Source organism: Eumetopias jubatus, unplaced genomic scaffold, assembly GCF_037043125.1.
Source record: "Eumetopias jubatus isolate StellerSeaLion01/CBP00866 unplaced genomic scaffold, mEumJub1_p1.0 scaffold_4, whole genome shotgun sequence".
Classification (NCBI taxonomy): Eukaryota; Metazoa; Chordata; class Mammalia; order Carnivora; family Otariidae; genus Eumetopias; species Eumetopias jubatus.
The window spans coordinates 14,609,041-14,669,988 of NW_028274810.1; the positions used below are offsets into that span (position 1 = coordinate 14,609,041).

Sequence of the window (60,948 nt, forward strand, 5' to 3'; positions counted from 1 at the left end):
GGTGAATCTGATTGGTTACTGACCAGCCAATAGATTGTTCAACACTGAGACAGGCTCTGATTCTGGTCCAATCAGCTATAGCTGGGATCTCATGGAACAAATATGGCAGCTTGGGCATATCCCTCCAGTAGACTTTATACACTAAGACAGATGAGAGAGATACAGAGAGAGAGAGAGAGATATCCAGGTACCCCAGAACAAAATTACTATGTTAAGTCAGTTTGGAGGTCATCACAGGTCCATAACTATAGGGAAAATTGTGTCAGGAAATGGGGATCTGTCCTGGTCATGGTGTTGACAAGTTGGAGGAATGTAGGGTAATTACGAGGATTATGTGGTGTAAGCTTCAGGTCACTGTTAGCCTTTTATGTGTAAGCAGAGCCTCCTCCACCACTAGCTGCCTCCCTGAGCCACTGTACAGCTCTCAGCAGGAGGGAAGATTCCTGAAGCATGTGTTGGGACAGCCTCCTCTCCCACTCCAGAGCCCACCCCCTTCTGCCATACCCTAAACTAGAAACAGCCCCACATGGTTGTGTGCTTCCTGGCAAAACTGGGCCTGGATGTTTCCAGGAGCAGCTAGCCCACTTTTTGTTGGAATGGTTTTCTAAAGGAGACAGATGTCCATTTGTACCACACTCTCAGGCTTAAACCTGTGTAGCCAGAGGCAACACCAGTGTAGGCATTTTGGCTAAGAATGAACCAGTCCAAATAGATCTGGGCTCATTTTTAGCCTTTTGCTTTTCAAGAGCTTTCTAGACTAGATTTTCTTGATGAGTTGCTAGGATTCTGGATTCAAAACCGCTCTTGAAAGAGTCCAGGGGGCGCCTGAGAGACTCAGTCAGTCAAGCATCTGCCTTCAGCTCAGGTCATGATCCCAGGGTTCTGGGATCGAACCCCACTTTGGGCTCCTGGCTCAGCGGGGAGTCTGCTTCTCCCTCTCCCTCCGTTGCTCCCCCTGCCTGTGCTCCCTCTCTCTCTCTCTCAAATATATAAACAAAATCTTAAAAAAAAAAAAAAAAAAAAGAGAGAGAGAGTCCAGAGACTGGGTTCTGGTCTTGCCTCTACTACTTTAGCTGTGTGACCACCAGCAAGTCCCTTCCCCACCCTGGGCCTCAGAGAGCTCACCTGTAGGAAAGGGGAGTTTGAAGTAGATGACCTATCTCTAAGGTTCTTTTTTCTTGACCATCCCTTAGCCAGCCTTTCTCAGGGTCACACGCCAGCACTCAGCCAGCCTCCCCTCAGCAGGAACACAGCCTGAACTCACAGCTGCCCCACCTCTGCAGGTTTCATTCCTCTCCTCTCCTTGCAAAATATCTCCAGCTCTCTGGTGGCCTGGCCCTCGCCAACCTGCATGAGGGGAACAGAATACCTTTGACTCTGGAGAGCCAGTCATTGATTTGTTTTCCTGTCTGTTTCTACTGTCCTCCAGGACGGTAGCCCTCAGCATCCCTCCACTTGCCCCCAAGCCCTCCTGAAAAGATCCTTCATCCCATTCAGCACCCCAGCATGTAGGTCTACTGAAGGGCTGACCTTCCACATCAATAGACTCCTTCATTGTCCCAACTGAGGCTCCTGCAGAGCCGGTCGGCTGGGCACGCAGGAGGCAGTGTGGCCGCCAGACTGGGTTGGGCATCCTGTGGTCAGGTCCTCAGGGACGGGTTGGCTGCCGCCCTCCAACCCTTCACTGCTATGTGCTTGCATCAGAGGCCCCGGGCCTGCTCTGGCAGGCAACCCTGCCACCTTGCGACGGTGTGTTCCCCATCACACCCTGCCTCTGCTGGCCTTCCTCTGGAGCTCTTTCTCTCAGAGCTCCTTTGCTCGCCCTCTCATTTGGGCTCACACCCTCCAGTGAGCAGCTGGGCACACTGTGGGGACGACTCCCAGGACCCACCGTGAGTGTGGGGACCTGGGGCCACCAGGCTGTTGGACTGCCTCTCTCTCAGTCCGCCCTCAGTATCAGCATCCCCTCACGCACCTCCTTGGCTTCAGTTTGAATGTTCCAGACAGTAACAACTGTCCTTTGTAGCAGTTCCCTCTTAATCCTGCAGCCTTTACACCTCCCCAGGAGCTTGTCCCCTGGGGGGGGCCATGGGCCTCGACCTGCACTGTGGGGAAGGGGACGAAGCTACCCGAGAGAAAGGGAGCAGAGAGAGGCCATGAGGGCAGCACCCAGAAGGGGTGGTAAGTGGGGAAGGCGCTGCCACCTGTCTGCAGGGTACTTGGTTGAATCACATTTTGGTTTTGGTTTTTGGATCACAGGGCTGTTCCAGATGAGGCGGATGGGGCATCAGTAGCTCTGTCCTCTAGAAACTGCCTAGCCCCCTGGAAAGCACTCAACTCATTCATTCATTACCTTAGGTGAGTGACAAAGGCTTAGTGAGCTCCTGCCCTGATGTACTCTGTGTAGGCAATATAGAAATCAACAGATCTCTTGTCCTCTAGGACTGCCACTGGAGGGAAAGAAGCCCCAAAATGGACCATCAAAGTACCATGCAGTGCATCCTGTAGAAAGGGAGGGGGAGGGCTGGGGAAAACGGGCGATGCCTAATACTGGTGGGGATGCCGAGTCCCTGGATCTCTCCTCTGTTGCTGGTAGAAACGCAAAGTAATACAGCCACTTTGGAGAACAGTTTGGCAGTTTCTTGAAAGTTAAATATATGCTTACTTGACCATTCAGAAATCCCAGCCCTAGGTATTTACCCGAGAGATGAAAACATACGTCCACACAAAACCTCTACACGAAGGTTTACAGCAACACTATTTGTAATTGCCTAACACTGGAAAGAACCCAAATGTCCTTCAACTGGTGAATGGATAAATGCACTATGGTCCATCCTGACTTTGGAATACTACGTAGCATTAAACAAGAATAGACTAGTGATACGTGCAACACCATGGGTGAAGCTTAATAGGATTGTGCTGAGGGAGGGAGGCCAGGCTCCATATTCCATGCATGTGACATTCTGGAAAAAGTAAAACTATGGGGGAGAAATGAAACCCATCCAGACTGGTGGTGGCAAGAGGCTGGGGGTGGGAGGCATGGCTGACTACAGAGGTGTGTGAAAGGATCTTTTGGGGTGATGGAAGTGTTCTGTAGCCTCATCGTGGTGGGGCTAATGCGACCATATGTATTTGTCCAAACTCACGGAACTGTGCACTAGAAGGTATGTCTTGCTTGGTGTAAATTACACCTCAATAAAACTGACTGGAAAAAGAAATACCATGTGGTTTAGCTACAACTATGCTCGAGGAAGGCCAAGGGGGCATTTGCATCCTCAGAAGGCGGCCCTGCCTTGGGGGAAGTGCAACAAGGGGGTTCAACATGGCAACTGAACGCGGAGGACTGAACGTGGAGGGCTGCACGCATCCTGCTACGGGGAGAGAATAAGACAGTTAGGCTCTGGGTAGAGCCTAACCCTAAGAGAGTCCGAAAGGATGTTTTACTGGCCAGGGAAGGAAGCAGGAGCCAGATTCTAAATCTATTTAGGACTGTGCTTATGTGGGGGCATGGGGGGGGGGGTGGAGGTATCTGGAAGGTACAGATTCTATAAAGTGAAACATATACTTTTTTTTTAAGATTTTTTTACTTATTCATTTGAGACACAGAGATACAGAGAGAGAGAGAGAGAGAGAGCATGAGCAGGGGGAGAGGCAGAGGGAGAGGGAGAAGCAGGCTCCCTTCTGAGCCAGGAGCCCGATACGGGGCTCGATCCCTGGACCCTGGGATCATGACCTGAGCCGAAGGCAGACGCTTAACCATCTGAGCCACCCAGGCGCCCCGTTGGAAGGTACAGATTCTAGAAGGACCTGGAGGCCGTGGGGGAATAAAGATGGGCCTTGTCCTAGCTGAACCCATGTGTGTGAGCGCAGCACTGAGCCAGAAATGTATTTACATGCCTGGGAGCTTACCAGTTCGCTTCAGAGAAAACCCCCAGACAGCAACTGCAGTAGAAATAGCAAACAAGCAAACTGTTCTGCAGCAGAATGGAGCAAAGATGTTGGCCTGGAAGCAGCCAGAAGGCCTGATGTGGGGTGGAGAGGCAGCCCCACTGGTTCCCAACCCCTCGGCTCCCAGAAAGCTGGTGCCCCTCTCCCCAGCAAAGTCCATTGTGCCCAAGCACCTGAGCCAACTGCCACCAAACAAGCGAGGACTAGCAGCCCTCCCCAAGGGCACCGCCTGCAGAGGTTTGCAGGCTGCTTGCCAAGTGGGAGCTCCTGAGACCTGTGAGGCTGCTGCATGTATTTTCCTGCAGGCCCCTTGGCAGATGCTGCTGGCTCAGCAGGCCCAGCAGGCCGAGGAGAGAAAGTCGGGTGCCCCAGGGGAACTAACCGGGAGAGGGTGAGGCGGGCCTCAAAAGGAACAAACATCCCCATGACAACGGTGCCTCGAGGCATGGGGTCCACGGGAACCTAGGGAACCCATGATTTCAGGGATCTCCTGGTATTGAGGTCCTTTGGGGTACAAATGCCAAAAGACATCAGGGAAAGAAATGGGGCCCCGCAGGGCCAGACATGGACAGAACAGCTGTGGCAGGCACAGAGCTAAGAGCAGACAGTGGAAGGGGTTGGACTCCAGGGGTTCAAAGCCCAGCCCTGCCACTTAGGGGTTCCTGCCCCCAGGCAAGTTGTAAACACCTTTTCAATTCTCACTTCCTCATCCGCAAAACGGGGACAATATTACCTCCCTCCCAGGGTTGCTGGGGAGACAAATGAGGTGTCCCACGGGCAATGCTGTCTCGGCAAGCCTGGCTGGTAGCGAGGTCTCAGGAAGGGTGAGCAGCAACAGCTGATGGTGTTGGTGAGGATCTCCAAGGAATCCAAACACGTTCTCCGGCTGGACTGATTTGTGGGACCTGGTTCTTGGGAACTTTGGCCTCTATCCTCCTCACTCAGCCCTCTGGTGGCCAGCCCTGTGCCTACCAACTTTTCAAGGTCCGTTTCAACTCAGCCCAGCCAGCCGAGAGCTTCCTCCCGCCCCTGCAGCCGTGAATCCGGAGGGCACCAAGCCTGGCTTTGCGGTCCTGACTAGCCCCCTGGCTTGTTGTGTTTCTCCTTACTTCTGACCCTGTTCCACAGGGCTGCTGGGGAGTGGAGTGACTGTACTTAAGCGTTAGAGTGCCCACATCTAGTAGGTACTCAATGGTGCTCCTTTTGTCCTCATGTGGAGCTCGGGAACCTGTCCCCACAGCATCCTAGCTACTACCCCCACACCACCAGCCTAGTACCTCTACGTTTTCAAAAGGAGAGGGTCTTGTTCTGGGTAGCACCTCAGCCATCCTACCCACCCCCTGGGGCCCTGTCCTGGCTCTAAGTTCTCTGGGGCCCAGAACAGGCTTCCCTGGTGCTAAACAGAAAATGACGTCTACTTGAGCTCTCTCGCCCAGCCGGTGAGGGGTAACATTTTGACATTAAATATTGTTATAATCCAAGGACCTCAAGCAGCCAGGAGAACAGTGTGGGGTGATCACGCTCAGTGCTGCTTGGGGAGAGGGGGCCCAGGGGATTCTCTTGGGCAGCCCTCTCCAACAGCCCCTCTGGGCTCTGGCTACAGTCCTTTTCCAGTGGCCTTAGGTTCTGTCGGCCAGGAGCTGTCCTCTGGGGGGAAGGAGGTGGCTTTTGTGTGTGTGTGTGTGTGTGTTTGTCTATTTGCTTCTGCTGCACTAGACCCAGGAAGCCTGAGCATATTACCATTCTGGCTGTTTACTCATCAGCCACTTGGGAATCTGTTTCGCAAGGCTTCCAGCCTAGGAAGAGCCTAAACACTATAAAGGAGAGATTTTTCTAGGGACTTCTAAAAGAAGTTCTAGTCATTAATAAATAGCTTTGATATCGCAACTGTTTTGTGCTTTCTTTTCTTTCCCTCTTCTTTTTTTTTTTTAAATGTCAAGTCCCCATTAGAATTCCAATCTGCCTCAGTTGTACTAAAGGCAACATGGGAAAGAGACATTTTCCCCAACTCATCTGACCAGGGAGAGTAGGGGAGCCTGGTACTCAAAGGGGAGGCAAAGCCCAGAGGCAAAGAGATGCTTGCAAAGTGGCCCTCCTCAAATGAAGACCCCTCCCCCATCCCCTTCTCACTCAAAGCTTGGAAGAATTATGTTTTGTTTTAGGAAGCGAGACTGCTGGGGCACCTGGGTGGCTCAGTCTGTTAAGCGTCTGACTCTTGATTTCAGCTCAGGTCATGATCTCAGGGTTGTGAGATCGAGCCCCGCGTCGAGCCCCGCTTTCGCCGTGAAGTCTGCTTAAGATTCTCTCTCTCCCTCTCCCTCCCCACCATCTAAGAAAAAGGCGGGGGGGGGGGGAGGGGAGAGAGACTGTTGCCTTACAGACCTTCATTTGTTTCCCAAAGTAGTCTCCCCCCTGGAAAAGCTGTTTCTTACTCTATGTGTAATACTAGACGTTTGGACCATCAGCCCCCATCTGAGATGACCCCCTCTAACTGGACTCCTTTATGTCAGGGCCTCTTTGAACCCCAGAATGACTGGGTCAGATGATGACCCAAATATTTCTGGGCGTCTGTCTGCATGCCTGGATTGCTCAGACGTGCTCCTACTGAGCCTTGCTAATCCTTTCTAGACCAAGAGTGCCAAAGTGAGTATCCGTCACTCTGTCCCCAGGAGCAATTGTAGATGGCCCAGGAAACGTCAGCCGTAGAAAATAAACAGCCCTAATATTAGCCCAGACATGCGGACATGTTCTTCCAGCAGGTGTAGGGGGGGAAAGAAGCCCTTAAATTCTCCATGTATTTTTAAAGTGTGCCTCATGCACCCAAATGCCTCAGGACGTCACAAAATGCATTTTGGCCCAGAACTGCAGTTACGACCATTGCTTTTACCTGAGGGATGAGCCAGCATCCAGCCCTCAGTTCCCTGGGCTCTAGGTAGCCGGCTGTCCCCAGAACAGAACAAAATGAGCACCCCGTATGGCTTCTCACCCCACAGGTCCCCTCTGCTGCCAGCCAGGCAGTGATTGTAGGGTCCCAGCTCACGGCCACTCCTCCCACTCTAGAAAAATGTGCATGGGACAGATGCAGACAGTTCACTTCCAAGACCCCAGATGTCACGCTGTCACCAATGAGCATCTGCTGTATAGAGCTGTGGTGTCGAACAGTAAGGCATGAGGCCTACGTGCAGCGTGTCCCGTTGTTGGCAAGGCTCTGCTCCAGGTGCTGGGCCTACGCGGAGGCTCACAGGCTGGTGGTCACAGGCTTGACAGTCCCTTCTCATCATGATACATGCTGAGAGTGCCCAGCCGTGTACATAAGGGCTCTAGAAAAGCTCCCAGGGGAGGGACAGCCCTGAGAGGACAACTGAGGCCGGGACGGAAGAGGTGATAGCAGGAAATGGGCTCTGAGCAAGGTCTTGGTGCAAACCTAGACCTCAAATAAGTAGGCAGGAGGAAGCCTCCTAGAGAAGAGTTGAGAAGAGTAGGTTTGATGAGGTTGATGGAGACCGGGTGAGGCAGAAGCACAGTATTTCTTTAAACACTTTTTTTTTTTTTTAAATTAGAGGGTGGGGAGGGGCAGAGGGAGAGAGAGAATCTTAGGCAGGATCCACCTCCCAGCTCAAAGCCCTACACGGGGCTTGATCTCACAACCCTGAAGTGATCAAGAGCCGGTCGCTTAACTGACTAAGCCACCCAGGTGCCCTGAAACACAGTATTTCTGTAGAAGTTAAGAGTTTATCCTTATGTGGCCATAAGGAAGCCGGAGTAGGTTAAGGCAACACGTGTCAAAATGTAGGCTACAAGATTTGGGAAATCCCTACTGGCCTGAGATTTACATTTCCTTTAACCAAGGCAGCACCCGCAGAGCAGTGCTGGGCCTTGGGGCAAAGTGGGCTGCGGCGGTCAAGAGAGAGGAGAGGCAGGGAAAAGAGAAGCAGTCACCGAGCTTCCAGCTGGGTCAGAAGACAAGGTGCACTCCCATGGGATAAGACAAGACAATCCTCAGTGTGAGGCAGTATACAGTAAGCACCGCATGATTGCTCTAACACCCAAAGTCTGTTCCTCTAAGCAAACAGAAACATTTTTATAATTATTTATTATATATGACATAATTACTATATTTTTATAATTTTAATAAAAGGGAGTCAAAACCCATGAAGACTTCTCGTTTAAAAGGTTCTAAGACAAGTTAGAAAATCCCGTTGCCAATTCTTCTGCAGTGGACAGACTCAGGAGAGATTGAAAGGTATCGCAAGCAGGGCTTGGGACAAAATCGTGTAACAGTGGAAACATCCAAATATCTGTTTTCAAATGCTTTTTCCCTGGCATGAGTTTATTTTTTAAGAGATGATGAAGCATCGCCTTTATCCTGAAGGGGCAGATCAAGAGAGCTTATTTAAAAAATCTGACAGCCATTTGTCATCACGGAGAAGGGCAATAAAAATGCAATATTTGTCTTCATAAGCAAAACATGTAATTTCTCTCTAAGTTTGGGAACTCTTTTAACTGCTTGCTGAGAGAATGCTGGGGAACCTCTGTGTGAAATGGAAGATCTTCCTGGTCACTCTCTATCCCATTACAAAGTACTGAAAAGACTCCGTAATACTTTAAAGACCTTGTTTTTATAAAACTAACAACATGAATGACAACCCTCAGCGCTCCTGCACATCTGGTCACTTCTTGGCTGTCGAGTGAATGAATAGCAAGTGTGGTTCTACCTTTATAACCTCGTCCCAGGCTCTCCTTTTCATTTCAGTCCAGAGTTTTCCCATAAAGGAGTTTTGTTTTGTTTTTGTTCTTGTTTTTTTCTGAGAAATTACTCATTTACTCTTCTTCCCCACGTCTTTCCTTTGGTGATTCAAAAATAATTCTTTCTAGTATTTAAACAAAATCTAGCAATCCCATTAACTGAGATGTTAGAAAGCTCCATATTTTCAATCAAATATAAAGCAAACTTCCTGTAAGGCATACTCTGTTTTATTTTGTTTTATTTATTTATTTACTTACTTAGATACTTTTAAAGACTTTATATATTCATTTGAGAGAGAGAGAGTGGGGCGAGGGGCAGAGGGAGAGGAGACAGACGCAGACTCCGCACTGAGCCGGGAGCCCCACTCGGGGCTCAATCCCAGGATCCTGGGATCATGACCTTAGCTGAAGGCAGACACTTCACCAATTAAACCACCCAGGCACCCCTGTTTTGGGGTTTTTTTTGTTTGTTTGTTTTAAGATTTTATTTTTAAGTAATCTCTACACCCAGTGTGGGGCTCAAACTTACAACCCTGAGATCAAGAGTCACGTGCTCTACCGACTAAGCCTGCCAGATGTCCCAAGCCTACTCTGCTTTAATATTCACTTCTCAAAATTTTTAGCAATGTTTCCTATGCATCTTTCAATAACACCTGCTGACTAAAGATTACATATTTTGTTGCCATATTGTTTTTCGTGTATTACAGCCACTTTTTCATGGTAGAAAAGCAAGTGTTTCCCTAAGGGCACGCAGCTTTTTGTGTTTTGCAATTACTAAGAAACACCAAAAGACTCTTGTATACACTTACTACATTTAATGACATTTTGTTAAATACTGAGATAAGCATGGTTAATAAGTTTAAGCATCAATGAAATAATTGAGGAAGTTTATACTCATTGTCTGGATGCTTAATTTTTAAATATCTTACTAACTGGGAAGCTTTCTATTATCAATAGCTAATATCTCAAGGCAAAAACTCTTAGGGAAATAACCTTCATTAACAATAATAAATGTCAACCATATTTTAGGGAATTATCTTGAAAATGTTGGCTTTTTTGGCCAACTTCTTTTTAGGTCCAATTAGGCTGTCATCACTTTTGCTGGCTAATAAAGAGCTTATTCAGGAGGAGAAAGGTCATTCCAGATATTTTTATTGTTTCTTACATTTGCATTATCGATAGTATCTCTAATCCAGGTTTCTTTGCAAGAATCTTTTAAAGCCATTTGCTAATTTTGTGAAGATTATATAGATACATGGTAAGCACTCAAAAAGATTTTGGTTGAATTGAGAAAAATCTGACAGATGATACAGTCATCATTTCCTCCCACGAAGCCTTAAGGTCTTATGGATCTCAAAGGATTGAGACCCACGATCTATGGAGACGTCAGTGGGGGGCAGTCCTGTGGCTTCAATGGTTTGAAATGGGAAAGGAGAAGATTCTGTTCCTGAGTCTAGGAGGATCAAATTTTTAATTCCCAGGGACTTCTCGGCCAAGAAGCATTTTCCTGGATGCCATGTTCTCTCTCGGGAGGAGTAAAAGCAGTCCATGGGACTTAATTTTTCACTTTCCCCCAAAGTGATATATTAAGATGAACAGTCAAGATGCAAGCCCAGGCCTGCTGGAAATTCTTCCAGGAGAATCCAGCCAGTTTCTTTCCCTGACACATAGGGGGGTCCGCTTCAAGCTGGTCTGGTGAGGAAGGGAAGTGAGCCTGGGGACAAAACCAGCCCAGGAACTGCATTTGGGTTGGCAAATCCGCCATCACACAAAAAGGCATTGCCCTTTGGCAATCTTTGGGCATCAGTTAGGCTTGCATTTGGCTTCCCTTAACAGAAACCCACCCTGGCTCACCAAATGGGGCTTTGATTTTTGCCATATAACCAGAAGTCAGGAAGTAGATAGCACAGGGATGTTGTTGGGAGAGTCGCGAAGGCCCTCAGATCCTTCTCGCTTCCTGCCCCGCTATCCTAGCATGGGGCCTTTTCTTTTCAGGGTTGCTTGGGTGCCCAAGCATCTCCTTCTCACTCCAGTCAGGAAGAAGGGGGAAGGGGGAGGCCAAAAACGCAGTCTTCTCCTCTGGGGCCTTTGCCTTTTATTAAGGGATGAACAGCCTTCCCAGAGATGTTTCCCTCTACTTGATTATCTGAGAGGCCAAGATACTGCAACTGAGCACATTACTGCTCCCAAATAAAAGTCGTGTTCAGTTGGTAAAGACGAAGGGAAAAATGGATTCTGAATACACTAGGAGTGTCTGGGCTCTGTCATGAGTGAACCACCCAATTTCATATTGACTAGACCGATCCCTGCTTTCTCACTGTCCCCTTCTCAAAAACCTTTCATCATGCCCTGGGCAATGGATTCCTTAGAACTATTGTCAAGAAGCACCACACTGAGAGAAAGCCTTGCAGCGGGATCCCTGTGCGCCTAGTCATGCCCCTGCACCGGGCCTGCGACCCACTCTTGAAGTCTTTCCATGGGGGTGGTCGGGAGTCGGGACGCCTGGGCCCGGGGCTTTCGTTTACTATGGGTCTCCTCCTTGTCCTTGACCTACCTTACGGGGACTTGAGGAGAACAGCTCCAATTCATAAATAACCGGAGCCATCTGTGAGCAGGCACACCCAGGCCGAGGCTTCCTGGCGAACCCGCAGCGCCCACCCCTGCCGCTCAGCATGACTCCAGGTGGGCACGCAGCCCAGCAGCCCAGCAGCCCCGGCGGCCGTTGGATTTCGGCGGGCCCGGAGACTGTGTGTGGGAGGCGTTCCCGACAAGATGAGCAGGGGGCTGGCGGCGGGGGAGGCTCAGGGCCGGGGAGCTGGCTTTGCATGAAGCCGAGATTTTCTACAGCTTCCTCGGTGAATTTGCCACTTCTGCTCCAAGCCTCTTCCCTGGGTGATATCCACAAGGTCTGTAGATTTTGTTCACACTGAACTGCATCAATATCAAGTTTGTTTAAACCCTGCTTTCAGAAGTGTCGTGCTGTCCTCATGGAAGTAGCATAACCTAAGGGACTCTGAGCAGGCCCAGTCACCACCTGTGTGGATGAATAGGAGGTTGGAGGGGTAGTTTTTTGTGTTTTTTCCTCATTTTCAAATGAACATATATACACACCGCAGATAATTTGGAAGTATCATTCTCCCACTCTTTGTTCCTACCACAACCCCAATTTTATTTAGGGTAGCCATGTGCCCAGGTAAAAGATGACATTTCTCAACCTTTCTGGCAATTAGCAAGGGCTAATGGGCTGTAAGTGGAACTCAGATGGGCTTTCAGGAAGACTCCCAAAGGAGGCGGGGGGCAGGCAGGGCAGGCACACGGGCCCTTTTGTTCTGTTCTCTTCCTCCTTTTCTTGCCTGGTATGTGGATGTGATGGCTAGAACTCCAGCAGCCATCTTGGGTGTTTAGAATCAACCCTCTGTGTTGAAGGCGGTGACACAGAAAACCAGAAGGAAACTGCATCCCTGATGACTTTGTCCAACTGTCAAACAGCCCTGTAATACCTGCCCCTAGACGTCTTTTATGAGAGAGTAAAATCCTCGTTTGCTTAAATCACTATGGTCAGGTCTCTGCTAACAGCAACTAAAAGTAATTCATAGCTGATCCAGTACCTGACATGAAGCAAGTGCCCAGTAAAAGTTTGGGGCAGCACATTTCTCTGCAAAGAGCTTTGGGTGATGAGAAGAGTGGGCAAAAGAATCCTGGTCCTGTTTTGTCACCAACTCCCTGAGTGACCAAGTTTGTGCTCTCTCTGGGCCTCAGTTTATTTTCTGTGAAGTGTGAGGGTCAAGCTAAATGCTCTTCAAGAGTGTCTTTGGGCTCTTATCCCTCTGAATCTGTGGACCGGACAGACCTGGGTGTTCTTTTGGTTTTACATCTTGGTAATTTTGTAGTAGTACGTGGGTCATTTAGCCTCTTGGAGTCCCGGATTTTTTTTTTTTTTTTTTTTTAATCTCAGCTGCCTGGCTTATCAGGCACACAGGCAAAGTTTAGTGAATGAATGAGGGAGGTGGGGACCATGCCGCCTGTCTGGACTGCCTCCCCAGACGAGAGCAAGGATAAAACGAGATAAGCCTGCACAATGCCATCCCAAGAGTAACTCAAATGCCTCCAGGACTGGCCTCCACCTGCCCCTCACAGAGCTTGGGTTCTAGGTATCTGCCAGGACTGACCTCTACTCAGAATGGCCCTGCCACCTTCCTCCCCAAGCAGCTTCCAGACTGCTTCTTAGGTCGCCCCAGTCCCTGGGCAAAGGAACAGAGAGAGAACCAAATGAGTCCTATGCCACCTGTGAGGAAGAAATAGAATCAGTCCCTCCCTGAATGAAGTTCCAGAAACAGCATCTCCCGTCTCCCGGCTGACCCCCTCCTGAGGATGCCAGGGACTCCTGCCATCATTTGCCTTCAGGAGAAGAAGCTGTGGCCATCCAAGGAGCTCCTTGGTTCCCATTGGCCCAGAGCTCTACCTGTGCCGCTGTTTCCCGACAGGAAGTTCAGTTGCCCTGGCACTCCATCTCCATGGCAACCCTTGCTTTTGAGACACTGAATGGAAACTGCTGGTGTGGGGAGGCCAGTAGCAGAATACTGATTTGCCCAGTGTCTGTAACCACGACAGCATCTCAATACCTTTCCAGATACCCAAGGAGCTAAAAATACATCTGGTTCTGTCTAGGGCTCTCCAACCAGGCTAAGCATCTTAAAGTGCATCTGGGCTGCCCCTGACCTGCTAATATTAGTTATCTTAAGCAACTGGGGCTCAGGGGCCAGGGAACGGGGCACTGAATGCAAAATTGCAGAGCACAGGTCTGGAGGGGTCTGCTGGAGAGAAGGCAGAGAAGTGAGGAGGGTCTCCTGAGAGGAAACCGAGGGGTTCTGGGGCACAGCCAGCTGAGACCACTGATTGCCTGCAGAGCTCCAGTGAACTTGGTCGTCGAACTCATGATCCGGGCCTTTGTCCATTTGCTCATTCAACAAACATGTATTAAGCCTCTACTCCGTTCCAGACTCTGTGCCAGGCACTGGGATTACAGGTGTGAATAAGAGGGTGCACACGTTCCCTGCTCTCACCAGAGTTAACAAGATGTTTGAAACTGGGATTATCCCTGAAAGGGCAAACAAACTACGTGTATTTCTGGATGTCTTCTCTGCTGTGCAGTGAGCTTCCCGGCTCAAAGATTATTTTACTCAGAACCTTGGCAGTGTTTGCAGCACAAAAGAGGTGGTGAGCTACCATGGGATTGACGGTGATGGGAGTGGCGTTGCTGCTGCAGCCTCCCTCTCTGTGGGCATCCCAGAGGCTCTGGCCCGCCCTGAAAAGTGCGTGCTCGGGCCGCGAGGGTGCTGTATTTGGGATAGACAAAGTGTTCACCCCACTGACACCTGTTAAGGCAGCTCAGCATCAAGTGACAGGTGAATTACTTCCTAGTCTCTTTGGCAGGCTCTGCAGACAGCCCTCCCCCCACCCCACCTCCTCCTTCCCGTAACCGCTACACATGTCATTCAATTAATCCTGCATTTCCCAGAGCAGGAAGCTGTGCAGAGCTTAGAGCAAGCTTTGCGTGCCAGGGCTGCTCTCAAAAAGCGGGTGCCACACAGCCCTGGTCCGGGCTCCAACCCTGGCCTCCTCCCTAAGGCAAATGGGCCACAAGACCGAGAGACGGGGAGACGCTGCAGGGGCTTTGCAGGTCCGTGAAGATCCCACAAAGGATGCACCAGGTCACAAGAAGCTGCCACCATGACCCTGACTGCCTTCCTGGGCTGCAGGGGCTCAGATCCAGTGGCCGGCTGGTTGGCTTGGAGCAGGGTAAAGGGGCTGGGCTCCTGGAGGCACCCCACCTCCTTCAGGCCATCTGGCTGAGTGAGAATGAGGATAGCTCCTCGCAACCCGGTTCTCCTTTTTGGCAAAGCAGCTCCAGATCAGCCTGATGGGGGCATCCACTGTCTGAGGGAAGCTTCTCTGCATCTGGTTTCCTCCTGTAAGTCTGTGGGCAAAACAGAACCTTGACTCCTTCTGCCTGGATTATTTCCTCCTTTGCCTGAGCCCTAGCTGCTATCCGATCGCTTTCCTTTCCCTTTGTCCTGGAGAAAGGATCCTGTGGCGACCTGGGGATTGGTCTGCAACTGACCACCTGTCCCTACTGGCAGCTCCCTGCAGGGCCTGGGGGTGGAGTGGGCACTCCACAGACCTAAGACCCCGCACGGACCCGTTGGGGGGCACCGGGACGTCCTCTCTTGGACCAGGACCTCCTTGCTGAGTGCTGGTCCCATTCAGGGCTTCACCTGAGATGCTTCTTACCCTCGGCCTCAAGCTGCCCTCAGAACCCCTCTAAAGACACTTTCAACAAACGGGGCCCCAGCAGGGCCCTTTTCCCGGCTCTGTGGAGGAGATAACAGTGGAGACAATCAGCTGATCAGGGACACCATTCCATGAAACAGCTGAGCCTACGTCTTTGGCCTGGGTGGAGGAAAAGAGCCCTGCCCACAGGATCAGAAAATCTGGGTCCCAGTCCCTGGTCTTCTAGCAACCAGCTAGTCAGCCACCTGAGCTGTGGCAAGCCCCTCCGAATCTGCATACCCACCTCACAAGGGCTTCAGGAAGATTCATTCAAATAATGGATACTCAGAAGCGTTGAACAATAACATACAGATGTGCGAATTTATTCAACACCTACTTTGTGCTAGTTGAGATGGCAGATCCAGAAATGGTGGCCTCCACCCTGAAGAAGTTTGTAGAATCTGGAGTTGACATCTCAGGGCCGGGAACAATGTGGCATCCCAGACGGTTGGTGGTTGGTCTTTAGGAAAGGCAAAGAGACATGTGAAACAGGCCAAGAGCATAATGGGTGCTCTCCTGTGTCGTAAATGCAACTGGGGGTTGGGAAGGAGAGAAAGAGGGAGAAGGGCAGGGCCCCAAGTGTCCGAGAGGCCCAGTGGAGGAAGCGTATTTTGAGCCGGACCAGGAAGATACTCAGAGCTGGCTTCAGAGAGCCGGCTGAGAGGACATGGCAGAGAAGGGTGCTGAGGGTGGGGGGGCACCTCGCGAGCCAAGGTCTGGAGGCCCAGCTATGGGTGGCATGAGGGAAGACAACTCACCCAGCGGGAAGATAAGATTGTAAACATGGGTTGGGTTCCTCGGGCTCTCTGCTCAGCCGAGAGTCCGCTTCTCCCTCTGCCCCTCCTCCTGCTTGTGCTCGCTCTCTCTCAAATAAATAAATAAAATCTTTAAAAAAAAAAAACCAATTAACATCTTAGCAGGAATCACAGAAGAATGGGTCATCACTCTCCCTTTCCTCAGGTCAAATGAAACACTGTCTTCCAGACGGTTCCCAGACAAAGCTCCTCTTTCCCTGGCTTCCTACCCCTCCTTCTCCCACATCACCAGGCCTCCCTTGTTTACTGGCTAAAGCCCACACGCCTCAGCTCCAGCCTCATCTCCACCCAGAAATCTTCGCAGCTACAACCCCAGAAGGGGTCCCTCCCACTAGCTTCCCTGGACTCCCTTCTGTCGACTAGGCTCCCTGCCCTCTGTGTTACGGTTTATGTGCTAACCCCCTCCTGGCCACACTCTCTCCGGGGCGCCGTTCACATTGTCCCTTTGCATGACCTGAACCTGCCAGTGCCCGGCGCTCAGCAACAGTTTGAATCAATGAATCAATGAGTGACTCACTCAATCAATGACAGTAAGGAAGACAGGCACGAAGGGAGAGAAAACCAGAATTATCCTCTTCTACTTCACTATTTGTGTAAGACCAGGCTGCGAGTTGCTCAGAATAATTTGTGTGCCATATTTGGCACCTCTGCGCAAGCCTGAGCCATTTTGGGGTTGGAAACTCCCAGGAAAAGAGATGGAATTATCCTCTTGGAGAAATATGCCCACGTGGCTGGCCCAAGGAAGGGGAGGAGGGAGGAGTTTTCAATGTTGGTAGAGATTTCATGTCCTGAGGAAAACCACATCCCCAGGGGATGAACCGTTGGTGACACCGTTAGCACAATTATTCCTTCCTTCCTTCCTTCCTTCACACAGCCCAGCCCAATGATCAGACCCATACTTGCTCTGAGCCAGGCACCCAGCTCAGCACCCAAGGGAAAGAGGAAGGTAAGATCTGCTCCCGAGGTGCTGTGAGCTCAGACACAGCCGTGGGGCCAGGAGAGGCCCTGCCACCCAGGAAGGGCCCAGGGCTTCCCTGCGGGGCTCAGCCAAGCCCGCAGGCAGGAAGCAGGTGGCTCTGAAACCAAATCTGTGCGTTGCTAGGAAGCACTGGCCTCACCTGGAGGCTCGGCTAACTCTCCAGGCTTTGACGTCAGGACTGGTGGGTGAGCGCGGTGCAGGAGGTGGGGAGCGGCCGGCCAGGGTAACAGGTGACAGAGAAACAGGTGTCCGGGGTGGTAGCTGCTCATACCCAGAAGGTAGCGGGGAGCACCAGCAAGGTAGGGGGGCTCATTGGCCAGAGTCCCTGCAGGGCCTCCGTATCAGGCACTGCACACTAGACCAGCTTGGCTTGGAGAGCTGTCTGTTTAGAGGGCTTTAAGCACCACAGGCCATGAACGTGAAAATGTGTAGCAGAAAGAGGGACAGGATTTGAATTCGGCGGGAAGATAAGGGTTTGGGATTATCTGCTCAAGAGAGAAGGAAGCATTTAAACGACTTGGTCATTCATGATTATTTGTAAGGTGTTAGGATGACGACATTAACCCAAACGGTCCGCACATCAAACCTGTGAGACGAGCCGGGGCAGGACACTATCCTGTTGTGCGTGCAAAGCAAACAAGGGGATTTAACGCTAGTGTTTCTGTCCTCGGTCCAGGATTCTTGCTCACTCCAGGCTGCCTCTCCTGACTGCATGGGTCCAAGGGGGGTGGGGTCCCACATTAGGGGGCCTTAGAGACCAAGCCCATGATTGTGAGCTGTCTGGCAGGTAGTGATCTAAGGACTGGCCACAGGAAGGAGCACCTAGGGAGCACCCCGCAGGAAGGGATGGGGCAGCTCTGAGTCACCTGGGGCTGTTGCAGCCTGCTGTACCCCACCCCCACTCTCCACCTAGGTGCCCCAGACTCCAGTGGCCCTGGCAGCTTGAGTGCCTTTGTCCGGGGAGGTGGGATGTGGGGGAGGATGACCAGGTTCTGTGACAGTGTGCCTGCAAGAAAAGAAATCTACTAAAATGATCTCTTTGTCCCTCCCACAAAGAAAGGAGGTTCACAGTTCATCCCTGGCTGCCAGAGGAGAGCCCTCTCTGAATTCCTTCCCTGCTTTGGCTATAAAGCTGTTAAGTTGGTCATCTGGGTTCAGGGGCTGAAAGCCTGCCCCACAGGGCTGTGGCTGGCCTGGTTAACTCACTGGCTCAAGCCCACTGGAGAGGCAAGGGGAGAGGCTTTGCTCCCCCACTGGGCTCTCCCTCGGTCACCGGGGAGAGGGCAGATGGCTCAGCTCAAACCCTTCCTCTCCGCTCAAATAACTTCCCAATGCCCTACCTTCCTCGAGTGGATCTGGCACGTTCTCCCATTCCCTGGGCATTTATGTGGTGCCAAACGGTTTGCATCCACTAGCTCCTTCATCCCTACCACCACCCTGGGGAGGAGGTGAGTTCCCCGCTCTAAAGATGAGAAATCTGAGACTCAGAGAAGTTAACTTGTTTGGGTCAGGCACCTGATGAGTTGTAAATTCAGGCCTGGATCTAATATAATCCTCACACTGGCCATTTCATCTAAGTATAGTTATCGAGTTTTCCTAGGTGGACAACCTGAGACTCACACAGGCTAATTAAGCTTATCCAAGGCAAACAGCTGCTAAGAGATGCACCTAAAATTGGATCCCAGGGCCCTGGGATCATGTCCTGAGCCGAAGGCAGACGCTTAACCGACTGAGCCACCCAGGCTCCTAAGATGTTAGTTGTTAATTAAAGAAAGTGTTAGCTGCCAACAGCTTTAAAGTACGGCCCCGTCTTTCAAAGACTGTATTTGTTTTCATTGCCTGCTGCCTGGGAAGAGTGTGACCTTGGAATCAAGCTGACCTGGGCTCAAAACTTGACTGACAGTCATTATCTATCACCTTGAGCAAGTTATTTACTTTCTGGAATCTTCACTTTTTGTAAATTGGGGATAATAATCTTCACCCCATAGGGTTGTTGTGTAGATTAAATGAGATGTCATATGGAAAGGGACTAGCTCAGAGCTGGAACCACACAGGTGCTCAGAAATGTTGTTTTTACCTCAAAAAATTAAACAAGCATTACCCTATGATCCAGCAAGTCCACTTCTGGATACCCAGAAGAACTGAAAGTAAATCTCAAGGAAATATCTGTACACCCATTATTCACAATAGCCAAAAGATGGAAACAACCCAAGTGTTCATTAATGGATGAATGGATAAATAAAATGTGATACAAACACTGGACATTATGCTAAGCCAATTACAAAAGGACAAATACTGCGTGATTCCACGTATATGAGGTACATAGAGTAGTCAAGTTCATAGAGACAGACAGCAGAATGGTGGTTGTCAGGGGCTGGGAGGAGAAGGGGAAGGGGGGTTGTTGTTTAATGGGCACAGAGTTTCAGTTTGGGATGATGGGAAAGTTCTGGAGATGGATGGTGGTGATGGATGGTACAACAATGTGAATGTACTTAATGCCCTTGAACCATACACTTAAATATAGTTAATTTTGTTATGTATATCCTATCACAGTAAAAAAAAAAAAAACAAAAAAAAACTGTTGCTTTTATTCTCTTTCTCCAGCAGCAGAACCTCTACAAACTTCTCTTTTCTCCATAAGGGAAGTGGACAAGAGCAAGCTTGGTGTGACACTTCTAAAAGGTCACCAACCCTGAGCTTGATGCCTAATTATCAGTGGATCCTGCCCAGACTCCCGGAGGGGGATTGATTGATCAATGTTCTGTTGAGGCCAGAGAGTCTATATATCAGTCTCATTGGAAGGAAGCTGGCTGTAGGCTGGAGTCAGGCAAAGGGACGGAAGGTGGATGAGCATTCACCGAGTGTCCACTGTGGGCCGGGAAACGTGCTCAGCAGATGCCAGTCATACAAATGACAAGCTTCTGCCCTCAAGGAAGTCACAATCAAAGTCTACCCTTCCTGCCAGCTGGCCATCCCCCGCTGCGGAGATGGCAAAGAAGGTAAAGGGTAAAAGACATAATTTACAATTATCTGTCGGGACTCAGGACCCAGGGACTTTTCCAGGGCCCCCAGAACACAGGCTCCTGAGGCTAGCACAGCTTACTGACCTCCAACACAAAAATGCCTTTGTGTCCAGAGCTTGAGGAACAGTCAGCATTGTCTGGTGGGATCTTCACAGGGCTGAGGTTGGGAAGAGCCCAGGCCATGGGCAGCAAGGGAAGGGAAACCTATCCAGGTACCCAGCTTCCTGCACCCTGAGAGGGGTAGGAGGGCCAGGAGGACCTTCCCATGAGCTGACCAAAGGGATTTGCTTTGGCTACCATCCTCTTGGGATCACATGCCCCCAAAGTCAGGGAATCTTCATGGGGACCACCCAAATAGCTTAGGGCTCTCATCTTTCCTACATCGCCCCCACCACCCCGAGACATATGGCAGATAAGGATCCCACTGCAAAGTGTGGGTTGGCAGTTCAAACATGAGGTCCCAAGTCCAAGCAAGTGCTTTTACTCATTCAACAAACATTTCTTGAGCCCCTACTTACTACCAGTTATGCTAATAATTCAGTCCATGCGCTTAAGCTGGACAGGAGATAGAGATCTAAGTATAATTTCTAGAAAGTTAATAGCACGAGTCTCCTACAGATATAGAATGAACATGCGTCAAAGATTTTATTGAGGGGCACCTGGGTGGCTCAGTCGTTAAGCGTCTGCCTTCGGCTCAGGTCATGATCCCAGGGTCCTGGGATCGGGCCCCACATCGGGCTCCCTGGTCCGCGGGAAGCCTGCTTCTCCCTCTCCCGCTCCCCCTGCCTGAATTGCCGGCATCTACTAGGTTATGGCAGGCGTCCTTGCTTTGGGAACAACTTGGCCCCAACCCTCCTCCCTGGGTTATCTTGGTGGCTCCACTCAGCCCAGCCCCAGGTTCCTCGTTCCACCGTTTGAGGGCATGGGGAGCCACTTTGGGGTCACACGGCACCTAGCCAGGGCGTCTGGCTCATGCCAGAAAAAACAAAAAACAAAAAACAAAAAACTGTCTCTCTGTCAAATAAATAAATAAAATCTTTAAAAAAAAAGATTTTATTGAACTCATCAATTAATGAGGGAATCAATAAGGTGCTAAAGGTGGTTCAAAGAGCCTTCAAGGAACTGCATTTAAAAGGGAAGACACACCAAGATAAATTTCTTTGTAAGTTAGAGACAAATCTGGTAAATGTCCTGCAGGGCAATAAAACTGGGATTCTCTTGCCTACCAGACAGAAATCATTTAAATCCTCTGCTTCTCCCCCTTCCTCTGCCGAGACCCCTGCTTGTGCGTTCTCTCTCTGTGTCAAATAAATAAATAAAATCTTTAAAAAAAAAAAACCTACAAGTTAACATGCAACTTGACAGTCTGTGTTCTTTATTAATAAAGGCAAATGACAAAGTCACGCAATGACAGTGCTGTCCAAGAGATATAGAACACGAGCCATGTGTGTGTGATTTAAATTTTTCTAGTAACCACATTAAAAAGTAAAAATGAACTGGAGAAATTAATGTTAATAATATATTTTATTTGACCCAACATGTCCAAAACATTGTCATTTTAACCTGGGGCATTTGCACTTGACATGTCAAGTGCTCAAAGGTCCTATGTTGACAGCAGCAGTTCTAGAGAATTAAATACTCCTTGCATAGGTCTGTTAAACAAAGCTTCGCTATGACATTGCAGGAATATACAGTCATCCTTCTGGCCTTACCTAAATTTTGGATAATTTTTCTTAATATATTTAATATCCTAGTATCTACATAGGTCCCTCGGCCCAGTTAGCAGAAGTACAGAAAAGGTGAGACCAAGCTAAGGGCTCTTAAAAAAGGTTTGTGCAAGGCGGTCAGGTAAATACCAAGTGCAAACAAATGCTCTCATAAAGGTGCATCAGGGGCTGTGAGGGCACTGAGTTCTGCTGGTGGGATGGGCGGATCAGGAAAGGCTTCGCAAAAGATGAGTAGTTTTCACAAGGTGGAGCAAGTGGGGGTCCCTGTAAGGTAAGGGAAGAGTGTGACCAAAGGCAGGACAGTGCACAAGTTCAAAGAACACCCCTACTTGGGTGTGTGGGGAGGGAGGGGCGGGGACTGAGGCCTGATGGGCCAGATGGTCTTGGGCATCTCACCTTTATCCGACAGGGAACCATAGAAGGGTTTTCGGAAACAGAGGGACGTGGTCAGACTTGTCTTTTAGGAAGACCCTTCAAGCGGGTGTTGGAATCTTCCAATTCTTTCCCCTCTCATTACCCCCGTGTTGAATGGGGATGAAGTCTGCGTCAAGGTTGGTAGCTAAAAATATTTCCTAGGCATCAAGTTACAGATGGGGTGCCCAGACCCAGAGCGAAAAAAGCACTGACAAAGGGATCAAGGTGGATTTGAAGGTCGGGACAGAGTTGAGATTCCGTCTGGGATCTAAGGAGGGGTGCAGATGGCTTTTAGGGATTACTGGCTTGGTAGCTGCTAACATGGCAGCCTTTGGGGCCCGGTGAGTATAAAGGAAGAGGAATCTCAGCTTGGCGTTAACCCAGCCCCTGGCCAAGTGAGGCGAGTAAGGGCACAGGCTTGGGCTATGTTTTGTTTTGTTTTGTTTTAAGCTGTATTCATTTATTTGAGAGAGAGAGAGAGAGCAGGAGGAGGGGCAGAGGGAAAGAATCTCAAGCAGACTTCCTTCTGAGCACAGAGCCTGACACATGGGTCAATCTCAAGACCCTAAGATCATGACCCGGGTGGAAATCAAGAGTCGGACACTCAACTGACTGAGCCACCCAGGCGCCCCAATCTCCATCATCTGGATGGAGATAAGAGCTGGCTTTGATTTCTCTTGCTCTTTACATCTGAGAAGCTCCAAGTACTTTATGGGCATTCTCAAAGATGCTGGTCTCTCGCCTTGGCGAGAGGCGGGTCACACAAGGGCAAGGAAACTCCTGAATTTTCTGAAACACCCTCCTTGGTCCCCCAGCTCGTCAATGTCAGAGAAGAGGAAGCTAACTTGTTTTGCTTCTAGTTCTACCTGAAGTGCACAGAACAAGCCGCTTTAAGACTTTCCCCTTGCTTGTCGCCATGACTTGATCACCAACAGGAGCTCCGTGGGAATGCCTTCTGATGAAAACTGGATCCCAGAGCAACAGAGGAAACGGAGTCAGAATTTGGGGGAATGGACCCACACCTGTCAGCTCCCAGCCTTCTAAGACTTCCTCTCTTCCATCCTCCACCAGAGCTAACCCTCTGGCCCCAGCGCCTCCTGGAAAGGCTGTGGGATGGCCTGTGTTCTTTCTCTCCAGCTTAGGTCTTCCCCAAAGATGCTCTAGTAGAGTCTACCTGCTCAGTTTGGAAAGGTTCCTTAGTGTTCATCCAGGAAAGAAGAGACAGAGAGGAAGGAAGGAAGTTAAGCTTTATGAAATGTCAGGTACTGGGCTAAGCAGTCGGGACACAGGATCTTATTCGAGGCTTGGGAGAACCTGCTAAGGTGGACAGTATTATCCCCAACTTGACAAATGCTGCAGCTCAGCAAGCAGATTGCCAAAGATAGCATAGCCAGTGGTAAACTCAAGGCTGGAGCTCCAGCCCCCGGGGTTCCTGTCCACAGTCTGTCCCAAGGAGAGCTGAGTCGAACCCTAGGGAAATCCATGATGGAGCAAAAGCCCCAAAGTGAGGAGGACTCCTCAGGCAGCCTAAAAGGAGCCACCAGGGGCCACCTGGCTCCAGCTATTTTCATAGTCTGTGCTGGCCCAACTTCTAACTTTCCATCTGAGGAAAGCTCTGAATCCCTCCTGTGGAATTATGACATACAAATGGCTTTGGCTGCAGCTTCAGGGGGCTCATGGGCCCTGAGAGTCAGCAAATGGTCTTTGAGACCCAGGAGTCTCCCTAGGAGCCTAGGTGGGAAAGAGAGCCAGGGTGTGGAAGGGTGGGGGAAGATGGAAAGAGCGCTATGGGGGCGGGGCGGGGCAGGTGTGGGGAGCGGAGAGGCGGTGCCACTGATGGCCAGGGCAAGAGCCCGGCGGCAGAGCCTCAGGTGGGCAACGCACCTCCCAGGGTGAAGTGTGCTGGCATCAAGTGAGGCCACCAAAAGGCATCATGGAGCCCTGGGGGTGCTGAGGGAAGCAGGGTCCCCCAGGCCAGTCCTGGCCCATCCTGGAACTGGGTTTTGTTCTAATAAGGGAAGGTGGTCTCCCATGACACAGCTCAGAGTCCTAAGCCTCCATTTGGAGAATGGATTAAGATTTCTTCCTCTGAAGCCAGACATGGCCACAGTTACAATAAAAATCCAGAGTGGTCTTGGTCTCCGAGTAACTGAAACCTTCCACTTGCCAAGGATGGGGTGGCGTCAGGCTAACCCAACCAGCAAGGCAGCCTGTTAAAAATAATGCTTACGTAAAGAAAACACCCTCAGAAAAAGAATCCTGAGTAATCTGGGCGGGCTGGAATGAACGCCTCCTGTTCTGACCTACCTCTGAGATGAAACGATCTATTTCTTCCTTGAATTGCTCCCCCAGTTCTGTTCATTCACGTGCTTGCTCAGCAGACACCCAAACAGTGTTTTGGGTTTGCCCAGCTGTTCTATTTCCAGCCTGTTGAGTTCATTTTAGGTCCCACAGTCGGGATTGGTCTCTTCTCCTTCTCCCTCCTCCCCTCCTCGCATTTTCTCACTCCTCCCCCCTCGCTTCCTCTCCACCCCTCCCCCCTCTTCCTCCCCCTCAACCCCCCTTCCTCCTCCAGGATCCCTGCTCTCTGCCTCTCCTCTAGTGCTTTCTCCAACCTCCCTGCTCTTTGGCTCCTATTCCCCGCAGCTTCCAGGTGTGTGTGGACAGGACTTGGGGGAGAGGGCAAGGGGGCACGCCGCTCGAGGGCTTCTCTCTGACATCTCACTGCCCTGGGAAGGCCTACGCAGGTATCACTGTATCACTTCTTCTGGGTCACCAAGAGGGAAATGGCCACGCCAGAGGGTTGTCTCGTGAGCATTCACGTCACAGGGCCCTGCGTCATGCTGGACACTGTCTTCATCCTGTCACCCCTACAGTGAGTGGCCCTAGCAAGGATTTCTAGAAAAGGGTTTCTAGTCAGGCCTGCCAAGCCCTACTCCCCCGATTGTTTCTCTAAGTATAAATGGGGGACATGCCCAGAGCACCATCCGCCTGGCTGAGTCTGGCGGGCTGTTTCGTGCATTCCACCTCTGCGTACTCCTCCCGGCACAACCTGCAGGAGACGTATGATTATCTTCACTTCGCGGGCAGGGGGCCAGCGCTCAGAGAGGTTAAGTCATTTACCCGGTGTCACATAGGTCCTGAGCAGCAAAGCCTGGGAGTGCCAGAATTCTGGGTGTGGGCAGTTAATCCATGAGAGTGGTGGCGCCAGGGCCGAGGGGGCCAGCTCCATCCTGTGGCTGCGTGTGGCCAGGGGCGTGGGGTCCAGAGCCAGGTGGAATGGGATCGGGTCAAAATCAACATGGGAAATCTATCTGTGACATCTCTGTCAGGCTAATCTCTGTGCCTTGGTTCCTTATCTGTAAAATGGAAGTGATTTGGCCTTTTAGGGCCCTCACCTCCTGGGTTTCTTCTGAGGATTCATCCACACAGAAGGCTTAGACCAATGCATGGCCTGTTATGCACTCAGTGTGAACTCTTACTTTTTCCAGAGGCATCAGCTCTCCTCTTCTGGAGGAACACCCCAACCCCTGAGAGAAGGTCAGAGGAATGATAACCTTTCACCTCAGGTAGTGCTCTAGGGGTTCCAGAAGACCCATCTACCCACTTCTTCATTTAACCTTCATACCTCCCTTGGATGAGGGCGGGGAAGGTTTAATTCCCATTTCACAGATGTGGAAACTGAAACCAAGCGATGGCATGGGGCTGGCCCGGGCTCTTGTGGGAACAACAGTCTCCCGTCTCTCTCTCTGTGGCCCCCTCGTGCAGCAGGGATTTTACCCACATTGGCACTCAGAGAGTCGCAGACGGCAGGAGGCTCCTAAAAGAACACTCTCGTGAAGACTGAGACTGTGGAAGATGGAGAAGAGAGGAACCCAGGACATAAGCTCATAGGTGTCTCAGGTAGACTCCAGTGATAACCAGTCCAAAGCCAGGAGAGAAAGGCCCAGGTGGTCAGAGCCTGGGAAGCAGAGGGGAGTCGGGGTCTGTGGTTGGGGGCTCTGATGGCAGAAGGGGAGACTTGGCTGGCACACTGCCGTGGGGTGGTAGAGGGAGAGGCCCAGCATCCCAGGGACTGGTTCTGGACAAATTCTGAGACCAGACATGGGCTAGAATAACAGGTGCGCATGACAGAAGTCAGCAGCGAGCAGCTAGCTCATTCCCTGCCTGCTCATTCATTCATCACTGAGCTCCTGAGCACAGAGCAGGGGCTGGAGATAAGAGCGCTCATAAGAGAAGCACCCATAAATGAGTCAACAAGCGACAAGCTATCCCTGTGCTAAGTACTACAATGGGGGCGGGGGGAAGGTGTACAAGGTACTGTGAGAGTGTACAGGGAGAGTCCAGGAAGGGCTCTCAGAGGAGGTGACAGCTGAGTGGGCCTTGAGGGATGAATAAGTATTTGCCAGGCAGAGGACTCAACACTGGAATATGGAAGGGATACAAAAAGAGAGAGAGTCTTCCAGACAGAGGCAGCTCCTACTGCACATCACTTCTGATTTCCCTTTTGCACTCCATTTTCTCTTTTATTAGTCAAAGCGAAGCCAGAATTCCTTGTAGAACCTTGGCCTCTAATTTGATTCACACAAGGAGCTCCTGCTTTCTCCTCTGATCAAACAAACCAACAAAAAACGACCCTGCTGGGAGCTCTCTGGTGTCAGGACCTCCTACAACAGAGAAGGAGGCTCTTTCTTACTCCATAAGTTGAGAGGAGGTCTAGTAATCCTGTGTCCTGGGAAATCAAAGATGCGTGGACCCTCATTTATACTAGAGTGTGGATAACTGGCACAAAATACTTTTCATAGATGCGTAGATTAGACCGTGAAGAGAGGGTGAAGAGAACAGAAGGACCCTGGAAATGTGTGGGTGTTTGAGATGCAGTAAGGGGGTGGCATTTAGTTAGGGTAGAGAAAAACCCAGGAAGAGAGATGGAGAATTCTAGAAACCAATTTTCCGGTTCTGTCCAGGGAAATCAGCTAGTCACAGTCCAGCACACTGAGGCCCTGAGGGAGAGTGGTACCACTGGGGCCTTCTTACACACCCCCTACCCACATCATCCCACCCCCAGGCTCCCTGGGAGCTGGTTGCCACCTCTAGGGGTGTCCTGAGAGAAATGAGGTGCCTAATCGATCTGCCAGGAGTACAGTGTTGTCCCTCAGGGGAGGAGGTGGTCCTGAGGCATGAGGCTGGGTGCAGCTGGGGTATCAGGAAGGCGGCTAGCTCTGACTCCTGTTCCTTGGTGCTGTGGCCCCTAGTGCACTGAGAGGGTGGCACAGACAGGCGCCCAGGTTGGCCGTCTAGTGGCCTCGGAAGGGTAAGCATCCTGGGGCAGCTTCTCCATGCTGAGAGCGGTGGCGGCGGCAACGCTCTCTCTCTCCGTAGCAACTAGGCAGCCGCCACCCCAGGGAGGGCCACCATGGCAACAGTTAGTCCGGGAACAACTCCTCAGGGCCTCCTGGGCCTCCTGGGCTCACCCCCGGTCTTCCCAACGGGCAGCTGGCCGGACCTGGGCCAGGCAGGACACCTCCTCTCTGAGCCCCTTTTGGGTGAGGGCTGAAGGCATGGAGAAAAGTTTGTTTTTGTGTGTTTCCCTTGTTTGTAGGATTTGAACATGTGATCACTGATACTGAATTTGAAGTAATTGTCCTTGGAACTGGGGCCTAAAGGAGAGAAACTGGGGGAGAGGTGTGAGGGGGTGTCTAGGGGTATAAGGAATGGAGTTGCCCCCGAGTTAAGGAATCCCAGGCTCTGGTCCCTACAGAGGTCCCCTCAGGGGTAGTCACACCCCAGTGGCCCCAGGCTCTGGAGCTGAAGGCTCAGGATGCCCCTGGAGGACCCCCGCCGCCCCACCCGGAGGTCTGAGCCGGACCAGGAGGCTCAGAGTTCCAGAAAGAGTGCGTTCGGGGGAGGGGGACCGGCTTGAGGGCCACGCTGGGCCAGGCCACTGGTGTTCTTTGCCTCCCCTAACCTCTGTCTCTGCCGGCCGTGTCTTTCCCTCTTCACCACGCCTTCATCCCTCCCGCCTCCATCACGGCCTGCCTTCACTCCCGCGTCCCAGGGGGAGCACCTACCATGCAGGACAGGGCCCCGAGGGGAGCCAAGGTGAATCAGCTCCCTCAGGTAGCTCGTGGTGGGGGAGGGGGCCGGCACAAGTTCCCCAAACAGCAGGTGGAAGCCAAGTTCCAGAAGGAAGAGCAGGAAGAGCTCCCAGAGCTCTCCTCTCCGCCTCCCTCTCTCACAGCCCTTCTCATTATTCTGACAGCTTCTCAGGCAGGAAATGCATAATGTAAAGAGAAGAGCTTTCACATTCCTCCCCAAGGACTCCCAGGAATGCCCTAGAAGTGAGGTGCAGAAGCCAGCTGGAGACAGCTTGGAGGAAAAGGAGAGGATGTAGTTCGGTGGCTGCTCATGGCGTGGCCAAGGTCTGCCTGCTCATTCATTCACACAGTATTTACGGAGACCCTAAGCACTGTGCTGGGCCCCAGGTACTTCCAGGGAGGCGGGCAAGAGACAAATCGGTTGTTCCAAAGCGTGCTAAGCCCCTGGGAGAAAATGAGCCAGCTGCAGTGGTAGGAGACAGCCCGGAGCACTGGAGAGGGGCACCAAGAAGTGACACTTAAAGCCAGAGCAGAGGGATGAGAACTCAGCTGGGCAAAGGAGTCCGGTGAGGTGGGCACAGTGTTCCCCTAAAGCTGGAAGAGACGGTGTGTGTAAGAAAGGCTCAGCAGCTGAGAGGAGAGAGGCCTGCGTGACAGGGCAGAGGCAGGGAGGGCCCCCCTTAACGTTGACAGAGTTCGGATTTTATTCAGATGCAGTGGGAATCCCTGCATCTGGGCTGTCAGGGCCCCGGGAGGCTGTAGGGGTGGGTGCGGGCTACACGGAGGGTTTAAGCCCAGGTGACAGGATCCTAGTGTTCATTTTAAGAAGCCCTATCTGGCTGCTGGGAGGACACGGGCTTGTAGAAAGGCAGATGGGAGCCAGGGAGGAAGAATGAGAGGTAGAGGGCTTGCGAGGTGTATTTCAGAGCCAGGAATGACAGGACTGTAATGGGTTGGAGTGAGCATGGGAGAGATCATTACATAGCTTTGTAATCTACTGTCTTTTGGCCTGTCTCCCCCATGACATTGGAATGTAAGCTCCCTGAGGGCAGGGATCCTGCTAGCCTGGTTCACTGTCAGTGCCCCAGGATGCAGTAAGGGCCTTTGGTAAAGATTTAATGTGTGGTGAGTGGGTGAGTGAGTGAGTGAGTGAGTGAATTAAGGTATGAGGGAGGGGTTAATGACGACACCCCAGTTTCTGGCTCAGCCTCGGGGTGGATGGTGGTAGCACACAGAGGGAGAGCCGTGAACTCAGAGTCCAGCGTCAGGGCGGGGGCTGGGTCACGAGCAGGTGCCTGGGAGGGCCTGAGCGGGCAAGCTGAGTGGGTGTGGAGAGCGGGAAGGAGAGGGGGCTGTGCCCTCTGGCCACTGATGTACACCCAACATGGAAAGCAGGGCCGGAAAGAGAGAAGAAGCTCACTATGTATTTGTTGAATGAACGAATGGCGTTGAGAGGAGAGTTCTGGGCTGGACCTACGAACCTGGCTGTTACCAGGTCCTGGAAGGTGTTTCAGACTGTAGGCATGGACGAGATCACCTAGGGGAGAGTGTGTAGAGAGAGAAAGGAAGGGACCTCCTCTGGCCACGCCCTCTCCCCACACCAGGAATTGTTGATGGAGGGAAGGAGGGACCCTAATTCAGCAAAAAGCAGAGCCCTGCAGTTCAGGGAGACTCTTAGGGAACAGCCCTAAAGGCAGGTAATGTTGGTGACCAGGAGTGAGGGAAGGAGGAGGGGTGCAGGCTGGTCCCTCAGCCCTGTGAGAAAAGGAGAAGCTTCCAGCACCAACAGCAGAAGGCCTCTGACCCCTCTGACCTGGAGCCACGACAGCTCTCCTTCTGGTTCCCTCTCCTCAGCCCGTGATGCTGTGGCCAGGCCCAGCTGAGGCTCCCCAGGAGAGAGCAGGGTCCCAGCCTCCCTGGCAGCCCTTGTGGCCCTTAGAGCGACACACGCTGTCCGGGGCTTAGGTGTGGTGACCACAGCCCCGGGTGACTGGGCCAGCTCTTGGGCCACCTGTTGTGTCGATCCCACAAAGGCCCAGAGCCTGGCAAGAAAGGCAGGTGCTCAAGGTGAGAAGGCTGTCAGGGCCCCGGGAGGCTGTAGGGGCGGGTGCCGGCTACACATTGTCAGCCCAAGCCCAGGGTATCAACCGAGTCATCGGCCCAGATGCACCGCAAATGTCAGTCTCTGCCCTGGCATACAACCCATGACTGGCTGGAAAGAGGCAGACTAGCAGGGAGTTCCCCACCAGAGTAAAGGACTTGGAGGAAAATCATGCTGGGAGAGGAGTTTATCCCGGTCCTGTTAGGAAGACCTGGGCTCTGGACCTGCCTGCACTCCTAAGGGTTGCGTGGTGCCACCCCCAAGCCCCCAGGCAGAATGTGTGAGAACCGGGAGAGGTCTTCTAAATCCACTTTCCACGCCCAGCAGAAATTCTTCCCACGAACCCTGGCGCATGACCACCCAGTGGCTCTCCAGACATTTCCAGGGACGGGAATTTCATGCCCACAGGGCGGCCATTCCTATTCGGCAGTTCTTAGAAAGCTTCTCTTTTTCCCAAGGCCTGGAAAGACCAAGACCAGATGTTAACAGTGTCACCTCCCAAGGAGGAGCGTAGGACTACGCGAGGGTGATGGGGCCTTCCTTCCCTGTTGCTTTGGTATGGGATGCTTTCAATACCGTGTGTGAAATTTGTAATAGCAAGGAAAACAAAAAGTCAGGTCCTTCTTTATTTGACCCCGAACTGTCCTCCTAACATTTCCACCTATTGGTCCCAGGTCTGCTCTCTGGGATCAGAAAATAAGCTAAAACCACTTCCCCTCGGATGCCCATCAAACACTTTAGATGGGGATCCCGTTTCTTCTTTAGGCTGAGCCACTCCTGCTGTAACTGGGGTCTCCAGACCGGACCCCATCCCTGTCAGCCCCTTCTGAGCCTCAGACAATAAAACTCTGCAACCCAGAGGAAGGAACCAATAATTCTGAGTTGGGTGTTATGCTAATTAATTAATGATGTCCTCTTTTATGTGTGTCTGGGTGGGGGGCGGGCAGGCACCACCAGATCACTCACTGCCTCAATCCTCGGTTATCTGTAAAAAGGGAAAACAATACCTTTGCTATCAGAATCAATTGAGATGAAAGAAATGAAAAACATTAAAAGCACAAATCCCTGGGGCGCCTGGGTGGCTCAGTCGTTTAAGCGTCTGCCTTCAGCTCAGGTCATGATCCCAGGGTCCTGGGATCGGGCCCCGCATCGGGCTCCCTGCTCCGCCCTCTCCCACTCCCCCTGCTTGTGTTCCCTCTCTCGCTGTCTCTCTCTCTCTCTCTCTCTGTCAAATAAATAAATAAAATCTTTAAAAATAAATAAATAAATAAAAGCACAAACCCCTACCCTTGCGGTTCCGACTTAGAAGCCCCATTCTGTTTAAAAAGCAGCAAAGCCCTGGACTCGTGGAGGCAGACAGCTTGGGTTCGAATCCTAGCTCTGCCACTCATTGGCTGTGTTACCTCGGAGAGATGAACCCCACATGGCTGTACTGTAGTTTTCTCCGTGAAACAAGGAGAATGAGAACACCAATCCCCGAATGTGTTTTTAAGAGTGTAGGATGCATGGCCCAGCACTCGTAAGTGTTAGCAGTCCACTCTGCCTTCTCCCCAAGAAGAGAAGGGCTTTACCAGAATGAGGCTAATTCGTAGCACTTACTCAGAAGGCGAGGCCATAAACCAAATTGGGGTGGGCTATTGGGGTGAGTCACTCCACAACACTCCCCCTGCCCCCCAATATCTGGAGGCAAGGATTCTGTGCTGGGCACTGTGCCCAGGGCTTTAGAGGCGCGTTCACTGAACTCTGCCAACAGCTCTGTGAGGTGGGTGCTATCCTCACTCCCATTCGACAGGTGAGGAAACAAAGGTTCACAGGGGTTAAGTAACTTGCCTCAGGTCACACAACTAGGAAGTCATGGAGCCGGGACTCTAGCTGAGTCTGTCTGACTCCCAAAGTCGGTTTTGGACACTGGTGTCCTGTTCTCTTAACCAGCCCCCTAGTTTGGGCTCCTGCTTTTTGAGGAAGCCACAGCCTTTCTTCCCTGACCGCACTGTCCACTGTTTCTGTGAGGCAAGGCGGAGGGGTGGTCTGTTCTCTCACTGAGCTCTCTGCCCCTGTGCGCTGCCCCTCTCCCCTCCAGAAGTCTGTCATCAGACTGTCACCAGGGACCCCAGCTGCATCTCCTTGGGTCCCCTCAGGGCCATCCTGGCATCTGGTACCCCTGGGCTGTTTGCTGGTTCTTGGCCCCTGACCGGGAAATGGTTCCACACTCATCTACAAAAAAACAAAACGAGAAAACAGCCATTTTGGACGTGGGCCCTGCTGCGTAATATCATTACCGAGCCAGCAGAGCATCCCGTCCCATTATCGCCAGGCCAGGCTTCTCTGAGGCGAGCCTGGCTGCAAATGGCTTTCTCTGGGCTGGCGGGGGGCGGGGGGGGGGTGCGGCCTCTACTTCTCTACTTGCCCTCCACTGCCGGAGGAGATCTTATCTTTAATTGACAACTGGCTGCCTGCCATTGCTCTGCCTCAGCTGTCTCCAGCTCCAAGCCCGATTTTCTCTCGCGCTTCGGGAGCAGGCTTCCCCTCACTTCTTCTGTCCTTCTTGGCTCTGCCCTCCCTCACCCCCCCGCCCCCCAGTGTGCTCTTGTCCTTTCTTGGTGGGACCGGACACAGAGGAGAGCTTAGAAGTCTGTGGACAAAGGCCTGAGAGCTACAGCAGGGGTGAGGAGAGACTAACACTTGCTGGGCATCCACCGTGTGTCATATACGCACCTAGGGCCCTGGGCCAAGTCTGTACACTCACTGTGTCCGAAATCAGGGCTGTTGTGATCCCCGTTCTCCAGGCAGGGAAAGAGAGGCTCGGTGAGCTGCCCCCAAGTCACCCAGCTAGCATGTGGCGAGCCTTGAATCCAGACTTTGAACTGAGGCCCTAGAACCCTCGCTTATGCCTGGGCAGACGTGGCTGCATGGTTTCCAAAGCCCAGTGCAAAATGAACACGCAGGGCCCCTTCTTCCACGATTTCCAGATGGTGACAGCTGAGCATGAGGCCGCACGCCTGGGAGCCAGCCCTGCACGTACCCCCACGTGAGTGAGCGGGGAAAGCCCAGTGAGGGACCGTGTGTCACCATCACGTACCACGACCCCCATCCTCTCTGGGCCCAGGATTTGGCTCTTTCCCATCCCTCAGTGGTCCTGGATGTGCCACCGCTCCCTTGTCGGCAGTTCATTAGCCACCCAGTCGTCGCGGTGACTGAGGCATCCCCAGGGCCTTGGCCCACATAGAACTGGCGCAATTGCAGGGAGGAGACCCCCCCGCAGAAACAAGCAGGAATACAGGAGAACTCCTTCCAAATGCCTCTGTCCTTCCATGCCACGATGGGGCTTAAGGGGGCAGCAGCAGAGACCAGAATGCTGCCTGGGAGCGGGGGGGTGGGGGGGGCGATCCTGGGTTTTCCTTTCCGGACCCCAGGCAATCCTTTCTCCTCACCGAGCATAGCATTCGTGTCTAGCTCTGAATGCAGGGGTGGCTAGGTATCGATGTTTCCTGGCCGGGGGGGGGGGGGGGGGAGGCAGGGCTATGATAGAAGTGTGCTGCATTTCTCAGGTGCTGGGGTGGAAGCCCGGGGACGTCCCCACAGACACAGAGCCAGAAAGGAGAGGCGGAGGCGGTCACTCGTGGCAGGAGCAGCAGGATGCTCCAGATGTCTTTATTGGGGCTCGAGCACAGCATGACAGTGGAAGGCATGCAGACAGGGCAGCAAGGCCCGGCCTAGGCATGCCTCAGACACACACACACACACGAGGGGACAGCTTTAGAAAAGGACTGACCAACACTAGGGAGGGGCAGGGCGGGGGAGTGGGGAGGGAGGGCCGCAGGAGGGGCAGAGGCCAAGGTCGAAGGGGTCACCTGGCCTCTGCTATTGCACGGTCCTCTGGCCACCGGCCAGGAAGTACAGTATTGCAACTGGTCTCCGCTCGCCCGAGGCTTCCCCTTCTCAGACCCCTGAGCCGGATGGGCGGACAGACCTCTTCCCTGCCCGTCTGCCCAGCAGCATCTTTGAAAACAAACGGACGAAGGAGACAGAACAAAACCCCCCAAATAAAAAAAGACAAAACGCTCCCCCCTCAGTCCAGGACAGAGGTAAGGTGGAGGAAGGAGTGGGAGAAGCTGCAGAGGAGCCCCTTGGAAGTCCCCCCAAACTGGGGCAAGGGTGGGAGGTAGAACCCCAATCTGGGGTGGGTTGGGGCTTGTGGAGCAGTGACCCCGGGGGGCAAGCGGGTCTTCCACAGACCACTGGCCACAGGGGCAACAACCCCAAGAGGGCAAGTCTAGCCTGGGATCCCCCAGTGGGACTGGCCATTCCCAGATGCTCTTTTCCTGGGACATTCCACATACGTGTTCAGCAGAAACAAGGAGTCAGTGAAGGGGAAAGGGGACAGGGCTGGGGGAGGCCTGGGGGTGGGGCCCGGGCTCGGGGAGACACAGCCTAACAAAGAAGACAGACCACCAGTAGCACGTGCACTACACACAAGAGTATAGTATGTATGAATATAGATACTATATGTGCATATATATCTCTTCAATGTACAACAGAACAGAACATCGGACCCAGATGGCTCTGGGCCCAGAGGGTCACACGGGAGGTTTTCCGTCAGTCCTGTGCAAACAAGGATCTCTGAGTCTTTCCCAGCGAAAGATTCTTGCCAGGGTTCCAGAGTTTCCCTAAGCCTTTGGCTTTCTGTCTGTCTGCCTGCCTCTCTCACGTTGGTGCCGCTTAAGAGAGGGTGAGGACTTCAGCCTGGGCATAGCTGGGCGAGAGGGCGTCTTGGCAGGTCTCTGTGTTTAAAGAGCACAGGTGTGAGACACTGGGACGCACTCTTTCAGCTCAACATTGCCTTCTGGGGGGGCAAGGAGTTCAGCAAAAGAAAGGGAGAAACAAAGAATGAGATGTTAGAAGGAAGCCAGCTGCGGACCCACAGCCTGTGGGCTAAGGACAAGGCCAGGAGCAGAGCTGGAAGGCATGGGCACCCGGGGCAAAGAGGCCAGGAAGTGCAGGGATGGGTCAGGGAATGGGGGGAGCCCCTCCTGCAGCCCCTAGCTGCCTACCCAGAGCTAGGCCAAGTGACTCCTAGGTCATGTTACAGCTTTATCTCTATACCTGCTCAGGTAAGGAGCTCCAGGAATCCCTAGCCCTCGGGTCTTCACAACTCCAGTGCAGTGGGCGGAGGGACCACAACCCCGCAGCCTGGCACGGGTGCAGTGGCGGAGGTTCCTGGGCTCCCCTCCCCAACATAGCTCCACCCGCCATCACTAGCTGGGGCCATCCCACTGGCCCCGGCCGGCTAGTGAAGAAGGCTCCTGAGTGTGCTGCCTTATGTGCCCAGCCCCCCTTCCTCAATCTGGCGGGAACAGTTGGAACAGCTGGAGGGTAGATACTGAAGGGTAAGGTCAGGGAGGCCCCATGTGTCCATCTCAGGAGACAAAGCCAGAAAAGAGCATCTTACTGAGAAACCCAACTGCTCAGTGAGCCCTTCTCGGCATCCCATCCTCAGCCTGGAATGTCAGTGGCGTGGGCCTTCCCTTCTCCCACCTTCCCAGTGGGGGCACAGGAAGGGCAGGGAAGGAGGCTGCTGTGAGGGGCAGGCATTTTGGGGGTGATACACTGGCCAGGGCAGAGGAGGCCCTCCTCTCCCAGGGGGCTCTGGGAAAGGGCAGCCTGGGGCCCAAGGGGTGACTCCTGGAGCCCCAGCTCTCGGGCTGGTACTCTGTCTCCCCTCTGACTTCCTGGGCCTAAGCTGAACAGACGTCTTCCCCCCCTGGTTCCAGCTCATAGCTCCACCCAGAAGCCCTGGGGGTTGAGAAATGGCCTCTATGGCTGTTAACAGTAAGTAAGGTTAACAGCTCCTAATTGGGCAGCTTCCCTGCTCTGCCAGGAGGGAGTGGGCCCCAGCTGTGAGGGAAAGGTTTCTCTGAGACAAAGTAACGGGTACAGGTCCAAGTCCACGTGCAACATAAAGCAAACTGTGCTCTCAGATTATAGGTGGAAGAGAGAGTCTTCCCCTGAGGCAGGAGGCCCCAGGTCTGGATAAGCTGAGGCCCATGCAGGCAGCCACCTCCCTAGGCAGGGCCCTGGGAGGCCCAGAAGTCCTGAGAGGTAGCTGGGGCGGACAGCCTCCTCAGCTGTCCTGTTAGCTAGGTGCTGTGTTTCCCCTACAGAAGCCAGAGAGCCGGTGCGGGGACAGGCGGGAGCCCATCTCCCAAGGCACCAGGGGCTCCCGCCTGGCACTCCCGCATCATGTCGCCCAGGGACAGCTGTACCCACCAGAGGGGTGCCATGAGCATGCCCATCCCTGTGGGAGGGAAGAGAGGGAAGGAGGAGGTGGGTGCCGTGGAAACTTGGACTCCTGACAACTTGAGGGCCGCCACAGAAATAGCCGCCTCAGCTCCCTGAGCCAGGGAGGCAAGCCCGAGCACAGAAGAGCTGTGGTGTCCACGCCAAACGGGACACCTAGCTCATCACGTCCCCGCCGGGGCCAGGACCCCGGGGCCAGGGAGCCCTATGGGGACAGGACCGAATGTGTCCTCACCAAGAAGCAGCAGCTGGGCCCCCAGGGCCGGCTGTGAGAGGGCACCTAGAGTCTCCATCCTGCCCCACAGGGCTTCCCTGTCCCTGTCACTTGAAGGGGCCCGTCCCCTCTTGAAGGGTGGTCACATGGATGCCCCTGTATTTTCTCACCTCTTAGGGGGACATTTCATTCTGAGAGCAAGCAGGAGACAGGCTCCATGGACCACAGCAGGGCTGGGGTATCCCAGGACCCACTGCGGACAGACTTCTCTGTAAGGCACATTCCTGTGTCTGCCCCAGGCTGAAGACAGAGGGCACTGAAAGGGGGTGCTCCTGGCACAGGCTTTTCACAACACCCAACTCTCATGAAATGATCTGACCTTTCTGCCCAGTTCACCTTTCGGGGCGGCCTCCAGACTCCCCAGCCTCCTGCTAAGTCCCTGAATGCTGTCTTGCCATTCCTATCTTTGCCCACCCTGAAAGGAGCAGATATGGACCTTAGTCATTCCCTCTTCAAAGTTGCATAATCTGACTCTAAAAATTGCCAGGCGCACGGCTCCACTGTCAGGTCTAATTCCCATCAGGTGAAACAGGAAATGTCTTGGCCGAGGCCTTCTGCGTTCCTGGGGCCGAGGGGGCCTGGAGAGCCTCCCCTCGTTCGCTGCTGGAGAGGGGCCACCTGCAGCCTGGCCCAGCCCGGCCCTGCCCTGCCTGGGAGAGGCAGGGTGCCTGCGCAGGAGCGGGAGGGGGCGGGATGGCTGTCCCCACACTTCCCCTCGGCTGCCCCTGCCCAGGGTGCACCCCTGCTCCCTCAGTGACTCACAAACCTGTTGTGCTCCCAGGCTCGTTAGGTAAATGAATACACTTAATTATAGAAATTAGATGAGTCTCCGGTTCTGGCAGCAATCCAGAGCGCAGAGGCTGGGTGGGAGCGGCAGGTGACTCAGGCAGGGCTGGGAGTCTGAGGCAGCAGGAGAAGGAGGGAAGAAAAACTCGTGGAAGCAGAGAAAGCAGCTCGGGAGAGATACGGCTGCTGGGGCGCAGATGGGATGCCGGGCTCTGCCGTCGCCGGATGTCACTCCCGAGACGAGGGCATTCCCGTGCCTAGGCAGCCAATCGTGGGGCCCTAGGGACCCCACCTGCACACCAGACCAGAGCTGGAGAGCATCAGGCCTCCTCTCCCAGGGGGGCACCGCTCCCCTGACCAGTTAGCTCCCCGCACACCAGCAGAGATGGGCGTGCCCCACAGGATAGCCTTATTCTTTGCTGGCCTGGGTGTGGGATGGACAGACAGACAGACAGAGATAGTCAGTCGCAGGCTGGTTACTGACTAAAGGCCACGAGGAATGGAAATGCATTTGCCATGATGAAGGTGGGACCCTGAGGGGAGGAAAGGCCCAGAGGCAGAGGTCCCGGGGGTGCCGGCAGCTCCGGCTCAGGACAGGGAGGCGGGAGATCGGTGCGAGAGGAGCCCTGGGAGTGATCTCCCCCCTTGCTCTCCGGCTCCAGAGCTGAACATTCTGGGGAGCTGGGTGCTGTGGAGGAGAGGCTCGGGGGCCTGGGCTGTCCTGCCTCCTGCTCGGCTCCCACGGGACCTCCGGAGGAATGAGGGCTGGAGGGCATGTAAGCGCCCAGAGGTGTGCGCCCAGAGGTGGGGAGAGCTGAGGGCGCGGCTAAGGGGCCAGGGGCCCAGGGGGAGGGCTGGTGAGAGGGCGGAAGGGGTGGGAGAGCAGGCGCTTTCTTGGAGGGTAGGGTGAGCTGTATCTCGATGCCAGTGGAGACAGCCCCAGACTGGTTCCTGCTGCTCCAGCTATGTTGTCTAGACTCCGGGATTTTGCACAGGCTTGGTGAAGAAAAGGCACCTGGGTCAGAGGGGCATGGCTCCTCATCTGAGCAGCTCCGTGGGATCCATGCTCCGGGGGGACCCTGCAGGGCAGGCAGCCCCTTGCTGGTTGAAGGGGTCTGGCCCGCCTGGAGAAGGCTCTCTGACTCTCCCTGGCTTCCAGGTCACCTAGGCTCAGAGGACAGACCTCAGGGACCCACAGTTGATCTCTGCCCTGTTACTGTCCCCAGGTAAGTTTCCGCCAGCCACACAAAGACCCCATAGCCTCCAGCAGACTTCTCAATCCTAAGCAGCCCTGATTAGCACTGGTCCCCGTCCTCCCAGGAAGTTCACACTCTGACACTTGGGCAGCCGGAGGCTAACCATGGGGTCTGTGCCCATGGCTGAAGGAGCCCCGGGCTCCCCGCTCCAGGTCCTACACGGAGCCCGAGTGCAGAGAAGGGAGGCATGGTCTGGCACGGGGAAAGTTGCCGAGTGCTTACTGGGAGTTTGGCGATGCTAATTGCCACGCTTGCTTAGCAGGGCCTGTTTCCCGGCAACCCACCTGTTCCTTCTCGAAGGTCACTCTAATTGGCTGAGCTACATGCTTGTTGCCAAGAAGCAGTGTGGAGGCATCTTGAAAATAAAACAGCCGGGCCACACAAGCACCCAGAGGGATCTGGCGCTGTGTGCGATCCAGACTCTCCAGCCCATGCACGCACACGTGCGACCCCTGCCCTTGGGTGTGACCCAGTCCCCAGGACCTCACGGTCCCTCCTGACTTGCACCTTCACACCACTGAGCCCCTGCCAATACCAGCGTGAAAACTGGGGTGCTCGGCACTCCGCTCAAGTCCTACATGGGAGGTGGGGTCCCCCCTGCCCCACATTCTGGGCCGTCACTTAGCATACTCCAGCCAAAGCAAGTCTCTGGGTCTAAACCAGGACACAGTAGAAGCCTCCGTGTGTTTGTGATGGGGGGCAGGAGGGACCGGCACATCCAGAGCCCAAGGATTGGGGCACGCAGAGGATGGGGTGACCAGAGGGACGCAGGAGATGGTGTGAGTGTTCTGAGGACCTTCCATCTGCAGCCCTGTAGCTGGGGCCTCTGGGCCCATCTCCTTCCAGCTGCCAGATGGCTGCCCCCGCTGCTGCCACCCAGCAGGACATATGTCCAGCAGAGCGGGACATACCTCTCAGGGCCTGGTTAGGGTCAGGGTGCCCTGGGGATCCCATGGGGACAGGGGCTGGGAAGGTGCCCTGCAGGCTGCATGGGATGGGCAGGCCAGGGGACATCCTTGGGGGGACAGAGGCATCACAGGCTAATCCTGTAGCAGCCACTGCCCCACCTCACTCAACCCAGACTTGGTCTGGAGTTTGGGGATAGTGAGAAGTTTGGCAGGGGTTGGGGGGAGGCAAATTTGGGTAAAAGAGGGCAGGTTAAGAAGTAACCTGAGAACCCAGGGATAAGCTTTTTTTGCAGGGGGACGGAGGTGGGGAGGCAAGGTTTATCCTGGAACTAAGAGTTTAGGCAGGTTATGTCACAGGGACAGGGCACAAAAGACAAAAAAGGGATGAGGAGCTGGGCAGGAGCACCTGCTCACGAGACTCCTGTTCTCAGCCACTACTGGCCCTCAACCATCCTCGGTCATTTCTGACTCCCTTTTTGCAGGCAAGGAATCCCCAGCTCTGCTGCCCAGCTTCTGCCACAGCTTGGGGCCTGCTGACAGAATTTCAGCCTTCCCCTACCGGAGAGAAGAGGCTACTTCCTTGAACCCTCCAAATCCTTCAGAGCATACTTCAGAGGGACACATATTCCCTACCTACCCCTACCCCCATCCCCACCTCCTGGTCACCCTCTGGCTCTGCCTCAAGAGGCCTGCAGAGCTGGGTCAGCCCCTCCTGGGCCCCTGGACGCACCCCACCCCACCCCACCCCACCCCCGCGTGCAGGACGGAGGAGATAGGGCCTGTGCTAGGCTCTCCAAAGACCTCACGGCAGCAGCTCATTCTTGCCCTGACTCCTGAATGTTGTTGGCATCTCTTGGGATTACTCACTTGGGAAACCTTAGCTGTGTTTCAGGGAGGTGTAGGCAAAGTGTGGCACTGACCCTGGGGGGCCAGGCCTCAAGGTCGCAGCAGGAACCAGGGGGAGAAGTGGTAATCAAGTGGAGGGCAAAGGCAGGGGCCCCTGATCTGGTATCCCCTTACCTTCTAGGGCTTGTCTTCCCTGTGGGTATCTGGGGTGGGGGGCGCTGGGCTCTGTGTACCGCTGGGGGATGCCTGAGGCCTTTCTAATCCAGGGACCGGGAGGTCAGGGTACCTATCTTAAAAGCGGGGACACGTCCAAGACAGAGGAGATGGTGGCCAAGGCCTCAGGGAAGGAGGGGACCTCAACTTTTGTGGGGGACACTGGGGAGACTCAGCTCCCTGGGGGCTCTCCACCTGCCCGGCCTGGGGAGCCATACCTTTCCGGACACTACCATCAGCACAGGCATAGTCCCCGGCGCTGAGCAGGAAGCAGGCAGCTGCCTTCTTGGTTTTGTCCCGGGGGCCAGAGCGTCGCAGGGCCCGGCGCTCCTCAGGGGTGGGGGCAGAGGCCAGGGGCTGGGTGAGGCCAGCTCCCTCCTCGTCTGACAGCACCGCATTGGCATCACCGTTCTGCTTGGAGTCTAAAGGGGGCAGACAGAAAGGAGGCTGTGTGAGGGGCTGCCCAGGCCTTCCTCCTGGGCTTGCCTGGGGTGTCAGATCCCGGACCTAGAGCGTCACTTCCCCAACCCAAGGGGGCCTGGCCTCTCCCTGGGAGAGCCAGGGGACAGGGGGCACCTGCTTCCCTCTCAGCCTTGGCCTAGCATCTTTCCTGGGACACGGAGCCGCAGATACCCTAAGCAGGGGTTCCTGAAATCTGCCTGCTGCAGGCTGCCCCAGGGGATTAGCCCGAGGCTGGTGGCACACTCTGCTTCCTCCTTGGGTCTGGCTCAGGCTGACACTTGGATGAGTTTGCATTCCCTCAGAGAACGCCTGGTTTGGTGGGATGAGGGCTGGCACCATCAGGGTTAAACCAAGAAAGTGGCTTCCACAGCCATCTCCCTGGGCCCCCTGAGTCACTCTTGTTCACTGGGCATCTAAGGCATTGTCAAGTGCCTGAAGGATTCGGAGCCCTCTGCTCGGGGCTCAGCTGTCTGGGGAAGACCCTATACCGAAGAGGCTCCAACACAGCTCCCACTGCTGTGGGCTCTGAGCCCCAACCCCCCGGCCTCCGTCAGGTGGCAGTGCAGGGGGGCCCTCGGCTCTGGAGGGGCCCGCTCGGTCTGAAGGCAGGGCCTCAGGATGCCCTGACCATGGCCAAGCAGTTAAGAGTCAGGCTGAGGCATAGCTGATGGGGCCCTGGTAAGTGTGCGACGAGGAGCTGGACAGGCAGGAGCTTGTCCATTCTGATACTAGGTTTCCCTCTGAACTCTGAATGGGTCTCAGGGTACAGCTCAAATTTCCTGGGGCACTGGCTGGGAGATTTACATTTAGGGATCAGGGAAGGGGGTACCACTATGATGGGGGAGAAGGGGGGAGACTGAAGGGTGCTGTTCCATCAAGGTCTCTCGAAGACCCCGGCCCCCAAGTGACCCCAGGGAGTGAGTAGCCCCAGCATATACAATGGGCACCCACCAACAGGCCAGGTGAGTGTCTCGAGTCAGGCACCCCCCCCTGGAGGACGAAGTCCCACTTTGCCCCCAGAGCTTGGCCAGAAGCTGCTACCCTTGTCTCCTGGCCCACCCCAGCTCCCAGATGGCCTGGCATCCAAGGGCTCCCCAGACTAGGAATCCCAGACCTTCCTCGGGAGCCCACCCCATACCTAACCCTTAGGTTCCTGCTCTCCAACCTAACTCCAAGTTGCTGTGGGTTAAGCTGATTTCCTTTCCCATCTCTTGACTCAGGTGGAAGCAAACTTTGCAGGGGTGGCCTTTCCCATCCTTGCAGAACAGGATCCAGGCCCTCAGCCCCTTCCCCTTCCAGGATGCAGGTGCCATTTCTTCCACACTTCCTTTGCCCCTGCCCGATTCTGTCTGGGCTATTTGCTCTTGGTTCTCTCCCCTCCCATGTTAAACCCTGAGCCCAGGACTCAATCTAGACTTGTGCTGAACAGAAGGCAGCCTCCCACTGCTGTTACGTTATCACATTTATTAGGCCAAGAGACATCAGACTCCAGTGTTTGGAAAGAAATGATTCATGCATTGATGCACCTTGGAAGAACAGCTGCTGGGCTCTCTAGCTAATAACGACAGTGCCTGATGCTTGTAAAGTGGTTTTTACTTCTCAGAGTCCTCTCATATCTGTCATTTGTTTGGGTCTCATCAACGTCTTGGGAAAAGGAGATCATTCCCATTTACCAGGTGAGGATCAGAGAGGGTAAGTGACTCGTCTCAGGTCACACAGCACAGTGGCCAAGGTGGTAGTGGAATTTACGGACCCGTGCACTGTCCATCACTGACTAAATTGGGTGGGACACTCACTCCACAAACCCTGATGTTCAGAAAACGACTGGAACACCAGAAGATAGAGATTGGGCCTCAATACTTTGCACCCTTAAAGGCACATCTTATACTCAGGGAAGCCCGTAGTAAAGCACAACCCCAAATTCCAAGGGCTGAGGCTCATCTGGGGACTCCCTGGGCCACTGGAGGAGAGGTGGCTTTCCTTCCCAACCCCCAGTCTCACCTGCCCGTTTCCTTTCAACCATACCCTCTTCTGGGGCAGGGGGGCTGGTATCACTGTAGGTGCTGTCCCGGGGCGAGGTCTCTTCAGACTTGCAGTAAAGGGGTGACTCAAGCTGGGGCGGCCGGGGCACGTGCTTCTTTCTTTTCTTAGGCAGCTTCTGCTTGGCCATGGCCAGGGAGTAGTACATGCCAAAGTTGTTGACGATGACCGGCACGGGCATGGCGATGGTGAGCACGCCAGCCAGCGCACACAGTGCCCCCACCAGCATGCCGGACCAGGTCTTGGGGTACATGTCCCCGTAGCCCAGCGTCGTCATGGTGACCACCGCCCACCAGAAGCCAATGGGGATGTTCTTGAAGTCGGTGTGGTCATTGCCCCGCGGGTCGGAGGGCCTGGCGCCAATGCGCTCAGCATAGTAGATCATGGTGGCGAAGATGAGCACCCCCAGGGCCAGGAAGATGATGAGCAGCAGGAACTCGTTGGTGCTGGCGCGAAGGGTGTGGCCCAGCACGCGCAGCCCCACGAAGTGGCGCGTGAGCTTGAAGATGCGCAGGATGCGCACGAAGCGCACCACGCGCAGGAAGCCCAGCACGTCTCGGGCCGCCTTGGAGGACAGGCCGCTCAGGCCCACCTCCAGGTAGAAGGGCAGGATGGCCACGAAGTCGATGATGTTGAGCAGGTTCTTGACGAAGTCCAGCGTGTCGGGGCAGCACACGATGCGCACCAGGAACTCCAGCGTAAACCACAGCACGCACACACCCTCAATGTAGGTCAGGATGGGCTCTGTCTCCACCTCCCGCCGGAAGTGCACGCTGGTGGTGTTCCCCACCCGGTGGATCTCTGTCACGTTGCGGTCAATGTTGAAGGCCTCATGGGTCTCCAGGCAGAAGGTGGTGATGGAGACCAGGATGAAGAAGAGAGAGGCGAAGGCCACCACCTGCAGGCGGGGAGGAGAGTGGGGCAGCTATCAGGGCAGGCTGGGTGCCCTCCTGTGGGTGGGGGATGGGGCAGGGGTCACCGGGCAGTTGTTAGGTGGCGAGAGGCAGGATTAAGGTACGCAGTCAGGGGCTGGAGCTCCCTCCTCAGAGGGCCTTTATCCATCTGCTTGGGTGTTTTAAGGCAGTATTCCCCAGTCTTCGTCCCCGTGCAGAGAAGATAGACAGAGAACGACAGCTGCCTGCCCCCCGCCCCTCCTGCCTAGCTCCATGCCCCTGCAGTCCTGCCGGGCCTCAAAGCTTCCCAAACTGTATATAAATCATCTGGGAATCTTGTAAAATATGATTCTCATTCAGGAGGTCGAAGGCAGGGCCCGTGATTCTGCATTTCTAACAAACTCTCCCGTGAGGCTGCTGGTCCACAGACTACACTTGGAGTAACTAGGCTTTAAGACAGTGGTCCTCAAAGTGAGGCCCTGGCCCAGTAGCAGCATCGCTTGGGAACTAGTTAGAAACGCAGATTCTCAGGCCCTGAGTAAACCTACTGAATGAGAAATACTGGCGGAGGGGCCCATAATCTGTTTTAACAAACCTTCCAGGTAATTCCGAGGCACGCTAAGTTTTGAGGTCTGCTGCATTTTAGGGGTATGCCCAGAGACAGGGGGCTGGAGGGAATGACCCTGGGCCTCTTTCTGCCAGCTGAGTCTTTAAGCTCCAGCCATGACCCACTCCCCCTCCTCAAGCCCCACATCCCAGCCCCTCTCCCCCACCTCTCAGTTTAGAATGTCCCAGCCAACTGCCCAGACGATGAGAAGCATCTGAAAGAAGACAGCATGCTCCATGGCAGGAGACAGGGGGAGTCTGCTCAGAATAACCACCCCTTCCCTTCCCGACAACTGACATTTCCTGGGACCTGAGCTCCAACAAAAAATAAACTGCACCCATTGGGATCGGAGTGTGGCAGCGGCTGGTCCAGACAGCTGCTGGGATCTCAGCTAGAATGATGACAGCAGTGCGCGGCAGAGGTTTAAGTGTCCAATCATTATGAATGGAGAGGAAATGCATGTGTGATAACACCAATTATGGAGCCTTCATCTGTTATTCACCACTGTCAGGGTACCTGTTGCTGAGGTCTACGCCCCCTGCTGCTGCCCGTCCTGCAAAGCGTGGGGAGTCCTGCAAAGCGTGGGGATCGGCTTCCTCCCGAGCAGAGGGCTGCGCTTCAAACAGGTGCATGAGGAAGGACTGTGGGCCCATGACCACTTGGCAACCCCCACGCCTGACCCACCCTGATTTCCACCTGACCATGGCCTTGCCTCCTGTCTAATGGTGCCTCTGGGAGATGCCCTGCTCCCTGAGGGTCTGCGCTGGGAGGGAGAGAAGGCACGCCTTGCTATTACTACTGCCGAACACCAATGGAGAATACAAGGGGAGCTGGGAAAATGAAGAAGCAGCATCTCCGGGGCTTCTGAAGCAGGACCGGGTCTGAGGAGAGAACTTGGGAACGGACATCCATTAGCTGTCTGTTCTGTCCTGGCACAGCTGGGCACTTAGTACATGTTACCGCCTTCGGTCCTCCCTGTGACCCTGTGAGGTAAGCCCCATCATCTCGCTTTACGGACAGGGAACTGAGAGTCGGAGAGGTTCTGTGCTTGCCTGAGGTCACACAGCCTGGAAGGGGTGGAAAGCAGACTTGAACTCAGCATGGTTTAACTTCAGAGGCTGCACCTTCTCTTTACACCACACAAGTCTTCACCAGCCCCCAGGCAGGATCAATTCACAGACCCAGGAAAGTCTTCTCTGAACCGTCAGCACTGCCCCCACCAGCTCTCTGATGACTGCTATTTCACCCTGAGGGATGTGTACCTTTGGCTTAAGACAGGCACCCATCATACACTAAGACATCTTATTTATACTTGAACATGGATGGGTCGATCAGATAGAGTGAGGAAGGAGAAGGGAGGTGGCAGGCCATGGATCACACTTTCCCTCCTTGAACAGCTTTGCCTGGAGCTTCTCCTCCTGTCTGGGGCTTTCCTGCGAAGGTAAATTTCAAGTTCCTTTTCTGACCTCATTTTACTTCCCTGAGAAATGGGCTAGCAAGGCAATACAGGCTGATGTGGAACTTAGGCAAATGGCTCCAGCCTGTGGGCTCTCCGTGGTCATCCAGAGATGAACTGGTGGAGGGACCTGTCTCCTGGCTGCGGAGATGCTGGGAACCCAGAGTCTTGGCACGGCCACCCCGATCCCCAGAAGCAGAGGGGGTTGTGGTCAGGGGTGGGGACAGCACATCCTGGCTCTGCCAGGAAGCATGGGAAGCAGGAGCTCACTCTCTCCGAGGAAAAGTTAGCCAGGAGAGTTGGCCCGCCTGGGAGCCGAGCGTGAAGTTAATTAGTGATTTGGAAAAACAAGTTCAGGAAGAGCTGCCAAGGGGCTGAGCAGAGGGCGGGGGGTTGGGGGGAGCGCCGTGTGCCCAGCTCCTTCCAAGCTCCTTCCTCCTCCCACGTTAGGGGACAACCCCTGAATTCCCGACGTGTTCACTCACTTTCGCTGTGCTTTTTAAAACACGGAACTGTTGTGTCTATTTACTCATACCGCTCACCTCCGCCCTCCCGGAAAATGGGGCAGGGAAAGGGTAGCCACCCACGGGTGCCCATTTCTCAGGGGCGGCAGATGCACAAGAGGGCAAATGACTGGCTCAGGATCAAACTGAGGCCAGGTCTCCTGCCTCTCCACTCAGAGTTCTTTCCACTTGGCCCTCTAACCAAACAAATGGGGACAGTCCACTCCTCCTTGGTGACCCCTTCGTGTGACCTCTCCAGGGTTGGCAGCTGGTGGCAGGCAGGCCCCAGAAAGCCCTCCCGCCCCGCGGAGACAGACAGACCTGAGGCTGAGCTGTGACAGATGCAGGCATCTGGGCTCTGGCACGCTGCCACACGTGGGTCCCGAGGTTACAGGTCCCCCTTCGGGGCCCCAGTTATTCCTTTTCTCCCCGAAGTTATTCCCAAACTGAGTTATATCGTAAGTGGTGGTCCTAGGCAAGCGGGATCAAGGCACTTCACCAGGTCTTCCCCTCTGGTGGTAGGGACACTGCTTCTTTCCTCCCACTCTTTTGATTGAGGGCTTCTGAGGACAATAAAGGGCCAAGGAAGGAGGTGGTGACTGCAAAATCACCCCATGTAGGCATCAAGGCCTGGAGCTGGAGCCTCCGGAGCAGCCCTTGCAAGGCTCTCCGCTATAGCCGGCGGGGTGCCCGCGCCTCCTTCCCATCGGCCCCTGCCGAGCAGAGAGCGAGCGCAAAGAGCTAAGGAGCCCTGGGGTCCGACGGCCTAGGTCCCTCACCCTGGCCCGGGCCCTCACTAGGTAAATGGCGTGCTTCGTACCTGTCCCTCGCTACAATCTGGAGCCAGAAAAATCACAAAGTCCTTGCTTTTTAGAAGCAAAGCGTCCTGGAAGCTCATCCTTTTCTGCCGTTTTACAACCCAAGAAACTGAGGCTGGGGGAGGAGTGACTTGCTCTGGTTCCTTCCCATGGCGGAAGTGGTCAGTTCTTTCCACGGCCTGAGGACACAGGGCATAGGTTTGGCCGGAAGGCAAAACCGCCCAAGCAGAAAACTGCTTGTATGAACGGGTCTGGCCAGCAGGTACTCTCTCCCTGCTGGAAGGCTGCAGGAGGGTCCCACTACCCTGGACAGGAGGTTCCTAGCCTCTGTGCAGGAAAGCACTGCTCCTTCAAGCTTCCTGCTGCACGTATCCTCTTGGGGGGGCCCACCGGTCCGGAGACCCAGGTGTTTAAGCTGGTGGGGCCAGCCCTGTCATGGGCCTCCTTCACCGAGCTCATCCTGAGATAGTCGGTGGTGGAAATCTAAAGTCCACACTTCTGGGTCCAAGGTGGGCTCTGCTACTGACAGCCTGAGAGACCTTAGGCAAAGTTCTTAACCTCTCTGAGCCTTCGCATCTTTGCCCATAAAATGGAAATTGAGTGCCTACTACGTGCCAGACACTGTTCTGGGTGCTGGGGAACAGCAGGAAACAAAACAAACACCCCTGCCCCTTAGGCCTTACATTCTCGTAGAAGGAAACTGTCAACAGGTAAGTAAAGTATATTGTATGTCAGATGCTGTAAGTGTTAGAAAAACAAAGAGTAAAGGGAGTAAGGGGTATGAGGGCGAGGGAAGTATTTCAAATCAGGGGATGAGGCAAGGCCTCAGCCAAGGTGACATCTAAGCAGAGACGTGAAGGAGTGAGGGAGTGAGTTATGTGAAGATCCAGGAAAGCTCAAGAGGCAGAGGGAGCAGGCAGTGCAAAGGCCCTGAGGCTACAGCGTGCTTGATGTGTTGAAGGGATGAGAACAGTGCCCACCGGATGGGGTTGTTTTGAGGATTAAAAGAAACGATATATTTGTAAGACTCAGCACAGAGCCTAGAGTGTCTCAGGAATCTGGCACAGGCTGGGTCGGGGGGGTAGGGGGGAGGTGACAGACACCAGTCATTGGGAACTGAATATAATCAGCGGGGGCAGGGGAGGGGAGCCCAAGGAGAAAGGGCCAAGGAGACAGATGGACAGATAAACATAAGAAGACTCATGCCCAAAACCTATATTAAGGATGAAGTGTAGGAGAAGAGAAATTTGAGAACACAGCCAAAGACACTTGCAGAGGAAGATCTGTGGGGATGAGATGAGGAGCTGAGGTTTTTGGGGAAGTGAGATCCTAGTGCCCGGGCAGTGCTGTAAAGGGAGTAGGCAGCCCTGGGGTCTCAGAGGCAGGAAAGGGGAGAGAGCCTGCCAGGCAAGGCATCTCTCGGCTGTGCCTGGGCTCCTGAATGAGGGCCTGCACTATGAGGCCCAGGACCAGCCTAGAGACCCCTGCTCCTCTTCTTTCGCGGGCTCCCCTAGGAGCAGACCCTGGCCCTGGGACCTCTCATCCCATTCCAGAGGCCAGAGCCGGCCTTTACCCATGCCCACCTCCTGCCTTTCCCTATGCCCACCTCCTGCCAAAGGCAGCACGTGGGGCTTCTAGGGGCCTCTGGGGGGCCGAGAGCTAAGGAGTCTGGCCCCAGAAGAAACTCGGTCCAGCCCAGATCACTGGCCAAGAACTTATCCAGCCAAATGCAATTCCTGGCTAGTGCCTATCCATGTTCTATGCTGTCCTATCTCTGCCCAGCCTGGTCCCCTGGCCAGGAAATTCACCCCTTCCCTAACTCTGCATGGTTAAGCACTGCCCACATTGAAAACTCATTTATTTATATATTTATTTATAGCCTGCCTCCTTCTAAAAATTATTTAAGGGAGCTAAGTCATTATCCTGCAGGGCCTATCCAGCTTAACTTCTGTTTCCTCGTGGAAGCTTCCCTGCCTGCCAGCCTTCTCCCCCGCCTTGCCTCACCTCACGTAGGGCTGGAATTTATTGCTTTTTCCTCACACCTCCTATTGGACTTTATTTTTTAAGACTCCTGTGGCACCTCTCATGATCTTTCCTGTATTATTATTACCATTCCTTGTCACATAATTTCCCTCAGCTGCTACCTACTCCACCTGACCTAGCTCTCTTCAGGAACAGGGACCATGTCTGACTCATCTTTATATTTATAGGGCCCAGCTTGGTGTCTGGCATGTAGTAAGTACTCAATAAATGTTTTCTGAATGACTAGAGCCAAGGTGATGGCCTGCTTCTTCTCCTGGTCCTGGGGAGCCTGTCACAAGGAGACATGGCCAGCCCCACTAACTGGGGCCAGAGGGGACAGGTATGCCCAGCAATACCTCCAGGCACATGGGCTCTCAGACTCCTGTGGCTTTCCAGGGTGGGCCAAGGCCACTGCCCGATGGAGCCCCCTGCCAGGGTCTGCGTCACCATCACCCAGCCTGAAAAAATACCCTAGCAGAGAGCTGGGCCAGAGGTGGTGGTAAGGCTGGCTGCCCAGGAACAAGGATGCTATGAGCGCCCTGGTGCCCAGCATGCCAAGCCAGCACTGTCCATGGGTGGACACCAGGGGCCTGGGGACTTCCTGTTCCCAAGGCCCAACTGCCTGGCTGTGTTCCTGCCTGTTCTTCCCCCATCTCCCCAAAATAGCCCAAGTTTATTTTAGCCCCTCCCCCACTTTATACCCCACCCCAAATGGTGACAAACAGAAACACCTCATCATCCGGAGGCAAGATGTTCAGAGGCAAATGTTGGTCTGTTCAGAACAAAAAAGAAAATCACAAAACCAACCCAGGAGGAGATTGGGAGGCTGCCTCAGGGCAATTCAGGGAGAGACGGGCAGACTTGGCCTGACACCCCTCCAGCTCCTGGGAAGGCGCATGCTGGCACTCCCTTCCTGGGGGGCTGGGGAAGACAGGGCACCCTGCCTCCCAGGCTTGGCTTCCTGGCTCTCCCTAGCCCCACGGGCTTGGGACCCAAGGGTCCTGCCCACCGCTGGGCTAGTCCCAGGCAAGGCCCAGGCCAGAGAAGCTGGGGCCCTCCAGGGGCGATGAGCAGGAATAGAGCTCTGCATTTCTTTCAGAGAAGGCCTCCGTTTCATTCCGCTGCCTGGGCCAGGGGACACCTAGTCTCCTCTCGTATTAAGTCCGCTTTCTTTTTGTTAAAGTCCCACAGTGAGGAAAAAATAGAGAGCAAGCTCAGAGGCGAGCAATTCCAAGGAGTGAGGGGATGGGAGCTTTAGTCTGGAGGGATAAGTCAGGGGACGGATGGGAGGAGAGCAGAAGGCCCCCTCTGGGGCCCCCGGAAGTCAGAGGCCTTCTGCAGGTATGGTACAAACACAGACGTGGGTTCACAAGATCTGGGTTTGGAGCCTAGTTCCACCGCCAGCTGTGTGACCTTGGGCAAGCCCCTCCGGGCCTCAGTTTCCTTCACTGAAGACTGAAGTGAATGATCCCTGCCTCACACGGGCCAGATGAGATACTAGAGCAAAGCACTGGTGAGAGCACCTGACAGCCAGTGGGTGCTTAACCCAGGTGAAAACCCAGCTCCAGCTGCCTCCTTGGGGCACCAGGGATCCTTGGGTCACATCCTCTCCTTAGAAGGGAAACATTATGGGAAAACTAACCCAGGTATGGATTTAGCCAAAGGAGAACGACTATCCTTCTCAATAGCGCTGATAACTGAGCTGAAGCCAGTCTCACCCCTGGGTCGTCAAGGGGTTGGGGGTGAGAGAGAGGAGTGTCCCGGGATCCCGTTCATCAGGCCTCCTGTCTGCCCTCAGGAAAAGAGGAGGGCTTATTTTACCGCTCTCAATACTGCCCAAACCCCCGCTGGTCCCCCCTCAGTCTGGGAAGCCGCCTGGCTGCGGCTGAGCCCGGGACGATGGGCACTGGGCAGGTGCGGACAGGACCAGCCTGCCCGTCGTGCCTACTCCCAGCTCAGGCCACAGAAACGGAACCACAGCAGTGGCCGCCATGGGCCCGGCCACGGTGAGGGGAGCAGGGGTGAGCACCCGGGCCCGCCTAGAGCCTGCCCCATTGGGAGTGGCTCTGCAGACCAGGCCAGTGGCTAGGCAACAGGCTCCACCATCAGCTCAGTTCACTTTCCGTTTGTATCTGCTTTGCTCCTGTCATAACGCACTCCTCAGATGACCAGCTGCTGTGTGCAGAGAGACGCCTGGGGCGGAGCGGAACTCCTCTGCCCTTCTGGCCTTCAGTGAAAGCCCCAAGGCCATGGCCGAGGCTGCAGGCCCCCGAGTAGGGGAGGTACGCACACTGACCCAGGGGCTGGTGCTGGAGGGGCCGTGGTACTGGCCTGGGGAAAACAGGGTAAGTAGGGAGGCCACAGCCCCAGAACGCCTACACCTCAGGCCAGGAGGGGTAACAGAGCCAACATCCCTGCGGATGTCCCCATCTGCCCCTGGGTTTTCTGATGTCACCCACAGGAGGTACAGAACCTCAGAACACCTTCCAGGCCAGAATAAGAAACAAGGCACCTCTCCATCTCAAGAACAGCCGCGTTCGGTGGAAAGAACATGTTGCAATCGGAGGAGCAGGGCTTGGACTCACCAGCATGCCACTATCTGGCTGGGTCATACCAGTCAAGATCTTTACCCTCTCACGGCCCCAATCCATTAAACGGGGAGGATAGCTCCACTCTGAGTTTACTGGGAGGACTAGAGCTTAATGCAAAGTACAGTTAATAGCAGTTATTAATTTGTTTTAGATGATGTATTCCCACCCGCCTGTCCCAGGAACCGCTGAACCGAAGGGCTGGCCTCTGCCTTGTACTCCTTAGCAGGAGGCAAGTCCTCTTTTGGGACAAGTGCCATTAAGCTCCATACAGCTGTTCACATCAGTATTCACAACCAGAAAGTTGAAAACTAGGGAAGGCGTCCTGCTCTGTTGTTACTTAACTGTGTTTGACAACATTTAACACCTCTGAATCCTGGTTTCTTCGTTGCTTCAATACGAAGAATTAATCCTGCCTGGTCCTCAACTGGAATGGCTGATATCAAAAGGGCAAATATCTTGGGCTCCTGGAGGAACTGAAAGGGCCAGCTAGGCTCTGAGCTTACTCAGAGACCGCCCCCCCCCCCGGGCTGATCCACCCTGTGGTTTGTCGAGCAGAACATAAACTCATTGATGGCACAGTCCCTTGGAATCCAAAAGAGAAGAACCAGAGGTGAAAAGTCCCCCAGAGACCCCAGAATGCTCAGAAATAGGACCTAGCTCTCCTGACCACCTCATCTCATTCCTGCCTCCCTACCGGCTCCTCCTCTCACCCCCAACTTGGAAAGAACATGAACTATCCACACTTATCACTCTCCCCTAGTGCACATAGCCTTGAGCTGACACGAGCAGGGTCAGTGAAGCGCATGAGAAGTCCCCAGAACCCACAGCAGACCCATGCCAGGGCATGACCTGGCCCTCACCTTCTGAGCTGATCTCAGGACTGTAGGAGAAGAAACAAAGGCAGCCGGCCCCTGGCTTCAACTCTCAGTCCTGAAAAAGGTCTCTGCCCTCCACGGGCTGCCCTGGGGATGCCTGCAGGCCCAGCCTGGTAGGCCTCGACCCCGGAGACTTCTGTTCCTCAGGCAGGAGCTGCATCTGCCCTGGTCTGGTGTTGACCTACAGCCCCATTTCGGTCTCCCCTCCTCCCCTGGGCGGGGAAGTAGAACTTTTCCTTCCATGACTAGGTGGAGGCCCAGCCCAGGAGATGCTGGGGAGGGTGACAGAGCTAGCTCTGAGACTCATTAACACAACAACTTGGGAGGCCAGAGATGAGGACCAGCTTCCACAGCAAGAGGCAGTCTCCAGACCCAATACATATTGCTCTTTCCTGTCTCCGACAGACCCCAGCCAGGCTTCAGGCTACCAACGGGGAAGCCAGACACCAGCCCCCAGGGTTCTCTCTTTTTTTTTTTTTTTAAGAATTTTTAAAGCTGTCCAAGCATGTCTCCGCTCCTCTACCCCCTTTCACCTAAAGGGGTTGGGAGAAACTGGATCGACTTGGGGAGGGAATGGCGGGAAGGGACCCAGACCTTGCCTAGATCAACCTATGCCACCCCCCTCTCCCCCCATATACCCACTTCAAGCAGTAACCTGAACCGGGGCTTTCTGGGAAGCCAATCGGTGCCGCAGCAGGAAGAAAAGAAGTGGCAACAAATCTGGGATCATCACAGGCTGGCCACTGACCACGGGAGCCTGCAGCGCCCAGAACATTAGGCCCTTCCTGTCGAACTGAAGCCAGGCTATCCCAGGTGACCAGGAAGCCTTAGGGGCATGGCCTGGGGCAGACATCTTGACTTATCTCCCTGAAAGAAGGGTTCTCCGGAAACCTGGATGAGAGGCCTGGGTTCTGGTCCCAGCTCTGTCTGCCGTGGGCTGAAGCTGGTGTCTCCTCTACAAAACTCACACTTCACAGCACAGGGAGCTGCCCCGAGCATTCAGAGGAGGTGGCATGCATGGAAGGAGCTGATACAGCGCCTGCCACAGAGTAGGCGCTTAACACACCCAGTTTTCTTCCCCCAAACCCTGCCTGCCTCCAGCAGGAGGCCTAATTCCAGCTCTCCAGGACGCTGGCCCTGCAGAGGAGGGGGGGGGGTGTCAATGAAGAGAGAAGGCCTGCGCATAAAGAAGGGGGTGGAAGAGCTCAGCTAAGGGTACCCCACTCCCTCCCTCGGAGGGGATGCGGCAAAGCAGGCAGCTGGGATGAGGTCCAAGTAGTAAGTCAAGTGTGTGCAATCTCCTGATGAGGCGTGCAGGAGAGAGGGTGTGTGTGTGGTGGTGGGGGGGGCGGGTTGTGAGTCCCCTGGGGGCCAGGGAAGCCGGAGGGAATTGGGAGGGAATTGGGAGGGAGGCAGAGGCAAGGTAAATCAGTGTCTGCCCGCTCCCGCCGGCCCCTATGCCCACCGCCACGGGTCCCCTTGCACACCCGAGAGGAGACCCAGGCTCCTGCCACTCACCCTGGCCGCCCGGGAGGAGTAGGGATCCTCGAAGAGCGCCCACATGCGGGGCTGCCAGCCACGGCAGCCCCCGGACCCGGCGCCGGGGCCCGCACCTCCCTCGTGGGGCCCCAGGCGCTGCAGGGCCAGCTCCCGTTCATCGTCGCCGGCCTCGTCGCCCGTCCCCGCGCCACCGCCGCCTCCGTCCGGGCTCTCGAAGATATCGAGCGCCTCTTCGGCGTCGCGGTGCTGGCGGTAGGTCATCCAGCAGCAGGGCTCCACATCGGTCTCATCGATGCCCCAGAAGGTGAGCTCCTCCTCGAAGAGCGGCCCGCACACGTCGGCGGGGCAGTGCAGCTTGCCCGTGCGGTAGTAGTTGAGCACGTAAGCAAAGACGCCCGGGTGCCGGTCGAAGAAGAACTCGCAGCTCCCGCCGCCGCTGCTGCCGCTGCTGCCCGCACCGCCGCCATCGGACTCGGGCCGGCCCCCGCCGTCGGGATCGGCCAGCCAGGCGAGGCGGGTGCCCGGTAGGGTGCGCAGGGTGCTGCGGTAAGTCTCATGTCGCGTGCCGCCCACGTTGATGATAATCTTCTCCGACGCCTCGCCCTTGGCCATCTCCTCCTTCAGACATGTTTTGGACGGAGGCTTGTTCCCCGACTTGCGCCCACGGTAGGAGGAGACACACACCGAGCTGATCATAAGAAGCGCTGCGGGGCTTCGGCTTGGGGCGGCCGCTGCCCTCCAAACACCCTTCCCGAGGAGGCAGCGTCAGACGGGGGGGGAGGAGGAGGAGGCGAGGAGGAGGCAGGAGGCGGCGGCGGCCCCCTCTGCGGCTTGGCCCTGCCCCTGCCTCTCCCCCCCGGGGCGCGGAGCAGGAGGAGTTGGGTTTCTCGGGTGCACAGGTGGTTGGGGTTTGGGCAGGCAGCTCCGGCGAGGGAGGCAAGGAGGGAAAAGGCGAGCCGAGGACCCAGGCGAGGGACCCGGGGAGGCAGGGGCAAACACACACCTCCCCGGCTAGGACTGGACACTCAGACGCTCGGGCTCTGGACACGCCCCCCCGTCACCCCCAAAAGGCGAGTTAGCGCACAGTCCAGGCGCACTGCGAGGGTCCGGGGCGCGCACGCGCGCTCACACTCACGCGGGCCACCCTCCGGCTCTCCCAGACCGAGCCGAGTCCCGGGAGCGGCCGGCTTCCCCGCGGCGGCGGCGGCGGCAGCGCAGCAGCAACAAGTCCTCGGAGCGGCTGCGGGGGCCGGGCCGACGCTCTCACGGCAGCCGGAGCTCCGCGGGCCCGGGGTGCTTGCGGTCAGCACGCGGCGGCGGCGGCGGCATGTGGCCTCTTCCCCCCATTCATAAATCCAGCGCAGGGCACGGAAGGCGGGCGGGGCTGAGCGGAGCGCGGCGTTCAGGCGGGCGGGGGCTGCGCAGGGCGAGGCGGCCGCAGGAAAACAAGCGCGCCCGCAGGAGCGAGCCTCCGGTCCTGCGTCCGCCGCTCGGCAGCGGCTGGGAGCGGCGCTGGGCTGGCGCTGCGCAGCGGGGGCCGTGCTGGGGCGGGGTGGGGGGGGGCTCAGACGGGGCGTCCTGCGCAGCGCCGAGCCTGGGGGGCGGAGCCGCTCCGGGGCGCGGGGTTCTAGGCTCCGGCGGCCGCGCGGCCAAGGACACCTGCAGGCTTCCCAGGCTGCGCCGATCGGGAGCTTCAGCGCAGCGCCCCGGCGCCGGGCTCCTGTGATCTGGCGGCGCTGGGAGCCACGCCATCCGCGCTTCTGCCCATCTCCGGGCGGGGAGCCGGCCTTGGCTCGCGGCAGGAGGCGGGCGAAAGGTGGCCTAAGAAAAGGGGAGCCTTGGCGCCGGTGGGCTGGGCCTCAGGGGGCTCTCGATCTCCCTCCGGCGATGGTAGCGGATGCCACTCTCTGGTGGCGCCTTTTCCTCCCGGCCCCGCCTCGCCCGGGCGCGCCCTCCGCGGGGTGGGGTGGGCGGGGCGCGGCGCGGGGCCGATCGGGCTCGCTGCAGGGCCCCGGCGGCAGAGCTCAGCCTTCCTCCGCTGAGCCGAGCCGAGCCGAGCCGAACCGAGGCGCGTAACCCCCTCGCCGCCAGCGCCCAGCCTGGCGCGCCGCGGCTGCGCGCCTCCGCCACCGTCCCCCCCACCCCCCGCCGCCCCCTTCGGCCCGGCTCCCCGCCTTCCCCGAGCCCGCAGCTCCTCCCACTGCAGCCCCGGTGACACCGAAGCGCTCGCGACCCCTGACCTCTAACCCCCGCCCGCTCCTTCTGGCTGCTCTGGTCGCCCCCTCCCCACTGTTGTTGCGGTTGCATTGCGGCGGACTGGAGGACGGGGAAGAAAGGGAGTGGAGAGACGGTGTCGCGAGGAGGAGGCTGCCCCCTCCTGTCCCAGACACCGTGTTGGGACTTCCTAACCACCCCGCCCCCATCTTGCGCCTCCGAGGCCCAACTAGGCCCAAGATGCCTGTGGTCTCCGTACCGTCTCTTGTCACCGTCAGCGAAGCCCCCGCGGTGGAATGGGGGGACCTGGGGGCCTTGCGCAGAGAATTGGCTCCTGGTCTGGGCGGAGGAAAACCTGAGCTCTGGCACCTATGGGGATGGAGTGCGTGGTCCTGAAAGATCATTAGGTTAAAGCCGTGGCTCCTCGTTGCCCTGGAAGCACGTAGGACGTGCCTGCGTCCTGCCTTGCGACCCCTTTCTGGTTCTGTGTTGTTTTACTCATTGCAGTTTGTCTCCTCTCCCCTCTCTGACCCTGAGGGCTTCCAGACCGCATTGCTCTTTCATCTTGATAGCTCCCACAGTGCCTGCCTCTGAGAACCTGTTTGCTAAGTGAGTGAGAAGCTGCCATACCCAAAACATTAGGCTCCAGCCCGATCTTAACTGGCCTCATCCCAAGAGCAATGTCCAGATTCATTTTTTTTATTTGCTTTTGAGTCCAGAGCCTCTTCTACATGTTTAAGTTAAACCTGTCTCTCTCTCTCTCTTTTTTTTTTTTTTTTTTACAGCTTGAGGCAGCCTCCATGTCCATCCGGATGACATAAGGAGGATTTTAAGGCAGAAATGCAAGGCGATGGACACCTGGTCTGGACACCTGTGCACCATCCAACTTCCAGATCAGGCAGTACCTGGCTAATCTGGGAAAACAAGACAAGGGCCCGGTTGTGCTCCGAGGAAAAGTTAAAAGCTCAATGCAAATGCGAAGGATTGTCAGCAAAAGTCTCATTAATGAGGTCAGAAAACCAAAGGGACCGTGGTCTTTGATGATCCGTACTAATATGCAGAGAAGGTGGGTACCATCTTGGACTGCAGCCAGAAACACACATTTGTTGACACCTCTTTTGTGTCCAGTCCCTAATGTCTGCATTTCAGAGTTCGGCTGGCTTTGAGTTTGCTGCAGCAAAGAAGAAATATCCCAAGTGTGACTGGGAAGAGAAGATTCAGAAGCTAGAGTGAGAGAGGAAGAGCCATAGCAAGGATTTTGACTGTGATGAATGGCTTTAACATGCTATCTGGGTGTGTCCTGGCAGACTCCCTTGGGGTCTCGCCCACTTTGCATTTTTCAGGCTGGCTGAACTCAGTCATTCTAAGAAGAGGGAGAAATTGATGGGAGTGGGGGGGGAGGAATGGAAAAAAAAAATCCTAGCATCCCATAGCTAAGTCATTTGTTCCTCCAGTAAATATTTCTTGAGTACCTACTGTGTGCCATAAGCTGTTCAGGCACTGGAAATCAATGAATAAAACAGCCCTCCCCTCTCCACCTCCCCCCCGCCTCCCCCAGATCCCAGCAAATCTCTGCCCTCTTGGTGCTTCCCTTCTGCAGTGTTTGTGGATGGTGATAAGCATGTGGGGAGATGGGTGGAGGGAGAAAGCTACAAGGCAAATAGAAGGCCTGGGCAAGGGTGGGGGGATCAAAAAGCTGGGTTTGGGTAGGGGAACCCAGGAAGAACCAGGGAAAACAGAAGGCCCAGCCTGGGAGAGGCAGTGAGTCAAAGTGCAGGAGATGGGACGGTCCGTGATTCAGTGCACTGACCGGCTCCTGAAGATGGGAGCTCAGCCTCAGGACAGAAGCCCCAGAGAAGTCCTCACCACTTGCTGAAGGTTTTATCCTAGAGCTCTGAGCTAACCTGTCACCTGGCCTTTCTGGAATTTTCTGGGGCCTTCAGTTGCAGCTGGCATCAGAAGGCTCATCTCCATTAGTTCTGCGTGTATGAGGTCACGCTATTTCCCCAAAGTACAGAGCCCAGGAGGGAGTAGAGAGCCTCCTGCCCAGCCTGCCCTGTGGACAGCCTACTCTGGGTGGGTGGGTGTTGCCCCCTGGTGGTGCTAGGAATCCCTGCTCCAGATTTCACCTCCACTCTGGGCTGTGGGGATAAGGAGAAAAGGGGGTTATAGGCTTGGGATGACAGCACATTCTGGGCTTCCTGTCAGTTCCCAGCCTACTGTCTGTTCTTGCCCTTTCCCACTCCTCCAACCCCGATAACCAGCAGGCTTAAGCAAGGCTGTGAAATAGCCACATTTGGAAACTCCTAATTCCACAAACTTCTTTCCCTCCATTGTCACCTTTTCTCCACGTTCCTTCCCGGGGCCCCCGGGGCTTTGTCTTGTAGTCAGAAAAGAACATCTGTCTGGGCACTAGTCCACACTAAAGTGGCAGCCACAGTGGTTCCCCTCACCAGGAATAAAGGTGGGGCACCAGCGTAGGAAAAGAGGGCAACGTTTGCTCCCAGAGTGACACGGATGGGCTGGCGAGCCCCTCAAATAAGTCCCTTCCTTGGTCTCTGAGAGCTGAGGCCGGCCCTGCCCGCCCAAAGCTGGAGAGCCTGACATCAAAGCCATTTGCCCTTGCCCTTTCCCTACTGGGGCTTGGAGTGGGGCTCAGCCACTTTGGAGTGACAGGAGCCATCCAGTATCCTCTCCATCTTCCTGCTCTGGACTCTACTTGTTTTGAGGGGTTCCGGGCCTAGCAGCGGGTCCCACAGCTATCAAGCAAGGACCTCCCCATTGATATTCACATCTCCGGAGCCCTTTTGGCATTCGGAGCTCTGGCCAGGGATTGACCCCTCCTCCCTGAGGCCCAGGTCAAGGAGCCAGCATCCTTTCCCAGCCTGCCCTGCTCCCCAGCCCAATTAACTGAATTGCTTTATCAACCATCATCACTGGGGGGAAGGTGATAGAGCCTTTCCCTCCCTCTCATGGAGGCACTAAAGAAGAGAGCCAGAGGAGGCTGGAAGGCTCCTGTTTTGCTTATCAGTCCATTGAACCCTGCCTCCTACCCCCACCTGCAGGCAGCCTGCAGAGACTAACAGGCTCCAAATCAAATGCCAAGAGCCTTCCCAGGAGGGGCCTGGGGAGAGCCCAGCATGGAGGACAGCCCTCGGGGCCTTGTGGAGGTCCACTCTAATGGTTCTGCACGGGGGCAGAAGGCAGGGTTGGGTGGCTCTGAAAAAATCCTAGGGAAGGGTATGTGGGGCTCTGGGGAACTCAGGAGTCAGACTCTGATGTCCCAGCTCTTAAAGGGAAGGGACCCGAAGGATGCAGGCCACAAGCTCAGGCCTGGCCAAGACTTAGAGCCTCGTAAATCATGGACTCGGAGTCAGAGGGCTGGCACGGAGTGGAGTGCCATCTCCCAGGTACATTCTCCTTGAGAGACTTCAGGCCTAAGGAGCAGCAGTGAGCTCTGGGAGACTGAGCTGGGCCTATGGTTGGACCAAGGGTAGAAAATGACATGGGGTCCCACGTGGCCTCTACCCGTAGAACTGTATTCATGAGAGTCACGGGACCAGGACCAGCTAAATGGACCCCCCCCCCCCCGGAGCCCTCTTTACTCAAGGCTACTGGGATAGAGACCCAGTCTGCATCTAGAGATAGCATGAGCGTGTGCACGCGCACACATGCACACACACGCACGCACTAGCTCAGGGTCCAGCTGGCAAGACTTCTTGGCACTCGGCATTTCTCCATCTAGAAAAGTACAGATTCCTCCCACCTGGCTAAATTCCAGCGAAACTGGTTCATTCCATTAGAGGGCTTAATTAGTTCTGACGGTCCCAGCCCCCTCCAGCAGTGTGCTGGGGAAAGGGGAAGCCGTTGTCTGGAGAGGCAGACCCAACCCTGGCTCCTCTTGGATGCTCAGGAAGCCCAGGGATCCTTCCCTGCTTGGGCCAGCCCTGGGAAGAACAGAGAGACCCAGAAGCCAGCCAGCTTTGACCCAGGGAGCCGCAGGGTGGATCTCCACTGAGTCTTTCCACTCTGCATCTGGCACTGTGGCTGGCATGGGGTAATCTTAATAATGGTTTGTGGTTGAGTGACAGACATAGTCTTCTCCCCATTTCCCGGGTTTCCTCCCATATAGGACAATGTCAGTGAAGAATGCACCTGTGTGCCTGGCACCAGTGGGTAATGACAATGGCGGGATGCTCCAAGTCA

General features: G+C 54.8%; 1 protein-coding gene across 4 annotated transcripts; it reads right to left on the bottom strand.

The window, feature by feature from the left end:
* Positions 1-21,597: 21,597 nt before the first annotated feature.
* On the bottom strand, positions 21,598-55,224 carry KCNC4 (potassium voltage-gated channel subfamily C member 4). 4 transcript variants are annotated; one of them, XM_088022921.1, is made up of 4 exons: positions 54,547-55,224; positions 43,225-44,161; positions 40,980-41,183; positions 21,598-21,832 (listed from the first exon to the last, which is right to left on the bottom strand). In XM_088022921.1, the coding sequence occupies exons 1-4, from the start codon at positions 55,222-55,224 to the stop codon at positions 21,807-21,809; spliced, it is 1,845 nt and encodes a 614-aa protein (XP_087879047.1). In that variant the 3' UTR covers positions 21,598-21,806. The 4 variants fall into 4 exon arrangements, with proteins under 4 accessions (XP_087879047.1, XP_027957912.1, XP_027957911.1 ...); XM_028102111.2 differs by lacking the exon at positions 21,598-21,832 and adding an exon at positions 34,705-35,024; XM_028102110.2 differs by lacking the exon at positions 21,598-21,832 and adding an exon at positions 34,901-34,962.
* Between the last annotated feature and the right edge of the window lie 5,724 nt (positions 55,225-60,948).

Bases quoted from the DNA above. Each gene is read 5' to 3' on its own strand.
- KCNC4 (XM_028102109.2), bottom strand. From the start codon at position 55,224: ATGATCAGCTCGGTGTGTGTCTCCTCCTACCGTGGGCGCAAGTCGGGG. The intron at 41,184-43,224 runs GTGAGACTGGGG...TGCCCCCTTTAG, and splicing joins GGTTGAAAGGAAACGGGCAG to ACTCCAAGCAGAACGGTGAT. The intron at 38,535-40,979 runs GTATGGCTCCCC...TTCTTCACCAAG, and splicing joins TGATGGTAGTGTCCGGAAAG to CCTGTGCAAAATCCCGGAGT.